This window comes from Lampris incognitus, chromosome 8 (assembly GCF_029633865.1).
Source record: "Lampris incognitus isolate fLamInc1 chromosome 8, fLamInc1.hap2, whole genome shotgun sequence".
In the NCBI taxonomy this organism is placed as follows: domain Eukaryota; kingdom Metazoa; phylum Chordata; class Actinopteri; order Lampriformes; family Lampridae; genus Lampris; species Lampris incognitus.
In genome coordinates, this window is record NC_079218.1 from 25993384 (window position 1) to 26045643 (window position 52260).

General features: G+C 44.6%; 1 protein-coding gene and 1 long non-coding RNA gene across 2 annotated transcripts; both read left to right on the top strand.

Annotated features, from left to right (window-relative positions):
• Window positions 1-3761: 3761 nt before the first annotated feature.
• Window positions 3762-29400, top strand: LOC130116329 (CXADR-like membrane protein). Its single transcript, XM_056284248.1, has 8 exons — window positions 3762-3993; window positions 14556-14660; window positions 19661-19818; window positions 20962-21160; window positions 23388-23555; window positions 23801-23923; window positions 25564-25705; window positions 29025-29400. Exons 1-8 carry the CDS (start codon window positions 3762-3764, stop codon window positions 29398-29400), a joined length of 1503 nt encoding a protein of 500 aa, XP_056140223.1.
• A 10126-nt stretch (window positions 29401-39526) lies between these two features.
• Window positions 39527-41185, top strand: LOC130116482 (uncharacterized). Its single transcript, XR_008810580.1, has 3 exons — window positions 39527-39547; window positions 40721-40770; window positions 41108-41185. It is a non-coding gene; the product is annotated as an uncharacterized LOC130116482 (long non-coding RNA).
• Window positions 41186-52260: the final 11075 nt, after the last annotated feature.

Here is a 52260-nt window from a genome sequence, read left to right on the forward strand (position 1 = left end):
ACCAACATGGAAAAGAACCAAATTTGAGCAGCTTGCAAACATATTAGGCAAATTTGGCCGATGCTCACTATTACTCTCATATAATATGATTTCTTGGAAAGAGATCATGTCACCATACGTACCTTGCAAGCGAAACCGGCATTGCACAGAATTGCCATCACCTAATTCCTTATGAAGCTCCAATGCCTGACCTTTGTGCCTCTGACTCCCATGATGGAGCTCGGGTGAGTATCAGTCGAGATCATTCTCAATCAGCCCTCTCCCACTGCCGGGAAATTGTTTGTGTGCGCATCACGTCAACCCGGCTGTCATCTGTGACTTGTCCTGCCTTTGCCATGACCCCCTCGACCAAGGGCGAAATGTCGAGTCTTGCATGACAAGGCTGTGACAAGGCTGTGACTAACTCCGCTGCACCAATGGGGGGGGGGGCAACAGTGGTGATTATTGCAGATGATGGTGATGTCAGTCTGTCCGCAGTGGCATGGCGCTGACATGTCACGGCTGTCCTCATTAAATTCCTCTGAATTCTAAGCAGGCCTCGAAGCTGGCTTCGTTCCTTGCATGCCAAATCACATAATTGGCGTAGGAACAGATCAATTGAACACAGTCAGAGGTCACAGGAACACAGAGGCGTTTGTTAGGGCATAAAAAGGGCTTTGGATAGGGAAATAATTTCCAAATAAATATTTAATGTGAATATTTTCATGTGCAAGCAAAAAATAAATTCTCTTTAGTTAACAGTGTGTTTCGAAGCACAGTGTTTTGCTTAAAGCCCGTCAGTTGTAAGGTTGTGTACACATGCATACATGTGCCGACTGCACATGTGCATGCATGCATGTATGTGTGTGCATGTATGTGTGTGTGTGTGGGGGGGGGGAGTCTTGTTCAGGTGTCTCTGGTGTATGATGGATATTAATCATGATCAAAGGCTATTTCAGAGCTGTTGGCTTTATGTAATCCCCTCCTCTATAAGACCCTCACCTCTCTCCTCCCACCCAATCTCCCTTTCTTATTGCATTATATAAAGTATATAGTTGTATAACTCATTATCTTTCTATTGGTGTAGAGATCTGTCTATCGATCAGACAGATTGATTTCTAACTAGCTATCCATCTTGATAGATAGATAGATAGATAGATAGATAGATAGATAGATAGATAGATAGATAGATAGATAGATAGATAGATAGATAGATAGATAGATAGATAGATAGATAGATAGATAGATTAAGGTGAACATAGTAGAAAGTTGTATGTAAATATTGTGTTCCATGTGCATATTATGAGTCTGCAAAGAAATAGACCATGGTGCCCATCTCGGCCGATATATCTGGTACCACTGATCACACCACCAACAGCAGACCACTGAGCAGCCATTTAACAAACAGACCAGTGTGTCCTTGGATGGCAGTCCTAATCAATTTCCCAAGTAAGAACACCTTATGGTTAGCTGGCTTGTGTTGTCCTCTGAAGTGGTAACAAATGACAAGCAAAATGGTTCATTCCTATCATGCCAAAGGCAGGAGACGGGAGGTGACCCCCAAGTGAAACAACAGCATTGCATCTTATGTGAACATTCTTGTCAACATATCTTTGAGCATGACATTGGCAGCAATCCTGCTTGTCCCTGCACTCACAAACCACCAAATACCCCAACAAGAAAAGAGCCAAACAACGTGGAGATGGGAGTAAAGGGGGGGACAAAAAGAGTTAACGTGACCAAAGATCCGGAGAAGGGAATATGGGGGTGGGGGGGTTGAGGAAGTGGAACAGGATTAGGACTCAAGGTAAGAGGTACTAGATAGAGAGGCAGGGGAAGAGAAGAGCAGTATTGACATATAGGTCATCTGTAGGGACAACAGGAGACCCTAGTGGTACCCTGAGATATCTCCATCAGTCTATGAACACTGTCTAGCTCTCTGAAACAGCTTAACTTAGGCAGACACACACACACACACACACACACACACACACACACACACACACACACACACACACACACGTGCGCACACATACAAGATGTAACAGAAGTCAGCATTCATATGCAGCAGGTAATACCCAACATTGCCACTGGGACTATTTGAATCTCAATAGGTTTTGAGCTATGACGGAAAATGAAGGTGAACAGCTTAAGAAAGCCCAGAAACTCAAATTAAATGTGTGTGGGCCTGATAGTTATGGATATCACCGCTGCTATTTAATGACAATCTTAACAAAGTGTGTGTCGAGAAAGTGAAATTCCTGGTAGTGCTGTATGTTTGGAGATGCCTTTAGGAATTAACTATAGAAAGACTTTATTAAACTATGGGCAAGGGAAAAGATATGGACTCAAAAAACTAAATTTGTGTGAAAAAAATTTGCAAGCTGCCAGACCCTGGCCACCTCTGCACCAAAATGAGGGAATCTCTTAATCTTCAAACAAAAAACAAAAAGCAAAGCCAGTAAGCCCTTCACACACCCCCACCATTGCTCCCACCAGCAGCAGGAGAAGTCTCTATGGACTTTATTAGCCTGCCTTGCTGTGCCTGTTCAAGCATTGGTTTGTGGCAATTTACGATATCAAGAGGGTAACAAATGGACATCCATGTCAGTTCCTTAACTATTTCTCGTGGAAATCTAGTCCGTCCAGGGTGTTTGGCCCTTGGCCTGACCTAAAAGAGTGTTGGATACACACCAGTGACTTGTGCTCATCAGAGCACATTAGCTGGGAGCCTGCGGGGGGAAGCTAGGAGGTCCCATTAACTTGGAGACGGGAGTTGCTGGCAGATTGACAGAAAAGCTACACTTACCAGGAAAAAGGGAGGTTAACTTAACTGGGCGCATTTATGGTACCTGACACTTTGTTAGTTTCAATGTTTTTTAGTCTTTTTGTCACAGTTAGATGGTTACTGTGGAAACTCTATAATGCAATAGTCCCATTCAAGGGAGGATCTAGGGTCTGGCTAGGGTGGGCTGAGGCTACATCATTCTTGTTGCCATCAAAAGATCTAGAGCAAAAATATAAAAAATACAAAAAAAATGTAGATACTGCTTTGGTGTTAGGGGTCAGTGTTGTGTATTGACTATTAGTTTGTCCCTAATGGCATTCTGTAAATTCCCCTGTGTACATCATCGATATGTGTAACCAGCTGTTCAGAAGTGTGTTACTAAAGATGAAACCCATGTTCACTCCTACTCCTGTTTCAAGTTTGGTTATTAAGTAGTTATTGTCACTAATCTATAGTGAATATACATCAAAAGTGGCAACGAGGATGGGATCTTTGAGTCTACTACTACCGCTCCAGTGACCTCAGTTCAAGTATAGAAATTTACATGCACAGACCCAGTTTTGTCTGAGATTATGGACATTGTCACCCGTGGAAGGGGAGGAGAGATGACGCAGAGCTTAAAGCCTTACCTGGTCAGGAGACATGAGCTCCCCATCCAGTCTGGTTGCTTACTATGGTGCTATCGAGTCATCATTCCACCACCACTGAGGAAACAAGTGTTCGAGGAACTACATTCGGGACACTGTGATGTTTTACGTATGAAAGAAATTGCACACAGCTACTTCTGGTGGCCAGGTTTGGATGCAGCTGTCTAGGAGCAAGCCAAGTCATGTTCAGCATGTCAGACGCTGAAGAATGACCCACAGCTTGCACCACTACATCCTTGGGACTGGCCCGACGAACAATGGCAAAGGATTCATATAGACTTTGCTGGTCCAGTGGAAGGTTCTTAGTGGTTGCTGATGCCCACAGCAAATGATCTGAAGTTGCCATAATGAAGAGTACCTCATCGGAGCGAACCATTGAGGAGTTAAAGTCCATCTTCAGCCGCTTTGGACTACCACAACAGCTCATGAGTGATAATGGCCCACAACTGGTGTCGGAAGAGTTTGAGTTCTTCATGAAAGCCAATGGTATTCAACACATCAAGTCAGTGCCATTTCATCCTGCTACCAAAGGTCTTGCAGAGAGACTAGTAAAGAAACAAGCTCTAAAGTCCTCGCAAGGTAACGGATCGCTTAACAGGCATCTCAACACATTCTTGTTGATGTACAGAAACACACTTCATGCTATGGCAAAGGTGTCTCCTGCCTCAGCTATGTTGAATAGACTACTCCATACCAGGCTCAACCTACTGAGACCACAAAAGACAAACAAGCTGTGCAGACTCAACAGCGTGCTCAAGTGGAGAGATGTGTTAAAGCCAAACACAGGAGCTTCACAGCTGGAGAGACAGTACTCGCCCGGAACTATGCCAGCGGACCAAAATGGATACCTGCAACAGCTGTGTCATATACAGTGAAAACCAATGATCGCATCATCTGGACAAGACATGCCGACCAGCTGTTGCATACTTTTCATTCCTGCAATGACACCTCTCCACCGAGGAACTCTGACCTGTTAGCAGAGATCTACCAGGATCCTGCACCATCACTGCAGCCTTCAGTGATAAACACCGCTCCAAGTTCACCTGTGTCTATAAGAGTGCCTACTCCAGACATTGATTCTCACAGGCCGGGGCTAATACAGTCCCCAAGCAGAGACACTGTGACTGTTGATGTTCCCAAAGGTCGTCACCATCCCACTAGAGAAAGACGAACTCCAGAGAGACTGACTCTTTAGTTTAGTCTAGAGGCTAACCCTTGACATGGGGCAGAATAAACCCCAGGTTAAATCCAGGAATAGAGGCAGTCTACCCTCTTTTCCTTAGTTCATATAACAGCCTATGTTCTTGACCTATAGTGTTATTATAAAAGAAAAGACCACTGGTTACTGAGTTTTATTTGAAAGAAGATTTTGACATTTGCTAAGGGGGCATTAAAGTAAAGGGGAAGGAATATGTTGTATATTGACTATTAGTTTGTCCCTAACAGCACTCTGCAAATTCTCCTGTGTACATCATTGATAAGTGTAACCAGCCGTTCAGAAGTGGGTTACTAAAGGCGAAGCCCATGTTCACTCCTACTCCTGTTTCACGTTTGGTTATTCAATAGTTGTTGTCACTAATCCATAGTGAATATACAACAGTCAGGTCATATGACAATAAGCAGTTCATGATAACCTTATTGGTCTCAGATCAGCAGTTCAACAATTCTTACAATAGACCTTAAAATCATAGGTCCTTGTACCTGCATACTTATAAAGGCTTGTATCTAGATATTTCAATATTGCATCACAGAGCTGTCTGCAAATATGGTAACTACCGAACAACGAGAGAGAGAGACTGCAAAGATGGCTTTAGCACAATATTTTCAACTCACTATGACTTCAAACAGGATTCTTATTCTCTTATTTCCAGATAGTCATTTGCATTAATTTACCAAGTTATATCTCCTCCCTCTTGATTGCAAAAGGGTATAAACTGCAGTTTCGTTGAAACGAATGTACTCCAATTTTTGAGAATAATCTGCCCCTCGAGCATCACAGGCTCTTTCTCCTCCACTCTCAGAGACATCTCTCCTAACTCACTGCATGTCTCCTTCTGCAACACACCCGGTTACCGTTGCAATGTCTGACCCTTGAACCACTTGTCTGCATTTCATGTCGGAGCCCACCTTATCAGGCTGACAAATGGCTAACCGCAGGCTAACCTCATCTTTTGCTTTCCTGCACAAGAGTTTTGCTGATCCTTACTCGGGTGGACACTGTTGGGACATATGAAGACACAGATAGAAAGAATTGCCACCATATGCAAAAAAGTGTCTTCCCATATGTGTGGCAGGCTTCAGATTGTGAGGTGGTTATAAGTGAATCCATCGTTTGTAAGTGAATAAAAAGGAAGGGTTTCTTTCATGGTTGTGGCATTACTGAGGGAGCAAGAGTGGGAAAGGGTAGTTTACTTCAGGAACACGGGAAAGTGTGTGCAGGAGACAACAGGAAACCTAATGTGTCCGCCTTTAAATGTTCCCACTATTTTTATCCTTTCTCTTCTCTCTTCTGACTAGTTTAAATGAGTTCCATGTTGGATACTGGTTCAAATCCCCGTGTAACGTCCGGCTTGGTCGGCCGTCCCTACAGACACAATTGGCTGTGTCTGCAGGTGGGAAGCCAGATGTGGGTATGTGCCCTGGTCGCTGCACTAGCACCTCCTCTGGTTGGTCGGGGCGCCTGTTCAGGGGGGAAGGGGAACTGGGGGAATAGCGTGATCCTCCCATACGCTACGTCCCCCTGGTGAAACTCCTCACTGTCAGGTGAAAAGACGCAGCTGGCGACTCCACCTGTATCGGAGGAGGCATGTGGTAGTCTGCAGCCCTCCCCGGATTGGCAGAGGGGGTGGAGCAGCGACCAGGACAGCTTGGAAGAGTGGGGTAATTGGCCGGATACAATTGGGGAGAAAAGGGGGGCCAAAAAAAGAGTTCCGTGTTTCAACCTTCTCCGGCTGAGTTTTGTTTTATTGTCCTTATCCCTCTCTCATTTAGTTAGCATTGAATTCAATACAATGTCTTTAGTCATTGGGTGATTTTACATTTACAGCGGGCCCTCCGTAGCAAGACTAATCCATAGCGTGACTGTTCACTACCACAATACATGAACATGCTGCTTAGAGACTTCACACATCTATCTTCCTCGCCCACATTTATGATTTCTATCTTTTTGCCCTCTCTGTCTCTCTCGCTTTCGCTCTCTGCCTCCCTGTCTCTCTCTCGTTTTCTCTCTCTGTCTCCCTGTCTCTCACTCTCGCTCTCTGTCTCTCTCTCTATCACTCACTCACTCACTCACTCACTCACGCAAAAATATGATCTCACCCTCCTTGTTGCGGTGCCTTAATTCATATTAATCTGCTTAACAAACTGATTATGTCGCAGAGACAAAAGGAAATTCCATTGCATGCTGCATAGCTTTTCTTTATGGCCCTTCTCTCATGCAGTTGAACCTCCCCTCACCTCAAAAGGCCCCCTTCTATTTCATCTGTCTTTTTGGCACTGTACACACACCCTCCCCTCCTAAGTGCTACTGACAGATAGTGGCAGTGCGGCCAAGGGATGAGATTTTACTTCCTGGTGCTGAAAGAAAATCCATTTACTTTAGACTCCAAGTGTTGTCGCTAGCTTAAAAGGGATGGGACATTGATTACAGTCCTTGCAATATAATATGTTATAATACACTAAGAGCATCTACAATTTCTGACCACGGTCAAAGTAAAAAGATCCAAGATGCATTCTGGCAAGAAAAGGAGGGGAAAATATTGTGAAAGGAAAAGGTGGATCCTGGGATGATACGCGATAAGGAAGAAATGAGGTAGTTTTAACATCATAAGAATTGCCATGGATGTAAAACCAAATTGGATGATCGATGTTCCTTTTCTCCAGTTTTGTGAGAGTACCTACATTTTTCCTCCACCCTCATGCGTCATTGATTTCTTTTCTTTTTTTTATTCTCCTTTCAGGGCATGGCTTCAACTCATCTGTTACTGATTCGAGCTGTTGTCCATGCCAGAGAATAGAATTTTAATATTCTTTGGGGTGGATAGATATTAATGTCTTGATGTGCATGAAGTATATTCACCATGCAATGACGCTTAAATGCCATATTGTACAACAAAAGGGGTTTTTTTTCCCCCTGGCTTTTCTGTGCCATTTTTTTTATGTTTTTTTTTTGTTTTTACACACGCAGTTGTCACTCTCAAACAAACACACACACACACACACACACACGTACGGAGCTGTCCGGCTTGTTCTCTCTCTTGCTTTAACAAACACTATTTGATGAATAGGAGGTTTGGTATGGCATCTCCCACGCTGTTTTAATCTGTTGCCCTGGGAGGTGAGACGTAAAAACAGTGCCAGAGGTGGGAAGGGAAGTGAGAAAAGTGAAGAGAGAGTAAAGAGGGTTAGGTTGGAGAGCTTTAGCCCGAGCAGACGGACCATTCATCTGGTTCCAATCACCCCACCTCTCCCAACTCCTGCTGTTAGACCTGCCTGAATGTAGGACAAGAACTGTGACCAGCTTCCTTAGGTATGCGTGTGAGTGTGTATGTGTGAAAGTGTGTGTCTTGGTTGGGTCATGTGTTTTCCTGTTTGTGTGTGTATGGGGCAGTTATTGTTTGTGTATGTGTGTGTGTGTGTGTGTGTGTGTGTGTGTGTGTGTGTGTGTGTGTGTGTGTGTGTCCACTCCTAGGACTGATGGGGTGGGTTGAACATGTGCACATGCTCGGGCTAACTGTATAATAGAATATATTGTGTTACGGTTTCAACTTCATCATTGTAACAGTATCTTGCTGTGCTCAAGTCACAATAATTTGTGAATAAAACATCAGTTCCTTTCCAAATAGCTGAGATTAAATCTTAAAAGCTTGTCTTTCTTTTACTGCTTATTCAGCGACTTTATCATCCAAAAGTTTTCCTGTTTTTTTTTTGTCTGTCCAGCAACTTTTTTTTCCATCTTCTCCCTTTCTGTCTTGTACAAATGAAGATGGCATGGTCCCCATTGCCCCCCGCAGGCACATGGGCGTGGGACCATGGGGAAGACCTTTACAGATCCCAGTGGGTTTGGTTCCTGTCTCTCTGGCTCTCTGTGTGAGGATGACAAAGTCCAGATTGCCGGGGTTTTTCTCCATCTGCCAAGATAAAAGCCAATGAGAGGGGGATGCGTTGGTGTGTGCGTGGGGAGGGTGGGGTTCTTGAATCATGACGGATGGCCCTCTTTTAGTCAGACATTTGCTCATGCAGAGTCTCTATCTGTTTTAGAGAATATAAAGTGTGAACAGGCAAGGTCCTCCTCTTTCATGATGGAGATCCCACTGGACTCTATGCATCATTCTTGTATTGGCACAATTTTGTGTCTTAACAACATCTCAGATGTTGTTAAAATGCAAACAAAACAAAAAAACAAAAACAAAAAGCTAAGCTATAAGCTAAAATTAAAGGTAAAAAAAGCTAAAAAAAACCCCAAAAAGCTAAAAGTTACAAAAAAAACTAAAAGCTAAAAAAAAAAAAGCTAAAAATCTAAAAGAAAAAAAATAAGCTTAAAAAAAGCTAAAAAGCTAAGTTAAAAATCTAATGCTTTCGGAGCAAAACAAATGCTTTGGTATCTCAACTGTGCAGAAGTATTCAAAACAAGCCTACACCAACTTCAAATCGAGTAAAGGTATTTTAAATTATGCAAGAGGTCTTTGGTTACTGCATTCAACACCGATTCCTGTTTTGCTGTTAACATTTGCGAGCTGATGATTTAATTAAAAAACACCTTCAAGTTTGAATCAGCAAGTTTTCAAAAGTCAATCAACACAAGTTCATTTCCTGCATATCAGCAGATTCTTGGCTGTCACTCTTGGGTCTTATGTGCATGATTCTTTGCAAATGATCAGATATTAAATTATAGAGACAGGCCTTTGGCCCTGTATGGCATCTACCTCCATGAATCATTTTGTGCCAGCCCATTCAATTCCAGATTAAGCTCTGCAACTACATGCAGCAGCTCCTCTTAACAATGAAACTCCCCACAAGTATTCAAAGGGAAAAATCATTAATTTTTCCAAAGACAGCGTTCCTTATTCTCTCCAGGAAAACGCCACAATTTATATCAAGAGAGTATCACTTCAATATAAATAATGGGAAACGTCATTAGGGAAGTGACAACTAGAATTTGCTGCTAGTCGTCCCCCCCCCCCTGATTTTCAACAGATTCACCAACCTGACCACAAATCTCAACTGTTGAAAAATGTAACTTCCTCAAAATGTATTCAAGTGTCCACATTCATTTGAAAATTTAGTTACACCAAAAAGGGTTGTGTGAATCATGGTCTTAGAAGCATCTAGTATGAACATATCAGTCCGACGCCCTCCTCACATATATTATCCTGCATCATGGCGAGATCAGCATACCATAGATATGAGTAGTGCCAATGCTAAATGCTTGGAGTCCCACTAGCTCCCATGTAGCTCACAGAAAATATTTTGTGTGATGTACTGTCCCCTACACTAAACAGCACTGACGTACACAGTGTGTGGAAACACATGATTCATTTGTTTGGTAGTGATGGGCAATATGGAAAATATCATTAACACAATCATAGGAGTATTTTACACGATATCAACATGACACCATATCTGTTTACATATGCAAAAATACCATGTGTGAGAATCCAACTGAGGTTCATCACATTGAACCATTTGGTAATTTAAAGTATAATATTAAACCAAAACTAGTTTCCATTTAATGCTCCCTTCAAATAATTCAAGCTTCATTTTGTGAAAAATTTTAGGCAATAGATTCTTGTTCTAGTTCCCATTCTCGTATGTATGTCACGATATGATAATATCTGAATTTCATCCCAATACAATACCATTGAGTGACGATAATCAGTAATATTGAATGATTATTATTAAACAGCTCTATTTTTTCTACCAGCGACATGTATAAATACAGGATGGGGCTACCTTTAACTGTGGTAGATGGTTATTTTATTAGTGATGAGTTCCAGTTGAAGTTTTACTTTTTGTACATATGAAGAGACCGTCTTGGTGGGATGCTTAAAATATGAACGAAAGAGACTGTAACACAACATTAGATAGAGGGAAACAGAGTATCTAAACATTTCTAAGGGTCTAAGACTCTAAGAGCATCCAAGTATGTAAGTTCTGAAATATAAGTAGTTATTGTAAGAAACTACAATAGGGTATCTTCTTGGAGCAAAATGTGTGAACAGACAATAATAAATAGCAATAATAAATTTTATTTATACAGCACCTTTCAAAACAATGTTTGCTTTACAATACAAGATAAAATAGTACACACAGTCAAGATATTAAAAAAACCAATATAAAGCATAAGACCTGATCTGCTTTGCAGAACATGGTAAACAGTCAGAATAAAGATCACAATAATATAAATAAAACATAGAAAATTGAATCTGATAACACAAAGTGTATGATTAAAACAAGTGAAATAAAAGTGATAAAAGAGAAATATAAAATTGGCCAACAACAGATTTACTCTAAAAAGCACTCCTGTAAAGATAAGTTTTGAGATGTGATTTAAAAGACGGCACTGAGTTTGCTAACCTAATGTCCTCAGGTAGGGAATTCCACAGCTGTGGGGCTCTAACGGAAAACACCCGGACGCCTTTTGTAATGAGGCTGGCTGAGTGAAACGTTAGTAAGGTCCTACCTGAGGCGCACAGGCAGTGGCTAGGCTCATGGAGTGTGAGTAAATATGTGATATAGGTAGGAGTGAGGCAGTGTAGGGCTTTAAAAGTAACTAGTAAAAGTTTAAAATCAATCTTGTACCTAACCGGTAGCAAGTGAAACGTTGCAAGAACGGGAGTGATATGTTCTTGTCTCTCAGAATTTGTTAACAGTCTGGCTGCTGAGTTTTGGACAAGCTGGAGGCAGGAGATTGACTTTTGACTGAGCCCCGAATACAGGGTGACAGCAATTACAATAATTCAGACATGACAAAATGAATGCATGGAGGACACTGTTAAGGTCCGTTTGAGATTGAAATGTTTTTTTTTATTTCCGCGACATTCCTGATTTGGAGAAAGCATGGCCGTACTGCCTTGGTGATTTGTGTGTCAAAATGGAGCGCAGATTCAAAGAATACACCCAAAGTATGGGTGGAGTGCTTGACATTGGTGGACAGGTCCCAAGATTATTTTTCAGGTTGCTGGTCAGGTTAGCAGGACCGAATAAAAGGACCTCAGATTTTGACTCATTGAGACGGAAGAAGTTTTGTGACATCCAGCACTTAATATCGAAGAGACAAGCCGTAAAAAAAAGTTTGTCTTTGTCATTACCAGCAAGAGAGAGATAAAGTTGGGTGTCATCCACATAACAATGATTGTGGATAATCTGACCCAAGATAAGCATGTAAATAGAAAATAATGTTGGACTGAGAATTAACCCCTGGGGGACACCACCTGCGAGAGGGGCTGGGGATGAGGAGAATTCTCCCATTATAAAAGAGAAAGATCTGTCGGATAGGTAAGATCAGAACCAGGCAAGAGCAGTGTCCTTAATGCCCACATAGTTTTCAAGGCGATTTAAAAGGATGTTATGATCGACTGCATCGAAAAGTGGAACTCAAGTCTAGCAGGATTAAAACTGAACAAGTACCAGTCTGCGGTGAGCAGTAAGTCGTATAATAAGAGCTGTTTCTGTGCTGGGCATGGAATCCTGTTTGATATTGCTCAAAAATGCTACAATTATTCATGTGTGCAATTAGTTAAGAAGCAATAGACTTTTCTAAATTTTAGATAAAAAGGGTAAATTTGAAATGGGTCTAAAATTGCTTAAAACAAGAGGGTCGAGAATGGGCTTCTTCAGGAAAGGTCGGACTGTTGCGTGTTTAAACTAGATGGGAACAAACTGGTAGACAGTGAACAGTTGATAATGGAGAGAATTTGTGGGCCGACTGTCTGAAATGCCTGTTTCAGAAACCTAGTGGGGATATAGTCCTATGGTACAATTGAATTGAGATTTCTTAATCTAAGGTTTTGGGGCAAAGCATTAGTGAGAAAGTTGTAGTCGAGATAGTGTGTCTTCATCTAGAGCACACCCGAAAATGATGATGATAATGACGTCTGTGATCAGGTAACACCTGAACTGAGGATTTTCTGGAAGGTGAAAAAGAGAGGAAAAAAAAGTTTTTGAGGGAAAAAAAAACGGTGCTCTTCTAATATGAAAATGACTTTGGTATGTGTGGCCATTTACTGGCTATATGATGCATACACAGCATAAAAAAGGAACGTTCAGATTGACTTCATTCATTAATTTGATATTTTCATTTTCTACACAGTGATGGTGTTTGCATGTGTGTGTGTGTGTGTGTGTGTGTGTGTGTGTGTGTGTGTGTGTGTGTGTGTGTGTAGTTTAAAGGACAGCTACAAATAAGTACTCACATAAAAAAAAAACAGACATGAGGGCAAAGATAGTGGAAATGCAATTTGGTGCCTGAGTTTCACATCACCACTGGGTGGTTCATGGCAGCAGTAAATGAATTCATGCTCATTACATCACCCATTTTATCTTTCTATTTGGCATCTTGCAATAACATAATTAGGGTAATCTGTATAGTTTAATGAGTGAGGCATTAGGCCCTGGAACACCGTGGGCAAAGATGGAAACAACAGTGGTAGCATGAGCACTAGAATAAACTGTGAAAGTTTTGGTTCCCCTTTTCCTCCAAGTTCTCAACACAGTATCATTGCTCATACCAGATAACTGCTTAGGTGACGGTATAGTAACAAGGTTCTTGGATACAAAATAACATGTGCTTTGAACAAACTATATGCCTTCAAACATTCAAAAGACAAATATTCCTGAGATATTAGCCAACATATTAGAAATACTTATCTCCACTGAGGATAAAGTCGCCACCACAAATGAGCACAAACAAACCCCTAAACAACAAATTCACTGGCTATTTTCCATTTACTCAGTCAGCTCAGTCACTGCTGCGATTTCAGACCATTTTTCAGGAACACAAATGGATCTATTATTGTTTCTTTCTTTAAATGGTGCTGTACAGAGTATGGATGTCATTTTGGACTACACTGTGCAATGGTTACAGATCTACAGCCACGGAGAAAAGGGATGTTTATTGGGTTCAAAAGACCTTGGATGAAATTTTGCAGTTATCGGAAAACTGGAAAAGACACATTTGTCTTCATGTGTTTTAAGTCTGCCTTATCCAGCACCGGTCCCGACCACAGTATGAGGCAGTTTGCAGCTGCGATCGCGATCATAATGTAGCTGGTTACAAAAATCTAATAAATAAAGCTGATTTTTCATATCTGTGAGATGTTAACTGGGATTTATTATGTCAACATTTAGACAAGCCTTGGGCTTTTTGGCCTCTCACTATCATTCGGTCACCTTTCTTTAAACTAGTTCACTGTATTTGTGATTTATTGGAGAGTACACAGTGGAATGTGACATGGAAGATGGCCGGGTAGCATCAGGGTTATCACATTACCACTGAACCAATACGACACGTGTCTACCCAGATTTCCGATGGACTTTTACACTCGACATTTTCTGTTCTGCATGGACGGGTGAGTCTGTGAGCAGCCTCCTGCCAACGTCTGGACTAAACTACAGCGGGACCAGACTGTATGACCCATCTCAGACAGCTCTTTACTCTATACACGCTATGACAAAGAGTGTATAGGACTGAATAAGAAGTGCATAGGAGAGAAGAAAAAAAAATCAATAAGCAGTGCAAAAGAAGTTAACTGAAAATGATCACACTGCTAATATGGTAACTTGGAAACCCCAACTGCCCCAACTTCTGTAATGCAACTGGGACAACACAAAACATGACACGTATTTCAAGACAACACCCCCTTACACACTCACACATGCACACACACACACACACACACACACACACACACACACACACACACACACACACACACACACACACACACGCACACACACACACACACACACACACACACACACACACAGAAGGTTTATGCCTCCTGTATCAAAGAAAGCATCAGCCCCAACAAGAGAATACGGAAACAAATGAATCGGTGATCTACCATACAAGAGCTGAGCTCACGGGCAGACGTGTGCCTTACTTCCTCTTTCATCTTTCTATTTGAAGTATTCCCCCTCAGATCTGAGCTTTCTGTGCTTGAAGCCTTGCAGCTCGGGAGAATGTGCTGACTCGGACACGAGAGCAAACGTGCAGGAAGGCAGTGTGACATTGGACAGTTTGAAAGGTACAGGGTCCATGCTGTATCCCTTTGGCTTGCTCCGGTGCTACTATAATTGTTCCAGAGTGGAGTCTTCTGGGAGGAGGGAATTTACTGGAGCACAGCTCACCCCCAGGGCATCTTCAGAGAAGTAAAGCTCCCATGCACCTCTTTGGAGTGCTCAACGAGCTCCCCATCCAGCCAAGCGGCTTGGTTCCCTTTTGTGCTAATGAACACACACTAACAGGGATGAATTCATACACGTGTGTGTACATGCACACACACACACACACACACACACACACACACACACACACACACACACACACACACACACACACACACACACACACACACACACACACACACACACACACACACACACACACACAGACTCAAACTCCCTGTTTTTCTGCTCTATTTTGGTCTTATTCTCCCAGACCGGGCACAACTGCATCCAGCCAGAACATCACAGCCTTGCAGTATACAGTTGATCGGTGTCCAAAGAAGGATAAATAAATAAGCGGGGTAACAATTGAACAGCCAGCCTCTTGGTCATTCAGTCCCAGTAAGCAATCCCAGGATCACTCCTTTCACCCCCTGTGAGCGGAAAGCTTATAGCTTTTTTGGATCTAGTACAATGGGCTCCTTTAAATCAGTGTAGCCTCTGTAGGGCTGGGAAATACACGTTTTTCTACAGCTCCCAAACACTCAATGGGTAATCGCAGTTGTTGAGTTTCATGTGTGGTTCTCAATCAGATACATTTCCAGCCACGTAACCAAAATCTGAATGAAAAAATTCGAATTAATAAGGATTGCAATGTGACTCCGCATCGCACAAATGACTGTTTTCATCACTCTGCATTGGCAAATCAACATACAGTATTCATCAGAGGCCTAACTGCACCAGATAGGAAAAATCCTGAGGAAAGCATTGATGGAAGTCATTGGAAAGACGACAATGTCACTGGTTCAATATCTACTTGGGGGAGATGCCCCGATTCAACCATAACTTGAGGGCACGTATCACAATCAACCAGTATTTGAAGAAAGTTTCAATTGAAATGGTTCAATACATTCATAAGACTTTCTTTGATGTTTAATTGGTCATATGAGTCATTTCAGGCAGTAAGTCTGTTCACACTTAGGTATATTGCATGTGTCACTCTTAAAAATGAATGTGAGCAGTGAGATATATGGCTGCCGTGTGAATGTGGCCATATTTGCACATATACAGACAGGTGACTAAGGAAAACCCAACGTATGGTGTCTTAGTAAGGTTTTGGGCCACCACGAGCCTCCAGAAAAGCATCAATGCTCCTTGTCATAGATTCTACAAGTCTCTGAACTCTACTGGAGGGATGAACGCCATTCTTCCAAAAGATATCCCCTCATTTGGTGTTTTGATGATGGTGGTGGCGAGTGCTGTCCAACACGTGGACCCAAAATCTCCCATAGGTGTTCAACTAGGTTGAGCTCTGGTGACTGTGTAGGCCATAGCATATGATTTACATAATTTTCATACTCATCAATCCAAACACTTACATCAGAGAGCGCAGCTAGGTGGCATTGGATGGTGGTCTATAGGATGACTTTGGAGACCAAGAAGAGGAAGTGAGTGTAGGCAGAGCCAAGGATCAAATGTTGGAAGTTGAAGAAGGAAGACTGTGGGATGAGTAAGACAGGCACTGGGTAGTAGGGAAGAGTTGCCGGATGGCTGGGCAACCATGGCAGAAACAGTAAGGGAGACAGCTAGGAAGGTATTTGGTGTGTCATTTGGACAGAGGAAGGAAGACTTCCTCTTGGTGGTGGAATGAGGAAGTACAGCAAAGTGTACAGAGGAAGAGGTTAGCAAAGAAGAAATGGGATATTCAGAGAGATGAAGAAAGTAAACCGGAGTACAAGGAGATGCAGTGTAAAGCAAATAGAGAGGTGGCAAAGGAAAAGGCATGTGGTGAGTTGCATGAGAGGTTGGACATGAAAGAAGAAGAGAAGGACTTGTACCGAATGACTAGACAGAGGAACCGAGCTGGGAAGGATGTGCAGCAGGTTAGGAAGAGATGGAAATGAATGACCTGCCGTGGCGACCCCTAACGGGAGCAGCCAAAAGTTGTAATAGTAGTCATACCCATCAAACCATTCAGTGACCCCTCATGCCCTGTAGGTGGGGGCATTGTCATCCTAGAAGAGACCACTCCCATCAGGATAGAAATGTCGCATCATAGGATAGAGGTGATCGCTCAAAATAACTTTGTATTGATTTGTAGTGACCCTTCCCTCTAAGGGGACAAGTGGACCCAAACCATGTAAGGAAAATGCCCCACACAGCATAACAGAGCCCCGGGCCCCCTCACTGTAGGGGTCAATCATTCAGGATTTCCTTTGTCACCACTCTCATAATGGAAGCAGCTGAAAATGAATTGAAGATGGTCGATCTCTACTTTTGAGAATGCATCCTTATCATCTATCATCATTTTTACCTCGTAAGGTGTGTATCTCTGCCTACTAATGTATAGTACTGACTGTGTATAGTATTATCCCCAGTGTGTTTTTCCACTTATCTTCACTCATCTCTAAGCTGCTCCTGCAATGACCCAATCCCCCCATGGGGATTATTAGTTTTATTCGATCTGATGTGATCTAATCTACTCCATACAAATAAACTATCTTGAATAAGTGAGCGCTTCTTATTTGCCACTCAGTCCAATAAAGACTCAACTGCCAGACTATTCCCCCTGCAAACAATCTAATCTTTGTCTGCCGCCTGGCAAAGCTAAAGCCACGCTCGCCCCACATCTTGTCAGACATAATACCTATCTGGAATTGCAATGTTTGTCCGGTAATTGCCACAGGCTTCATAAACTAGTCTTCATTGACTATCACAGTATTCAGTTTGGCCTGCCACACAACTGGCAGAAATATCAAATTTGTGGCAAGATAAATATGCAACTGATAACTAAATTCAATTTTATAACTAAATTCAATTGATGTAATTGTCAAATTAGAGGGCATCACATTTTCTCTACCTGAAGAAGAGTATCTGCACCCTTGGTTAAGTACACATTTCTTTTTTTTTTTTAGATTTTTCCCCCCTTTTTCTCCCCAACTGTATCCAGTCAATTACCCTACTCTTCCGAGCCATCCCAGTTGCTGCTCCACCCCCTCTGCTGATCCGGGGAGGGCTGCAGACTACCACATGCTTCCTCCAATACATGTGGAGTCGCTAACTGCTTCTTTTCACCTGACAGTGAGGAGTTTGGACAGGGGGACGTAGCACATGGGAGGATCATGCTATCCCCCCACCCCCAGTTCCCCCTCCCCCCCAATCAGGTCCCCCGACCGACCAGAGGAGGCGCTAGTGCAGCGACCAGAACACATACCTACATCCGGCTTCCCACCTGCAGACACAGCCAATTGTGTCTGTAGAGATGCCTGACCAAGCCGGAGGTAACACAGGGATTCGAACTGGCAATCTCTGTGTTGGTAGGCAATGGAATAGGCCGCTATGCTACCCGGACACCCCCATTAAGTGCATATTTCATATTTAATTTCACCATAAGCTTTTGTCTTGGAGAACTTAGTCAAGTTATTCATTGTCTCCAACAAATAAATGGATCCCAGATGCAGCTGTTGTGTCCCTTGACAATGTGTAAAACCCCAACTGCCCCAAGCGGCAATGGTGTGCGGCTCCCTGTCTAAACAACGTAGGCAGCAACATGACTAATTTATACTGTAACGATCAATGAAGTAATTTTGGTTTAGGGTTAGTGGTGTGACCAAAGGTGAAACATTTCCTGGGACTAATTCTTGATTGAATGTCCATGCACTTTTTGAGGTACAACATGTACTTGTTTATATACGTGTTTGTTTTCATGCTCGGCACAGTGGTTATACAGTCCTGTGATTATTTGTGCCTGTAGTCTGTACCAAAATACTAAAAAATTAATTGATGCGAGTTTGAATAATACCCACGGCACGGTGGCACAGTGGTTAGCACGGTCGCCTCACAGCAAGAAGGCCCTGGATTCGAGCCTCGGGGTAGTCCAACCATGGTGGTCGTCCTGGGTCGTCCTCTGTGTGGAGTTTGCAGATTCTCCCCGTGTTTGTGTGGGTTTCCTCCGGGTGCTCCGGTTTCCTCCCACAATCCAAACACCTGTAGCTCAGGTGAACTGGCCATACTTAATTGTCCCTTGGTGTGAATGTGTCGGCCCTGTGATGGCCTGGCGGCTTGTCCAGGGTGTCTCTGCACCTGCCGCCCAATGACTGCTGGGATAGGCTTCAGCAACCCCAGTTGGGATAAGCAGCTTGGATAATTAATGGATGGATGGAATAATAGTTTATATGAGAGTAAACTACACCTCAGTCAATGTCAGTGCAGTTGCCCCAACTTTTCTCCACCTCCGTCAAGCACAACTCAGTTTTATTCAACTTTTTCCATGTGTGTTTAATTAATCACAATGAATTATGCATCGTGAGTAATATAATCTTAAGTGCATGATGTTGAATGGTGCATGATGTCTTTGTTGTTTAACTTGCTAATGTATGATGTGTGATGCAGACCAGATGTTCTTTACATTTTAGCTGGCAAAGCACAATTGCAGGTTAAACTTAGACACTGACACGTATAGAAAGTAAGTAAAAGACATCTGAGGAAAAGGGTATTAATGGGATCATTGTGCTGTGCTGCCATATAAAGGCTTCACAGTTTCTCAACTAGTTCGTTGTGAGGTAGCTAAGAGTAGCAAACATCTTTTTTTTTTCAGCTTGAACCTTTGAAAGAAAAGCACATGCAAAGAAATGTTGATGGTAATATTGCATGGTATACCTTCAAAGACTAGCCTAGCATTAAATTATATGCAAAAGCAATAAAATACACACAGTACTTTATGTGGTATGGCATGTGACCAGATCATGCAGATCAGCTGTAACGCAATCCATCTCAGCATGAGCTACCTCCTGTGTTGTGTTGTGGTGCTCCGCTCTCTGAACGCCCCCTGAATCTGACCTGCTTTTGTTCCTCCTTGCAGCTCTCCTGGGTGTGCTGACGACATGTGCCCAGACAGAGATGAAAAGGGTAGTTGGGGACAATGCCACGTTGCCTTGCCACCATCAATTGTGGGCAGGCGATGCCCCAACGCTGGACATTGAGTGGCTGTTCCTCAAACCCACCAACAGGCAGAGGGTGGTGAGTACTTCCTCTTTTTCAAGGGGTCAAATGTCTGTTTACTGGCAAAGCAAAACAAAACAGCCAACAAAGAAATAATAACAGGCGTTCTACTGCACATTTGTTTAGGCTTGATTCTTTTGCTCTGTATTGAATCTCACATTAATTTGCAAAAAGAAAAATTATGAAGGCAGGAAGATTTTGTCTTTGTGTAATTTTTGCGGAGATATACTGACATGTATTTCCCAGCACATAATGGACAACAGGGATAGCAAGGCTTCATTTTTAATGCAATATGACACTGCACAGCAGACATTAGACCATGAATAACCTATGAATGCGCTCAGCAAGTCACTTTGTGCATTCAGGTAGCATGACACATATAACCCAGCTAGAGCTGTGGAGGAATAACAGCTTCCAGTGGATCAATATGGTATATGGCAGTTCTACTGACTTATAATTAAATGAACATCATTTTTTTCGAAGCAACATCAGTAATGAATTGTTGATAATTCCATGCGTTGAATCCTCTTGAATCATATAGAGACCTGAAGGATTTAAAAAGTAGAGACAGGTTTGAATCCCTGTGTTACCGCTGGCTTGGTCAGGTGTCCCTACAGACACAATTGGTTGTGTCTGTGGGTGGGAAGCCAGATGTGGGTATGTGTCCCGGTCACTACAATAGTGTGTCCTTTGGTCGGTCAGGGTACCTGTTTGGGGGGAGGGGGAACTGGGGGGAGTAGCGTGATCCTCTCACGCGCCATGTCCCACCTGGCGAACCTCCTCACTGTCAGGTGAAAAGAAGTGGCCGGCGACTCCACATGTATCGGAGGAGGTATATGGTAGTCTGCAGCCCTCCGGATCGGCAGAGGGGGTGGAGCAGAAACCGGGTCGGCTTGGAAGAGTGGGGTAATTGACCCGGTACAATTGGGGGGGAAAAGGGGGAAAATTCCAAAAAATAATGCATTTACACTCTGCACTCAATGTAAATATTATCCTACATGAAAACAATACGCTGTCATACTCATTGTGAGGCAATAACATTTTCCTACACTGTTTAATGATGCTAAATAGCTTTATACAAGACTAGTTTCCTTGGTTTCATTGAGGCCCATTCTGCCTCCACCCTTACAAACCCACCTCCTTATTTCCTTTACCTACTAGGTGATCACCTACTTTGCCGGAAAGGTGTATGACCCCAACGAAGCAGAACGGGGCCGTGTGGCTTTTGCCGGAGAGTACTTAAAAGGGGACGCCTCGCTGCTGATCACTGACTTGTCACTGGCAGACTCGGGGGAGTACAGCTGTAAAGTCAAGAATGGTGGCAAGTACCACTGGAGCACCATCAGTCTCATAGTGCTGGGTAAGCGGTAACTGCCCGCCTGAGGGGATCGTGTTTGGGAGAAAATACAACCGAAGCGAAGGCTCTTAGAGTACTCTGTATAACAGGAAAGGTTCAGAACCTGAAAAGTCCTTAATTGGCTCCAACTAAAGACTGTCACAAATCTCTCACACACACACAAACACATGCATGCGCACACGCGCGCACACACACGCAGAGAATATAACATGATGATTTTGGATTACTCAAAGAAAAATAAAGACTGTTTTTCACAGTATACAGTGGTGAAATCTAACCATTAAAAGACGGACATTGCCTATCCTGCCATGTACTGCCACCTATGTGTTGCAACTAAAACATCTCTAGTAAAACAGTCCCGTGGAATAAATTGCAGTAACCACTGTTTGCACGTTTCACAGCCTTTCCTTTCCATACAAATCTCTAAACAAGAAATGTTTTCTTGTCTTATTGCTCACACTCATTCACAGCCTAGATATGAGATGAGACAGATGATCATTATTTAGCAGAATTCATTACTGGAATATTGCAGAGAAAGTACAGATATAAAATTAATTACACAGACTGATAAGCGGTCCAGTGACTAGTTTACCCATGGAGAAGATGTACAGCACAGTACAGTACAGTACAGTACAAATGTGTCTTTCTGCACAGTACTGTGCACAGATAAACACAGGATATGCCTGATTTTTTTTTCTCAGAAAGTCAGAATGTGATGGAGCAACCATTATGCAGCTTTTCCACAGTGAGGTTAAGAGTTCAGTGCCTTCCCGAAAGGCACTGTGGATTTGATACCATCCATCGTCCAGCTGCTGGCTGTCAGCTGGACGACAATATCCTCGCAGTGCCATGGAACCAGAAACCACACCGGTCTTTCTAAAACCAATGCAAAAGAATTTTTGGAATGACACAGACAACCTTATCCATGTCCTATGGATGGCTTTCATAAAACTGAAAGTTTGAAGACAAATTTAGCTACTATTATGATAGCTACTAGCTAAAATTAGCAAGTGTGTAACTTGTAAACTTCAATCTAAAAAAATACTAATATGGGGGGGGGGGGGGCGTCCGGGTAGCGCAGCGGTCTATTCCGTTGCCTACCAACAAGGGGATCACTGGTTCAAATCCCCGTGTTACCTCTGGCTTGGTCGGGCGTCCCTACAGACACAATTGGCCGTGTTTGCGGGTGGGAGGCCAGATGCGGGTATGTGTCTTGGTCGCTGCACTAGCACCTCCTCTGGTCGGTCAGGGCACCTGTTCAGGGGGAGTGGGAACTGGGGGGGAATAGCGTGATCCTCCCATGCGCTACGTCCCCCTGGTGAAACTCAGCCGCTTCTTTTCACCTGACAGGTGAAAAGAAGCGGCTGGCGACTCCACATGTATGAGAGGAGGCGTGTGGTAGTCTGCAGCCCTCCCCGGATTGGCAGAGTGGGGTAATTGGCCGGATACAATTGGGGAGGAAAAAAGGGGGGGGGATACTAATATGAGTGCATCCCTGTGGTTTTTCGCACTTATTTAATGTAAGTTAGATTCTGAGATTAATCTCAGAATTCAGAGAACAAAATCAGAATTCAAAGATTAATCTCAAAACACTTTTCACATGTGGTCCTAATCTACCTCCATAACCAAACACTATACTCTGTACTCTTTGGTGAACTTTTAGTGATCTATTTTTTCAGATTGAGGGGGGGGAACTTAAAATATCAGGTTTTTACATTAAATATGACTGCAATCCATCACACAGAATCAGCAGCCCGTTGATTAAAAGTAACTGGAAGATTTACTGCAGTGACTGCCATGTCTGAGTCCAATTACTGTTCAGTTTTGAGCAATGCAGATGACTGCCAATGAAATCACTATGCTAACTGAGCCCTGCATTTTTAACTATTTAACTATAGGTTGTGCATGCCTATGAGCCACTGCTTTGCATCACTATGAAGACATGACAAGGCATGACGAATGCAAAGGTTCTTGACCGCAAAACTCAAGTTTGAGACCAACGCAAATGGCTAGAACCAGTAAAACGTTGTAATTGTTATTTTGAATATATAATAGAGCTTAAGAAACCGCTGTGCCTCAATGACTTCAGCCCCTATTTTCCCGTCATTGTGCCAGGTAGTTTTAAACGGTGTGGGGAGAGCATGAATCAAGTGTGTACGTACAGTAATGTCTGTGCAAAGAATATCAAAGGACGTCTGTGTTTGTGTCTGACTGCACTGTGCATCTGCAGTGAAGCCGTCCAAGCCACGGTGCTGGATGGAGGGTAAACTCTTGGAGGGCGGCGATGTGAAGATGAGCTGCAAGTCTGCAGATGGCTCAGATCCCATCCACTATAAATGGGAGAGGGTACTGGACAAGGGCAAATATGTTGGCAAGCTGCCCCCACTAGCTCTTATAGGTGAGCATGCTGAGACTCTGTGTGTGTGTGTGTGTGTGTGTGTGTGTGTGTGTGTGTGTGTGTGTGTGTGTGTGTGTGTGTGTGTGTGTGTGTGTGTGTGTGTGTGTGTGTGTGAATGCATGCGTTTGCATTTTTATGTCAGTCTCACAGTCTGTCTGTCTGTCTGTCCACTTTACATCACAGTGAGCAACATAATTTTTGCCAGTCATGATTTCTGTCTTTGTTTTCTATGTCTGTGCTATCAGATTTGAAAAACCCAGAGATTGTGACATTGAAGAACTTGACCAAAGACAGTGTTGGTGTCTACAAATGCACAGCCAGCAATGACGTGGGAGAGGAGAGCTGCACGGTGGAGGTTAAGATGCACTGTGAGTTAAGGGCACTCTGTTTTAAAAATCAAAAAGGAATATTCCCATAGTCAGCATCTTATGATCTAAAATCTGTTCTGGTTTTGATAAGGTTAAGAGTGACCCTTCTACATCATGTCCCCGCCCCCCTACACCTCACAATGCTTCTCCAACATCTTGTAATGCTTCTCATTGCACCCCTGTAATCGCTAACCAGTGATTTACCATGACTAGCCAAAAGTCTGACACAGTGAGGGCGCCCGGGTGGCGTAGTGGTCTATTCTGTTGCCTGCCAACACGGGGATCGCCGGTTCGAATCCCCGTGTTACCTCCGGCTTGGTCGGGCTTTCCTACAGACCCAATTGGCCGTGTCTGCGGGTGGGAAGCCGGATGTGGGAATGGGTCCTTGTCGTTGCACTGGCGCCTCCTCTGGTTGGTCGGGGCGCCTGTTCAGGGGGGAGGGGGAACTGGGGGGACTAGCGTGATCCTCCCACGCGCTACGTCCCCCTGGTGAAACTCCTCACTGTCAGGTGAAAAGAAGCGGCTGGCGACTCCACGTGTATCGGAGGAAGCATGTGGTAGTCTGCAGCCCTCCCCGGCTCGGCAGAGGGGGTGGAGCAGTGACCGGGACGGCTCGGAAAATAGGGTAATTGGCCAAGAACAATTGGGGAGGAAAAGGGGGAGGAAAAAAAAGTCTGACACAGTCTAACAGCTTGACTGGGGTAGCAAATGTACGCCCACCTGACTAGAGATAGTGATAAGTATATGCAAGAAGCAAAACAGGTAAAATAGATTCATACTAATGGACTACTTTTCATTTTCTGATCCTCCTCACCTACTTTTTCATAGGCTGCAAGAGGCATCACCCATTTTGCCCCTGTCATAAACCACAGTCACATTACTCCCATATCATTTTTCTGGCTCCCATTACATTCCATTACATGTCATCCCATACTGACCCTCGAGAACTATAAAGGCATCGTGCTGCTAACCATTAAAACAGCTGCAAGCACTGACAACTCAGGGATGTTATGTAGGTCAAGAGTTACAACAGCTTGAGAAGACTTGACGCCTGGTTTATGCCTTGTTTATCTCTGTACACAATCCACAAGGTCAGCTCTGTTTAGAGTACATTAATACAGTTCTGGTCGGTTGTCAACTCACTCTCATCATGCCCCTGCACACGTGCACGCACACAACACACACAAACACACACATGCACATCATATATACACATTACTTAATTATGTCTGTCATTCATTTGCAGTTTCTGGGCAGGGGGTGTTTTCCACAAGTTTGCCATCCATGTCATCCCTATGCATTTTGAGTCTACTATGACAACCTCAGTCAGAGGCATATATGAGATGATACTTGCACAAGCTTCAAGTTACATGGAGGGGGAAACAATACATTTATTTATTCAATCTCAGTAACAATATTCATTGCATCTGCTGCAGTTAATTAAATTATTGTTGATTGGGAGTGTTTAACTTGGTATGTAACCCTAGATGCAATTTCAGCACAACATATTTATTTCATAAATGATTTATCTTTCACACAGTCCATAATCTCTTAGTGTGTGTGTGTGTGTGTGTGTGTGTGTGTGTGTGTGTGTGTGTGTGTGTGTGTGTGTGTGTGTGTGTGTGTGCATGCGCGCGCAGATGTAAGAGGGATGGGTGTGGTTGCAGGAGCTGTGGTGGGCGTGTCCTTTGGCGTCCTCCTCATTATCCTCATCATCTGGCTGGTGTTCCGCAAAAAGGAAATGAAGAAATACGAGGAGGAAGAAACTCCAAATGAAATCAGGTATAGAGTCAACGGGATACATTCTTTATGATTCATAATTACACATATTTGCCCACTAACAATCAGGACAACACTTAGAACCTCCTGATAAAAAAAGTGACAACCAAAGAACTGGAGATATTTCTCTCCACATACCAGCTTAAGACTTGAATCGCTGCCAACTCATTTGCGACGAACATCAACTGACCTCAAAGTTAAGCAAAACTGCAGAGAACCGCCACTTGATCCTCAACAACCTTCTAGAAAAAGAAACACTACAATGCTTTTCAGGGGCGTCTTTGGCACGGAAAGCCTGGTATGGGCAGCATCCCACTCGTCAATAAATCGTCACACAAATCTACTTGCTCAGTGAATCCAAACACAGACGCACTTCATCGATGAAATCGCAAATGCACACAAATGTGACAGCACAGGAGTTAGCAGGAGTGGAGACGGGGACATGAGTGACGTCATCAATAACGGCATTTGATCTCACAAAACTGGAATATTACCTTGTTATACAGCATCACATTACACATCCAGAGTTATCAAGCAGTAAACGACCATTGTGGTCTGCAACTGTAATAACACACGCAAAGCAACATGTCAGAGCAGGGAAACCCGTTGCTTTCCGGGTCTTGACCTACAGCCAAAACAACACCTTGCAATAATGTAAAATAGACTCACCTGACGTTCGTTGCTTGAAAAGTAAAGATGGAGGACGATCTTTCATCTGGACAAAGTTGTCAATAAATTTTCTGTCAAAGTCCACCGATCCATGAGTGAATTCATTATCAACTGATAGCATAGCAAGTGCATTTTACGTCTGTTGCCACATGGTGTCGGGTGTAGCTGCGTAGCAACGCCGATACCGTAAAGGACGTTTATTCGGCGTCTTCGCTTACGTCATTCATTCTATTAATTTTATTGGCTGCTCTCAGCACGGTGCCAACATGATCATGCCCCACAGCTCAGCATTGAAAGCGAGTTGAACATGCGCAGTGTTTTCAACCGCTGACTTGATTAAACGAACGCTGACGGGCCCCAATGCTCACCAAATGAAGACTGCTGGGAGAAGTACTGACCTTTACACAACAGGTACAGGGAGATATCTGGAATATATCAGACAGCACTACCGCTGTCATACCTGTATGAGGAGCAAGGCTCCTAAGGTTCCTCCACCACCCGTCCTACCCCCACGCCGCCACAGGGTCCTAAAGGCCCCTCAGTAGACACCCCGGCCTCCGCACCTGTAAGGCGAAGCCGTTGTGGCCGGGCCATCCCCCCTACCCCCCCCCACACACACACACACACACACGACGTATGTAGCGGACTATATGGACACAATTCACCATAATTGGTAGACACGGGCCCTTTAAGAAAGGGTTTCCGGGTTGAGAGGGCGGAGCGAGGACTAGGATGGTTGGAGCAGCGCCATGTTGCTGAGATGGGGATTTTGTACAGAAGAATAAATGACAAACGTGTTTGTGTAGTCAATGAGAGAAATTGTCCATCTCTACTTTCCTGCAATTTCCACATTACTTCTTACATTGAGTTATTGACCATGTCATGCACTGGCGGCATGTGCCCTCCGGCCCCTAATGTAGAGACACCACTGATGCTTTTACTTCTCAGATCAAGTCTCTATCTACCATTCCTAAATTACGCCCGAAATGCCCACACTATTTGTCACAACAGCAGATTATTTATTTATTTATCTATATTTTTGCATGATCTGAAAGTGTTTGTACCGTTTTCAATTTGCAAGCGTCAGGATGAATTATGCAGGCTCCTGGGAATGGCTGGATATCAATAATGTAGTCAACAATGAACTAGGCTTGGAAAGAGACAGGCACTTCTGTCATTGTTCCATATGGAGACTCGGCTAAGTAGTAAACAAACACACACGCCAGACCACAACTGTGGTTTGTAGGTGGTGGGAAGATGCCATTTGAGTCAGCTTTGGTTAGATCAAAAGTACCAGCAAAGTAGTGGGATAGTGTCTTCTTCTAATTGCCTTTGCAAGCCTCTGCTTCAAATGAAACTGCAAATAAATGTCCCACTATTCTGCAAGAGATTTCTTTTTACATGGGAAGCGTCTCATGAACCTGGCTTCTAATTCTCAGTCACAATTTTAGTCTTCAGTTTAGCTGCATAGATTTGGTTGGGTGGGGGGATGGGGGTTACAACTCCTCTAAAATGTTTGGGTGTATCTAAAAATACATTTTCTTGTAATACTTAGCATGTAAAGATTTAGCATTTTTTAAATTAACATTGTTATCCTGATTGGGTGGCACGGTGGCGCAGTGGTTAGCGCGGTCACCTCACAGCAAGAAGGTTCTGGGTTCGAGCCCCGTGGTAGTCCAACCTTGGGGGTCGTCGTGGGTCGTCCTCTGTGTGTAGTTTGCATGTTCTCCCCGTGTCCGCGTGGGTTTCCTCTGGGTGCTCCGGTTTCGTCCCACAGTCCAAAGACATGTAGGTCAGGTGAATCGGCCATACTAAATTGCCCCTAGGTATGAATGTGTGTGGGGGGGGGGGGGCTGTGTGATGGCTTGGCGGCCTGTCCAGGGTGTCTCCCCACCTGCCGCCCAATGACTGTTGGGATAGGCTCCAGCATCCCCGCGAACCTGAGAGCAGGATAAGCGGGTCAGATAATGGATGGATGGATGTTATCCTGATTGATAAGAAATTTGGCAAAACATCTTTTCTGCACCCCCACCACTATTCTGTCTTAGCCTCTTCCTCATATTCTATCACTTGGTATTGTCCATATGGCTTCACTCAAGGTAAGATTTCACAGAAACACCATCAACAGAGATAAAAGTTTTTAAGTGTTTCTGATGAGCCAGCTTGCTTTTCTGTGTTATTATTTAGCTAAAAACGTCATTCAAACTAATTATACACAGGTCTGTTGAACTGGTGCAAAAACCATCTATTTTATAATGTCAATGTTAAGCGTCCAATCAGGATATGATGTAAATGATATGCAACATTAGCTACTCAATTGAAAAGTGTGGTCGATATTTTAATACTAGGCTTGTTTCCCCATTATTAACTTAAGAAGATGATCCTTTACCATTCTATTCGCAACACAGTTACACTCCCATTCTTTAGGACTGTTTAAGGTGTGTGTGCGTGTGTGTGTGTGTGTGTGTGTGTGTACATATGTATGATACAACAGGCACTGCAAAGCTCTCATGATCTACAATCCTTTAATAGCACTACAGGCACAATTTAGTAAAAACAGTTGTTCTTACCATCTATAAAAATATGTGTCCTTGTTTCTGATATGCCAAACGTGTTCTCTATAATTCTGTAATTCTGTGTGTGCTTGCTCCAGGGAGGATGCAGAGGCACCCAAGTCTAAGCTGGTGAAGCCCAACTCTCTGTCTTCATCCCGCTCTGGCAGCTCTCGCTCTGGCACCTCCTCCACCCAGTCCATGGTGCATAACATGGCCTCCAGGGGGCAACGGGCTTGTGTGCCTGCTGTGGCAGCCCTCAAGGAGAACTGCCAAACAAACAAGTTCCACCAACCTCCACCAGCCTATACCCAGGGGGTTGCCAAGACCCTCGAACCCCACACGCCACCCACCTCCACTTCTACCTCCAACTCGAAGCCTAGCCCACCACCCAAGCTAAGCCCTGGGAACCTGGCCCGTATGGGGGCCACCCCTGTAATGATCCCTGCCCAAACCAAGGCCTTCCAGACTGTGTAAAGGGGGAGAAAGGGAGAGAAACCTGAGCTCAGATAGATGAACACAATGAGTCTAAGGACTCTGCTGTGACAACTGGATGAACCAATGGTTATGGCCCAGTCATAGTATCTAGCTAATACATCCGCCACTCACCACTGGACTGTCATTTTCAGTTTTCTCAGTCTTGAAGAATCTATGCTTTGCACAAACCTCCTCGTGTTCTACTGGGGCACCTTTTGTTGGCTCTGTACCAGTGATTATGGCCACAGTATTCCCTTAAAGAGAAACAACAATGATTTTACTATTATCTCTCTATATATGCTGAATAGATAACACTCCATTAGTAGCGATAATACTGGGCCGTCTTTTGTGTGTCTCTGAAATGCTGCTGAAATTGTGCAGACGATGACAATCTCTGAGTGTGAAAGCTACAACCCTTACCTCCCGGTTTGCTGCATTGAAATTGACTACATTGTATTATTAAATGCGAATAACAATGTTACATCCAGCTGTTGTGTATGCCATATGAAGAAGTCGTTTCACAGATTGTCCACTAGTGAATGGCTAACACTTTTCCACACAATTTCAGAGACACACATACGAAACCTAGTATTATGGCTGCTCGTGGACTGTTATCCATACAACATACAGATGGGTGACAAATTAAAGAAAAAACCTGAATGCCTGATCCCTACAGTAAGGGAGTCCGGGGGCTCTGTTATGCTGCGGGGGGCATTTTCCTGGCATGGTTTGGGTCTACTTGTTCCCCTTAGAGGGAAGGGTCCCTGCAAATCAATACAAAGTTATTGATCACCTTTATCCCATGATGAAACATCATCTGTATCCAGCCAATTACCCCACTCTTTCAAACTGTCCCGGTCACTGCTCCACCCCCTCTGCAGAGCCGGGGAGGGCTGCAGACTACCACATGCTTCCTCCGATACATGTAGAGTCGCCAGCCGCTTCTTTTCACCTGACAGTGAGGAGTTTAGCCAGGGGGATGTAGCACATGGAGGATCACGCTATTCCCCCCAGTTCCCCCTCCCCCCTGAACAGGCGCCTCGACTGACCAGAGAAGGTGCTAGTGCAGCGACCAGGACACATACCCACATCTGGCTTCCCACCCACAGACACAGTCAATTGTGTCTGTAGGGATGCCCGAACAAAACACGGGGATTCGAACTGGCGATCCCCATGTTGGTATGCAATGGAATAGACTGCTATGCTATCCGGACGCCCCTTGATGAAGCATCCATATCCTGATGGGAGCGGTCTCTTCCAGGATAACAATGCCCCCCATCCACAGGGCACGAGGGGTCACTGAATAGTTTGATGAGGATGAAATGATGTAAATCATATGCTATGGCCTTCATAGTCACCAGATCTCAACTCAGTTGAGCACCTATGGGAGATTTTGATCCGACCAGACAGCGCTCTCCACCACTATCATTAAAACATCAAATGAGGGGATATCTCTTGGAAGAATGTTGTTCATTTGACCAGTAGAGCTCATAGACTTGTAGAATCTATGACAAGGAGCACTGAAGCTGTTCTGGAAGCTCGTAGTGGCCCAAAATCTCACTAAGACACTTCATGTTGGTTTTTTCTTTAATTTGTAACCTGTCTGTATATATAGAGATAATGTTGAAAATCATGATTGTTTCCCTTTCATGTTTGATTGATGAGGAACCTAGGGTAAGGGAAAGAGGGCTCTGCCAACCTCTTCACAGGGAATATGGAAACGCTGGACTTGAAAAAGAAGAAAGGTAAGAGAGGACATTGCATAGCCCCTCTCCTTCACTCTGTAGAAGACAAGACTGCTCACACTTGCTTTAACTGAAGGGGTCAAACCAAGTCATATGGGAAAAGGGAAAACAATAAGAAGCATTAAACAACACACATTGCACTCACAACTGTTACGTTTGCAACAAATGAAAACCTATTAGAAACATTATTTTCATACATGACTGTATGCCTGTCACATTAATTCATTAGAATACATTGCGTGCACACAAAACTTAATGAAAATGGGTTAATCTGAGTGTCCATAATGTCCAACAGGGATGTATGGCTTTGATTGTGTAACGGAAACCCACTTTACAATGTGTCACTCTTCACTACAATGGTGGCAATAGTTCTGATTTCTTAAATCACAGTATGTACGTCTAAATGTGTACACCTCCAGTTTTCCAGTATAACATTCCCAAATAAAGAGTGTGATTGGTTAGACTTAAATAGGTATAACATGCAGGGCACAATATTTCAACCATGAAAAATAAACATGTTTTATTGTATAATATCATACAGCAACATTAAATGCCAAGGTTTTTGAAGATTGTTAAGGGGCTCAGCTGAAGCTCCAATAAGGAAGTGCCACTTTTTGATGGTTTACAATTTTTATTTTATTTACCATTTATCCATTTTTTTTTATTAAACTGAGACTGAACTGTAAGAATGTGAAGTTAAATGAGATGTGATATGTATTTTTTTAAGTCCATAGATTTACTGAAATAAGTTAACCTCCTCCCCAACTAAAAGAGTTTCTTCCGGGTCTACAAACGTTTCGTAGTAACTCATGCAATAATATATTTACTGAAAGACTTCTATCTTTCGGTGCACTGTTAATACTTTGGAAATCAAATCATGCATCAAATGCATGTTTGATATTCAAACTTGCTCAATCAAAGACAGGTTTAACTAAACATGCATTCATGTTTTTACAAAACAGAGATAACACGCAGCAGCTTGGACAGGTGAGCTATATTTATACTAGCAGCATATAGCATACACGGTGTAAACCCCTACCCTGTCCATCACCTCCCATTCTGCAGAGGACAAATCTGACCCCCCCTCCCCCCAACACACACACACACACACACACACACACACACACACACACACACACACACACACACACCATTTCCCCTTTCTCCAGTCATCTTATTTCCATTCAATACCTAAGCTACTTTTTTATCTCTTTTGATGAACGTGGTGAATCTTACCATGATACCAATACTCCCCCACATGCGTGTGCTATGTCCGGTTCTGGTCACAGACAGAGGTGAAGGGTTGAGGGTTACTATAAACCTTGGTCCATGAACAGAGGTCATGCTGTTTTGTTCGAGCCTAAGATGATTTACAATCCCTTAGAAATGCTCACAATGCAGAGGACATCCTTGCTTTTCTTGCTCCCACAAAGTACAATTCATTAGCAACATTTAACAAAGTTATTTCTATCATCTGTCAATCAAAAGGGTCACATAATATCATGGGCAGCTGTAAATAAATGAGTGATAGGGCCCTTATATGCTCTTACAATACACTTAACACTTGCAGACCGATTGAATATATTTATAACTGTCATAACTTTTAAATGATAGTTAATAAATTATTTATATTGCAGCAAAAACACGTAAAATTAAAAAACAAAAACAAAATGAAATTATAGTTTAACCTGATGGTTGGTTAAGTTAAGGCACAAAGTCCTAAATGTCTTTATGCATGCTCAAAAACCCAGGTAAGAAAATCAAAGAAAGTTGAATCAGTTCACCTGGATACAATGTTTATTGACAGAAACGTTTCATCACTTAAATCAGTGATGAAACATGTCTGTCAATAAACATTGTATACAGATGAACTGATTCAACTTTCTTTGAAAGTCCTAAATGATTAAGGTCAGGGCAAATATTTTGCTGTAATCAATCTAGTCTGGTCAATGCTATTAGAAAGAGTTTAAGATTAGATTTAAAAGAAACGAAGAAAGCAACAACCCAAGCCATACTGAATAAGATAATGATCAATATTTTTAAGCCATTTGCTAATGTTAGCAAGTGTGTTGTAAGAGCTTATAAATGTTATATTACTCCTTTACTAACATCTATTTACAGCTTCTCATTATGAAGTGTATTATCAAAAGCAGTCAATAGTCAAATTATTTTATCTCCAAATATAATTTTCTTTTCAAAAGGAAATCAATACTAGGCCAGCCATATAACGTCAAACCTGTTAAATCTAAGAGAAGAGAAATGCTTCCACACAACCTTGCTGAGTTTAATACACTTCGGTCAACACAGACCAACAAGAGAGACTGAAATCATTTTACCTGGAACCAGGGTAGGATACTCTTTTAATGTATATTTTTTTGACAACTGAATAGTGATAATGACTTTTGTCTCTGCCATCTGAAATAATGATTCTAAATGAGATTAGGATGTTTCAACACAACCCCACCAGATGCAACTCGTAGCGCAGCTAAAACTTGTTGGAAAATGAGAATTTGGGATTATTTGGAATCCAATGCTAGGATTGGCACTTGTGTCATGGATCATTTACCGGACTGACTGGAGAAAGTGGCCAATTCATCTCCCTGGATCTCTTGAGTCTCTCTTGCTTGCCTATAACTGGTTTTAAATGCTCCTTTAGACTTGAAGACAGAGGAGTGGTGGGATCAGATGACGACACCCGAGGGACTACCCGAACCTCCTTTGAATTCCTTAAAATACCCCTTAAAGTCAACGGGACAAGGCTAGTTAGATTGAAGGCAGCACTTACAGTAATTCGATGTGGTTGCACATGGCAGGGAGCACACGACTGATTGTTTTCTCTAAGAAGACCAGCTCCTCTCATTACTGCAAGTTAATGTCTGTTCATAATGAGTATTATTTACACATTTTACTGGGTTGTCTCCGGTGTTACACATTAGATCAACGGGAGTTGACAGCTATTACACAGGGTAGAGGTTAAACCTCGCGACACACGGGGATTGTTTGGCAAATAGGGCACCTTCAAATGGATGCTGCTAGACCTTGTAAAAAAAACTCCATTTTTATAAGTGTCTCATTCAGCCTGAAGACCAACACTTGTATTTGAAAAGGGGGGCTCCAGAATTTGATGTTAATAAGAAATTTAAGGATACAAAAAATCCCCCATAATACCCAAGGAATGATGATGATTATATGCATGTCACAGATACCTAAGTAGATTTTTTTTTCTTTTGCCTCAATGCTTATAGAATATAGAAATTATAACCTTATATATATAAATATATACATACAATTTAATGGCTATACAATTCAAACTGTAAATTCGTTAAAATTTTTATGTAACGGTTCTCCATTTTGATTCTTGAGCTCTTTGTCGTAATGCATCCGATACAAATACTTTATACTCTTGTAATCTTTATTTGTGCTTATGTGAAGTCCTTCGAGCTCACACTGGTAACAACGCAGTGCCAGAAAGCACCACGTTTCTGTTTCCTCTCAGCGTACATCATTTCACTGTCTTACTTTCATTTTGATTTGCGCTAAACCAAAAGGCCATGTATTCAATTCACCTCTTAAGTGAAAAAAATGTATATTTGTACAGTATGTACTGTAAGTACTGTTGTTTTTTAATAAAACTTTTGATGGTGACTCAGTAGAGTTCAGCTTAGTTTTATGGTTTATTAATATATTCAAATTGTGCATCTGAAATTTTTGTCAGGTAAAATGAGAACAACATTAAAGGATAGGGTCACTTTCTTTGAACCCAGACTTCATTAAAATGTTGTCGGATCCATTTCAGAATGGTACAAAAAAACAACTTCGCTGATCACTTAATTACTGAGAAACTTAACACTTTGTTGGAGCTTCTCACTGGGCTTTAATACAGTCTAAAGGGGCAAGTATTAAAAACTGCATTAAGCTCCGGGTGGCGTGGCGGTCTATTCCGTTGCCTACCAACACGGGCATCGCCGGTTCGAATCCCCGTGTTACCTCCGGCTTGGTCGGGCGTCCCTACAGACCCAATTGGCCGTGTGCGGGTAGGAAGCTGGATGTGGGTATGTGTCCTGGTCGCTGCACTTAGCGCCTCCTCTGATCAGTCAGGGCGCCAGTTGGGCGGGGGCGGAGAATATCGTGATCCTCCCACGCGCTACGTTCCCCTGGTGAAACTCCTCACTGTCAGGTGAAAAGCAGCGGCTGGCGACTCCACATGTATCGGAGAGGCATGTGGTAGTCTGCAGTCCTGCCCGGATCAGCAGAGAGGGTGGAGCAGCAACCGGGACGGCTCCGAAGAGTGGGGTAACTGGCCAAATTCAATTGGAAGAAAATAAAAAAAAAATAATATATATATATATATATATATATATATATATATACACACACAGACACACACGCACACACACACACACACTCAGCACTCAATGTACATATTATCCTATATGAAAACAATACAGTGTCATACTCATCATGAGGCAACAACATTTCCCTACACTGTTTAATGATGCTAAATAGTTTTATACAAGACTAATTTCCTTGGTTCCCGTAACGTGCCTATAAACTCCACAGTAGACCGGTTAAGTTTTACACACTCGAACTGCTTTAATCACCCGTCGCCACTTGTGTACGTCATATGTACTCGCCTGTAATTTAAAGTGACCACACCATAACTCTACGTTCCCGCTCTTCTAGACGTAACACAAAACACATTACAGCAACACAAACAGCGGCTATGTTGCGTAACTTGAGTGGCACAGATCCCTGAACACAACAGCATGAGTGGGGTACAGCACATGACAGGAACCTGACAAACTCACACGCCTGGAAAAGATGACACGCTTGAGCCGACTCACCAGGCGTTTGTCTATCGGTGTTGAAAGCATGCCTGTCCATAATGATGTGTTTTTTGCAGCCAATCACAATTCAGCAAACTTTTCCAGCAGAACCTCTGGATCTTCGTGACTTCCTCCGTCTTCGTGAATGAATGATTCCGATTGTTCAACAGCCTCAACTGTTTGAACGCTGCTCATTCACCTCCACCCTACCTGACACCCGTCTGGATCGGCTCATACTGCAGGAGGATTTGTGCTCTTTGATTTTTAATACAGCCGATAAGGTGTACCTTTTCTTTTCTTTTTAATTTCCCGCCTTTTTCTCCCCAATTGTATCCGGCCAAGTACCTCACTCTTCCGAGCCGTCCTGGTCACTCTCCACCCCCTCTGCCGATCTGGAGAGGGCTGCAGACTACCACATGCTTCCTCGGATACATGTGGAGTCGCCAGCCGCTTCTTTCACCTGACAGTGAGGAGTTTCACCAGGGGGACGCAGCGCGCGGGAGGATCACGCTATCCCCCCCCACCTCCACCCCCCTGAACCGGCGCCCCAACCGACCAGAGGAGGCGCTAGTGCAGCAACCAGGACACATACCCACATCCGGCTTCCCACCGGCAGACACAGCCAATTCTGTCTGTATAGGGACGCCCCACCAAGCCGGAGGTAGCACGCGGATTCGAACTGGCGATCCCTGCTGGTAGGCAACGGAATACGCCACCCGGACGCCCGATAAGGCGTACTTTAAAGTAGACTGGTATCAAAAGACCCAAGCATGAATGTAAAACCCATTGTGTCTTGAGACAAATGGGTATGGCAGCTGATGACCCCACAGAGCTGCACCTGATCAGCAAAAACCAAGACACTCTGGTTGCAGCAGGCTGAAGCTACATAACATTGGAGATTGGAGGATTGGAAAAACATTACCTGGTCTGCTGAATTCTGGTCCCTGTTGTTATGTGCTTATGGGGAGCCTGAGCTATGAGAGAAACCACATGAGTTCACGCATCCATCATGCAACCTGTCAGTAAAGCAGGATGCTGATGGCAGTGCAATGATATGGGTTTAAATGGCATACACTGGGCCCTTTGATAAAGATGGAGCTGCGTTTGAATGGCAAAGGATATCTGAGCGTCGTTGCCAATCAGATTCCTCTCTTTGTAGCAGAAGTTGCCATCTGCAAATGAGTTCTTTCAACTGGATAATGCCCTTTGATTATCTCCAAGTGGTTTTACAGAAATGACAACGAATTCAATAGAGCGAGCTCGAAGCAGAGTAGCCAAGTCAATGCAATTGTGGGACACATTCCAGTCAGCATGGGCCAGCAGTCCTAACTGCTTTAATGCCTTGTTGACTCCATCCATGTACATAAGATTTTGTGTTATATAAGTACGCGATCTCATACGACGGTCCTTTTTCATCATAAAATGCTAGACGCATCTGCATGTGTTGCTCGTACACAGAGGACATGCACACAAGACACGCAATGCCACTCAAGTCACTATGCAACACTACGTTTGACAACAATCACATCTGCTGCAAGCAGACCATTGAAAACAACTGGAGAAAAAAAAGAAGATGCAGGCCCATTAAAAGGAGCCTTGTATGTGATAACGGCCTAATCTTGGAAAAGCTAGAAGCAATTTGGCAACATAATACTATGAAGAAATATATATTGGTCTTTTGTTAAACTATACTTTCCTCTGCAAATCTCTGCAAACATTTATCGTGATGAAAAATGTGAATCAGTTTGACCTGCCAGTGTCCAGTAAATGCAGCTTAATGTCGCAAAATGAGAAGCTCCATGTTGGTCAATAATTTTGTGCTATGCACAGTTTTTGCTTCAAAATGGCACTTGAAACGAACATCCTATGAAATGAACAAGTAAATCAAACTTTAATTTTACCAAATTTACTCTGAACTTTTGTATCGACCTTAGTGGGAGAACTTAGAAAAGGTTAAAGCTGCAAACTGAAATTGTGTTGTTCTGTAGCAGGAGCATAATTCAAAGGCTTGTAATTAACTTGGACCCTTATTTGAATTTTCTTGCACACTCAAATACCTCATACTGCTCCACAAGACCCTTATTGTATGTAGACCTACAGTATTTGCAGCCACGGCTGCCATTTCAAAGTGGCACATTGGAAGAGAAAGCAAAAGAGAAAACTAGATAGACATTTAGGTGTGTATGCTTTTTCTGTGGTTGGATGAGTTGTTTAATTTCTCAAGACCACGGATTTCTCAAGTTCAACAAAGATTCAAAGTAAATGACATGATAAAATTCAAACACCCAAGACAGTTGACAATAATACAGACAGTTCTGAGCCAACGACTTTAAGTTTTTCCTCATGTCTACTTGTTAAATCATTTACATGACTCACATAACTTAGTAGGTACTGTATCATGTCATACATAAATCACTGGCAGAGAGCAAAAACAACACTGACCCTGTGTCAATAATATATGCAAAGAACTCACTGAACATTTCTGCACAGCTTGGTGGCTGAAAAAAAGAAGAATTCTGTTTAATCCCTTTGGGTAATACTCCAAAACCCAGCCTTCATACACGGGAGCTCTGGAAAGCCTGAGGTACAAAGGTGGTCTTTATTCCACATCTGGATCTCTATTGACCCTGAAACTGATTCACCAGCTATTTGGTAAAAGATCAGCATTCATAGTGCAGAAGTAGATAATGTCATCACCAGATGAGGTTTGGTTGATTTTTCAACCACTCGTCCGTTTTAGACTATCCTATGAAAGAAAAATAAACGGCATTGGTTAGCCAGTTCCTAGATCCATTATGAAGCAAATGCTGAACTCTACTGGTGAATGCCTGTTATTACACAGCAAAAAAAAAGCTCAAGTCAGATGCATGTTTCTCAAAGCATGTTCATGTTCTTCTCAAAGGTTAGACATATTTCATAGTACTTAGAATAAAGACTCTGTAATACTATCTGATTTAATTTAGGGGAAAATACATACACACAAACATAAAACGTGAAGCTCTGCTTGTCAAACTGTGGCACGTCAAGGTTTCCTAAGAGATTAGATAGGGAAAGGTCATGAGGATCATGATTTCTACAGCATATCGTCAATAGCCTCTGAAGAAGGCTAGGCCTTTAAAAAAGGCTTAAAACTGTCTTGAATCTGAGAAATGCAGTGTGAGGATAAATAACATGACAAAATGTGTCTCAACAACCATCACATAACATTCAAGATTGCAGAGAAATCTTAAATGAAAACTCCTGTATAACTTAACCTAAGCCATATTTTTTTACCGGATCAATGGGTTACACAATCATTTAATGATTCAATGCTGAGCATGCTTGCATCATCCGACTGCCGGGCACCAAGCTGCGATATAATCCCTCTGGAGCAATCACGCTTGCCAAAAAAAGTCCACTAAAAGAGCTCTTTTTTGGCACTGACACACTGACATGTTCGCTATGTTTCGAGAGGAGTCCAAACGCTTCGGCCACGATATCTACCATGACATTATATAGATGTCAATACATCTCTAACCCGGAGCCGGAGTCTTGCTCTGTAAACTCACAAGGAGTTGTTGCAGGATGACAACAGTGGTAAGTGTGAGAGAGTTGGAGAGAAGTGTAAAAACCAAAATGCTGCAAATGTCTATCCCCAGGCTGACTAAAGGCACCAGGATTGTCTTTCATGATGGAAGATGTATTCAGACACTTCTCAATATATTCTGAGCCGGTTCATGCCAAGAAAAAAAAAGACTCTTAATGGACTTTATTTGGTGAACATTATCACCCCTAAGGATTGCATTGCAGCTTGGTGCTCAGCAGTCGGCTGACTCCAGCTTACTCAATACTGAATCAATTTAAAAAGAAATAAATCTGCTATGCATTGCACTGTCTCCTAAAGAAAATAGGGTGTAGGCCTGTTGCCATCCCACTGTCTAGAGTAAAAAAATAAAATAGGTGCTGATTTTGCTTTAGCGGCTAGATCACAAGACAGTGAGTGCTTCCAGGTGCTTTACTGGTCACAAATTAGCATTCCTACAATTCTTACAGGAGATCTCACAGTTATGAGCCCTGCTTTTGCTTCTCGATAGTTCATTATTCCACCATAGAGCTGTCTGCAAATATCATGACAACTCCACAGTAATAAGGGAGACGGCAAAGTTGGCTTGAGCACAACCCTATGATTTCAAACAGGTTTGTTTTTCTGTTTTTCCAAATAGCCGTTTGCATTAATTTACTAAAGTATATCTCCTCATCCGCTGCCAGATCTACCACATGGGCAACTGGGCACATGCCCAGGGGCCCCTGAGCACAAAAGGGCCCTCCGCAATGGGAGAAAAAAAAGTATGCATTTATTTCTTATGTTGAGATCCACAGAAATGACACAAAACTTGACCAATTCTCTTGGTCTCGATAATTATCCAATCAGAATGAAATAAAACTTGTTTCCAAGAACATTAAGTCTCATGATTGATTGTTTTATTGGTGAGATGGCTGGGCAAGTCGTGACTGGGGAGCAAGCCGTAATGCTAATGGCTACAGGCGTAATTTATGGGGGGGTCAGGGGGGACATGTCCCCCCCCAAAAATATATCATGAATGATAATGTTAACTCCCTCGCCAAAAAAGGTAAAATAACAACACAGACAGTCGAACTACTTAAAATGTCATTCATACTTGTTTTCTAACTATTTCATACACCCCTATGCTTGGACCATACCGTTTTAACCTTGCCACTGGGATTGCCGACCTCGTTGCTGTCTTGCAGTTGCTCCTGACAACCAGGAGACCGGAGCATGAATGATCGTGTAAGCAAGTGTAAGTAACGTAGCTAGCCAGCTTGCTTGTCTAGCCCAGTACACCACCCTCTCTTACCTTTGGGGTTTCTGAGTTAGATTTTCTTACGTATTTCCGGATGAATTATAGCCTTATCTAGTTTATAACTTGTGTTTGGGGTTATCAGTTCAGACCCCCTCACGAACTAGCTAGCTAGCTAGCTAGCGCTTGCTAACAGTAGCCCCTAGACGTTTATGTTAGCTTAAATGAACTTGAACTGATAATTTCGGGCACATGAGATAACATAATAGGTACATCTACAAACCAATTTGTGCCAAGGGTATTGTATTAGTTCAAATGCATCTACTTTCATTCACAGAGTCAAAATGAGCAAGAGGAAAGTAACAGAAGATATCCGGTGCTTTTTTGGTGCAAAAAAGATGAGAGAATTACCTAGAAAGTTGTTTTTCTTTTACATAAATAAGACATTTCCAAAATAAATTGATGTAGAAAAAGAGCAAATTATTGCATGCAAATTCACCAGAATGCAGGAAATTAAACGTGTGATTGTAGAGCCGAAGGAACGGAGAAGACCGTAGGTTCACACTTTAGCCGTGTAGGCAACTTTCTTTAATCTCTGGGAGGCATTGACGCGGGCCTGTGGAGGTCGGCCTGAGGAGCAGAAGAGGCAGCGCGGGCCTCCACGGGGGGAGGAGGTGGAGCCGGGGGACGACCGCGACGAGGAGGTTGGGCTAACTCCAACGGCTGCGTCAAGTCCAGGTGTGCGGGTTTAACTCGGTTCACTGAAACATGCTCGACCGTGCCCCCAAAATCCACCACCAGGTGCTTAGTTCCCCATTCCAGGACGTGGAAGGGGCCGTCATAAGGGGGTTGCAGAGGGGGCGGTGTGCGTCGTGACGGATGAACACGTAGTCCGCTGACTGCAGACCTGGGGGCACCTGGGACACCGGAGCGCCGTGTTGGACGGTAGGGACGGGTGTGAAAGCTCTGACCCCGTCCAGCAAGGAGGCTCGTTGGTCCACAGCTGACCAGGGACGCGTTGCGTTGAGCATGAAATCGCCTGGGACTCACAGTGGCGTGCCGTACACCAGCTCCGCAGAGGAGGCTTGTAGGTCTTCCTTCGGGGCGGTCCGCAGGCCCAGCATGACCCATGGGAGCTTGTCGACCCAGTTGCAGTCCTTGAGAGTAGCCCGAAGCGCAGCCTTCATGGACCGGTGGAAGCGCTCACATAGGCCGTTCGCCTGAGGGTGGTAGGCGGTAGTGCGGTGAAGCTGGACGCCCAGAGCCTCACCCACAGCATTCCATAGCTCTGAGGTAAACTGTGGCCCGCGGTCAGATGAAAGGTCGGAAGGCGTACCGAAACGTGAGACCCACGACCCAATAAAAGCCCGGGCCACATCAGCAGACGTCATGGATGCCAGGGGAACAGCTTCAGGCCAGCGCGTAGTCCTGTCCACCACAGTGAAGAAGTAGGTGAACCCATGGGAGGGGGGTAGGGGACCAACCAGGTCGACGTGGACATGGTCAAATCGTCTTTCCGGCACTGCGAAGCATTCCAGGGGCGCCTTAATGTGGCGGTGTATCTTAGCCCGCTGACAGGCAACACACGAGTCAGCCCACGCTTTCACGTCTCTCTTAAGTCCCTCCCACACAAAGTTAGCAGAGGTCAGGCGCACGGATGGCTTACCGCCTGGATGAGAGAGGCCGTGCACAGCTTCAAACACGGGGCATCTCCAGCTGTCCGGCACGATGGGCCTGGGCTGTCCTGTGGAGACGTCACACAGGAGGGTGACACCTGTGTCGCTGAAAGGAACGTCCTGCAGGCGGAGCCCCGTGTCGGAGGTCCGGAGACGGAGGATGCTCGGGTCCGTGGCCTGGTCAGCGGCCATCTGTGCATAGTCCAGGCCTAGGTGGACCACTCCAATCACTGCCCTAGAGAGGCAGTCAGCTACCTGGTTAGACTTACCAGCGACGTGCTGGATGTCGGTAGTGAATTCCGAAATGTAGGAGAGTTGTCGCTGCTGGCGAGCAGACCATGGCTCGGCCGTCTTGGACATGGCAAACGTGAGGGGCTTGTGGTCCACGTATGCAGTAAACTCGCGGCCCTCTAGCAGGAACCGGAAATGCCGGACGGCGAGCCAGAGACCAAGGAGTTCCCTGTCAAAAGTACTATACTTGCGCTCTCGGGGTGTAAGCTGGCGACTGAAAAAGGCCAAAGGCTGCCAAGCCCCCCCATCCACTTCTCGTGAACCGCACCAACAGCATAGTCCGATGCATCCGTGGTTATGGAAATAGGCGCTGTAGGTGAAGGATGCGCTAGCAGGGTAGCCTGGGAGAGCGCAGCTTTAGTCTCGGTGAACGCACGGTCCCGCTCTGCTGTCCAGTCGACCGCCTGGTTGGGGGACTTGCCTTTCAGCGCCTCGTACAGTGGCCGGATGATAAAGGCGGCTCGGGGAATGAAGCGGTGGTAGAATGTCACCATCCCGATGAACTCCCTGAGCGCACGAGCTGTTTGGGGGCGCGGAAAGGCCGCCACCGCTTCCACCTTTGAGGGCAGAGGGACCGCCCCGTCCCCAGTGATGCGGTGCCCGAGGAAATCAATGGCCGTCAGCCCGAACCGGCACTTCACCGGGTTGACGATCAGCCCATGCTGGCTGAGGCGTGTGAAGAGGGTGTGAAGATGGGACAGGTGTTCTTCCTCGGAGGCGCTGGCGATGAGTATGTCGTCCAAATAGACGAAGATGAAAGGAAGGCCACGGAGCACTGAATCCATCAGCCGCTGAAAGGACTGGGCCGCGTTTTTGAGTCCAAATGGCATTCGTAGGAATTCAAACAGGCCGAATGGGGTAGTCACCGCTGTCTTGGGGATGTCCGAGGGGTGCACGGGAACTTGATGATAACCACGGACCAGGTCGACTTTTGAGAAGACGCGTTTGCCAGACAGGTTTGCAGAAAAGTCCTGGATATGCGGGACAGGATAGCGGTCGGGCGTGGTGGCGTCATTTAGTCGGCGGTAGTCCCCGCATGGGCACCAACCTCCATCAGGCTTAGCGACGATGTGGAGTGGGGACGCCCACGGGCTGTCAGAGCGGCGGATGATCCCCATGCGTTCCAGGTGCTCGAACTCAGACTTGGCAATGGCGAGTTTGGCGGGGTCGAGACGCCTGGCTCTGGCGTAGACCGGGGGCCCCTTCGTAGCAATGTGATGCTCCACCCCATGCTTAGCGGTGGGTGCAGAGAAGGTAGGCTGGGTGAGGTCAGGGAACTCAGCGAGGAGGCGGTTGAACTTGTCTGCCTCTGAGAGAGAGTTGGCTAGACCTGCATAGGCCGCTTCCCTCCACGTACATGCGAAGGAGGAGAAGGTTAAGGCATCGACCAGACGGCTGTTCTGAATGTCCACTAGCAAACCGTAAGCGCACAAAAAATCAGCTCCGAGGAGGGGAAGCGTTACATTGGCCATGACGAACTCCCACGTGAAACGTTGTCCACCAAAACACAGTTCTACAGACCGCACGCCGTAGGTGTGGATAGGGCTGCCGTCAGCCGTCGGCCCCCAGTTGGCTCCCCGCCCATGATGTCGACGTCAGTAGCAGGGAGCACGCTTCTCTGTGCGCCCGTGTCACAGAGAAATCGCCGACCGGAGATGGTGTCGAGGATGAAGAGTAGCCTGCCTCATATCGCCAACACTCATGGCCACGACTGAGTGTTGGCCCTCTCGTTTCCCGTCGGCCTGTAGTTGCAGGGGGAACGGCACCGTTTAGCTTTCGCACCAAATCGAGCGTGGTACATACAGAGTCCAGAGGGCTTGTAGCGGTCTGACGCTGTGGCGCCACCGTCGGGCCACGCCCGCGATGTCGGCGGGGGGGGCCAGTGAAGGTAGGAGGCAGCACCCCGGCATGGGAGGAACGTTGTGTAGCGACGAAGAATCGGTCAGCCTCCTTTGCCAGCTTACGGGGATCAGTGATGGTGGAGTTAGCGAGCGCAGTCTGGACGTGGGGCGGCATGTTGCGCAGAAACAGCTCCATAAACAGGAAACATGGCTTTTCTTGACCCAGTAGATTTAACATCCTGCTCATTAGCTCCGATGGTTTGCCATCTCCCAAGCCCTGAATTGCGAAGAGGCGACGTGCTCTCTCCGTTGTTGACAGTTCAAAAGTTTCAAGGAGGAGATTTTTAAGTGCGGCGTATTTACCATCGGCCGGTGGGTTGGTTATGAAACCGCTTATCATGGAAGCCGTAGCGCCCCCCAGCGCTGCCACTACGTAGTAGTACCTGGTCTCGTCTGCTGTTATGTCTCTGAGCGCGAACTGTGCCTCAGCCTGCGCGAACCATGTAGCCGCGGAAGACTCCCAAAACTCCGGCAGGTTAATCGCAACGGCGTTCGTAGCCATAATGTGTGTGGTTTCAGAAAACTTATCCGAAAACCGACGTCGGGGTCACCAGTGTAGAGCCGAAGGAACGGAGAAGACCGTAGGTTCACACTTTAGCCGTGTAGGCAACTTTCTTTAATCAACGGTAAATCAGAGAGACAACAAAACCACAGCTCGACTGAGCGGAGGCGGCAAGAATAATCAGAAAACTGGCTGAACAACCATAACTTAACCCTGCGTTAACCTGCCAGGGCAACCCTGACTTAACCCTTAGTTCCTGGGGTGAATTCTATCCCCAATACGTGTCCACCACATGATGCTCAAAATTTCGAACACACAAAAGCAAATGTTTTTTGTAATGTCCGTAGACGCCTTGTCTTACTGACATAAGAATAATTCAAGAACGAGCCGACTTCGTAGGTTCTTAACTGTGTAGCTTTTACTAGCGTTCATCCAACATACAACCTTCATAACATGCGCTTCTAACTTCCTGTATACGTCACACGCACTGCACGTACACCCGTGAGTAGGTCAAGTTAAACACGTGACCTTTCATTCATTACATCTCCCCCTCTAAGATGATTTTCTAACCTGTATATCACCCCCCTTTTCACAAAAAAATAAAAAATCCCCCACAGTACACAAGTCCATACGCCTCACAAATCCAGCCGGATTGCAGGCTTGCTCACCCTGCCAGAGCGAGTAACATATGGTGTGGAAGTTGGCATTTCTGCTGCTCGGGACTCATCCGTGTTTCCACTCTCCCCTGGAGTGACATGGTCAGGATCCCTGCTGACAAAGGTGAGTGTTTTAGGTGTGGCCAACAGGTGGCGCCTGTTCCTTCTGTAATGTTCACCTTGAGCTGTCTCCACTATGTAGGATCTGGGAGTGGAGCTCTGACTGTGAACAACTGCTGGCATTGTCCATGTTTTCTGTCCATCAAGTTTGGTGAGTACTGCGTCACCCGAGTTCAGTGGGCGCAGTGTCCGCACGCCGTTCCTGCGGTTGTAGTAGAAAGCCTGCCTCGATTTGGCTGCGGCGTCAGCGGTTTTGATCAGTTCCTCTTTAGGCCAGGCCGGTTTCAGGTTATGCTGCAATGTGGGTAAGGTGGTTCTGAGTCTCCTACCCATGAGCAATTCCGCTGGACTGGCTCCAGTGGAAGAAGAGGGTGTAGCTCTGTATGTCAACAGGGCGAGGAGAGGGTCTTCCTGCCTTAATATGCTTTTGGCTATCTGAACAGCCCTCTCTGCCTGTCCATTACTCTGGGGGTAGTGTGGGCTTGAAGTCACATGGATGAAATCATAATCCTCACTGAACCTCCTCATCTCTTCTGAAACTAGCTGTGGCCCATTATCACTAAATACAATTTCAGGGATACCAAACCGTGCAAATGTAGCCTTCAGCCTAGCTACAACCTGACTGCTAGTAGTTGTTGGTAGATTTAGGATCTCCAAAAACCTGGAATAATAGTCAGACACTATCAAGTAGTTTTGCTTTTTGTACTCACACAGGTCTATGCCAACTTTCTGCCATGGTCTGGATGGGAGCTCACTTGACATTAAAGGCTCTTTTCTCTGTGTGTTCTTGTGTTCTCTGCAGAATTGACATTGCTGTATCTTTGTTGTAATGTGCTCTGTCATTTTGGGCCACCACACTGACTGGCTAGCTCTCTCTCTGCACTTAACTATCCCCTGGTGCCCGTCGTGTATTCTGTCTAAGATCACCTCCCTCATCTCTGTGGGAATGACGATACGACTGCCTCTGATGACTAAACCATCTACCTCAGATAACTCCCCTCTCACCTGATAAAAGTCTCTGACTGTCTCCGGCACTTTATCGACATACTCAGGCCAGCCGTGTCTGATGAAGCCCAACACTGTCTGGAGCTGCAGATCCCCATCCTTGCTCTGTTTTATCTCCTGCATCCTTTGAGGTGTGGCAGGCACCTGGCACATGATGGCATCAATGTGCGCTGCAACATCATCATGAGAAGCACCATCTCCGTAGCGCTGCTCTGGGCCTCTGGAGAGTGCATCAGCCACAGCTAAAGTTTTGCCTGGTGCGTATTCAGCCACTGCATTGAAACGCATCAGCCTCATTAACAGTCTCTGGCACCTAATGGGCACATTATCCAAGTCTTTGCTGTTCATGAGAGGCACTAGTGGTTTATGATCGGTGACAAGTCTGAAATTGTCAAGCCCAAACAAGTACTTCTCGAACCTTTCACATGCCCAGACGCTGGCTAAGCACTCTTTCTCGATCTGTGCGTACCTTGTCTCTGCGTCACTCAGCCGTCGGGAGCAGTAGGCCACGGGCTTCCAGTGTTCCCCGTGCTGCTGGAGCAGAACGCCTCCCAGCCCGTAGCTGCTGGCATCTGCTGACACCACCGTAGCCTTAGTGACGTCATAAAAGGTGAGTACCGGGCGGTGGCGAGTGCTGCTTTAAGGTCTTGGAATGCTGTGTTCTGTGCAGGTCCCCACAGCCACTCTGTCGTTGCTTTAAGCAGTCCATAAAGCGGCTGACCTACAGTGGACAGCTCTGGGACGTATTTTGCCAAATAGTTCACCATCCCGAGGAACCTCTTGAGTTCCGTCACGTTCTGGGGCTGAGGAAAGTTCTCTATTCCAGCCACTTTGTCCGGGTCAGGTCTGATGCCTGCCTCGTTGATGATATGACCAAGGAAGCGGACTTGTTTCTGTTTGAACTTGCATTTCGCTTGGTTCAGTTTGAGACCTGCTGTTTCAATGACCCCCAGCGCCTCTGCTAGGCGCCGGTCATGGATTTCCTCAGTCTCTCCATGTATAAGGATGTCATCCATGTACACCTCTGTGCCCTCTAGCCCGGTCAGAGTTTCCGCCATCTTTCTCTGGAAAATCTCTGGAGCACTCGTTATACCAAATGGAAGGCGGCAGAAAGCATACCTCCCAAATGGGGTGATGAAAGTGGTGAGCCCCCTGCTGTCTTCATGCAAGGGGATCTGGTAAAACCCACTTGCTGCATCCAACGTTGTGAAGAACTTTGACCCTGCGAGCCTTGGCATTATTTCCTCCATAGTGGGCAGCACATATTTCTCACGTTTCATCGCTCGATTCAGCCTCCTGAGGTCAGCGCAGCAGCGAACCTCTTTCTTGTTCGGTTTCAGCACCGGCACCATAGCGGCGCACCATTCTGTGGGCTGAGTCACTTTTTCAATAATGCCCTCATTTTCCATGCGCTGCAGTTCTTTCTTAACCAGTGGTACAAGTGGCAGCGGTATCCGTCTGGCTGTATGCACCGCGTATGGCTGGGCACCCTCCACCAGAGCTATTTTCACTGGGTCTGTTTTCAGCAGTCCACTTGAACCGAAAACTCCACTGACCTCATTCATCCACTTCACTAGACCCATCTCCACTGCCTCTGGACGACTCAGCAGACAGCTGCCTCTCCCCTTGATCACATACACTGGAAAGGAGTATTGTTTCTCCTTGTAGTTGGTTGTGGCTTGAAACTGTCCTATGCAGCTGATGTTTCCACCTGGGCTTATGAAGCATGTGTCAGGAGGTCCCAGTTTTATGTTTGGCTTCAGCTTTTTAAATGTCCCTTGGTTGATAACAGTAGCGTCAGCCCCCGTGTCAATTTTAAAGGTTATTGGTACATCACTTATTGTTAAACTAACAGTCCAATCTTCCTGACTGCTCTCTTTGCCAACTTCTCCCAGAAAGTACAGCTGTTTAACCTCTTCAGTGACTTCTCTCACCGCTTTAGAGTGACATACACGCTCCCAATGTCCCTTTTTATGACACTTGTTGCACTTACTGTTCGTTGCAGGACACTTCCGCTCATCGGTGTGCTGCGTCTTGCCGCACCGCCCGCATTCATCTACTTTGTTGGTTGCAGGTCTGCTGCCACCATGACGCTGTCCGCCCTTTTTGTTTTGGCGTTCGTCCCGCCATCGGACAACATTGACGTTAGTCAGCTGGGCCTCTGGTTGGTTAGCTTGGAGGCTGAGCTGCTTTGTTATTGCCTCCGCCTGGCGCACTTGTTCAATGACTTTCACCAGAGTAAGGTCCGCTGTGAGCTGGAACTGACGGGAGAGCACCTTATCTTTTATGCCCACTACCAGACGATCTCTGATATGTTCATCCCTCTTGTCCCCAAACTCACAGTGTTCAGACAGCTCATACAATGTCCGGATGTACATCTCCGCTGTCTCTCCTGGCTGCTGGCTACGTTGATAGAAGCACGCCCTCTCATGTATGATGTTACGGCGGGGAATAAAGTAGTCGTCAAACCTTTTCAGTACGATATCATAGTCCACTTTATCACCCTCCGCCGCAAAGTCAAACGAGCTGAATATCTTTTCAGCCTCGCTGCCCATTGCATAAATCAGCGAACTCACTTGAATCTCCCCGTCGTCTTTATCCAGCTTTGTCGCGAGCCTGAAGCGCGAAAACCGTTGTTTCCACTCCGGCCATTCAACGGGGCAGTCAAACTTGAATTCACTCGGCGGATTAAACTTCGGCATGACCGCTCGTGTTCCGATACACAGACTATTCTGACACCATGTAATGTCCGTAGATGCCTTGTCTTACTGACATAAGAATAATTCAAGAACGAGCCGACTTCGTAGGTTCTTAACTGTGTAGCTTTTACTAGCGTTCATCCAACATACAACCTTCATAACATGCGCTTCTAACTTCCTGTATATGTCACACGCACTGCACGTACACCCGTGAGTAGGTCAAGTTAAACACGTGACCTTTCATTCATTACATTTTTATTTGCAGTAATATGTATTGTATGTTTGACCTCTGACCCTCGATGTCTATTGGTTGTGTATGTTGTATAAATGTACGCGCGCCATTCTGGTGCGCGCCCCTTGAAAGAAGACAGAGCAAGAGGGTGACATGTGTTTTCGTGCCTGATTAACGCAGTCGTTTTGTAATGTTACTGCGGTCTAGCAAATAAAAGAGCCCAAGATACACCTTGATCGTCGTATAATTCAGTTATCCTGTAGATACACGACAAGTATGTTCATTTATGCACTCAATACTTGGTCGGGGCTCCTTTTGCACGAATCACTGCATCAATGTGGTGTGGCATGGAGGCAATCAGCCTGTGGCACTGCTGAGGTGTTATGGAAGCCCAGGTTGCTTTGATAGCGGCCTTCAGCTCGTCTGCATTGGGAGGAAACCAGAGCCCCTGGGGGAAACACACGCAGACACGGGGCGAACATAAATACTCCAGACATGGGACGACCCAGGGTGACCCACCAAGGTTGGACTACCCCGGGGCTCAAACCCAAGACCTTCTTGCTGTGAGGTGACCGCGCTAACCACTGCACCCACGTGCTGCCAGAATTTGATTTTTTCTTCTTCTTCATGGCTAAACTACAGTGGCGCTTGAAAGTTTGTGAACCCTTTAGAATTTTCTATATTTCTGCATAAATATGACCTAAACCATCATCAGATTTTCACACAAGTCCTAAAAGTAGAGAACTCAATTAAACAACTAAGACAAAAATATTGTACCTGTCATTTATTTATTGAGGAAAATGATCCAATATTACATATCTGTGAGTGGCAAAAGTATGTGAACCTCTTGGATTAGCAGTTAATTTGAAGGTGAAATTAGAGTCAGGTGTTTTCAATCAATGGGATGACAATCAGGTGTGAGTGGGCGCCCTGTTTTATTTAAAGAACAGGGACCTGTCAAAGTCTGATCTTCACAACACGTTTGTGGAAGTGTATCATGGCAAGAACAAAGGAGATTTCTGAGAACCTCAGAAAAAGCGTTGTTGATGCTCATCAGGCTGGAAAAGGTTACAAAACCATCTCTAAAGAGTTTGGACTCCACAGTCCACAGTCAGACAGTTGTATACAAATGGAGGAAATTCAAGACCATTGTTACCCTCCCCAGGAGTGGTCGACCATCCAAGATCACTCCAAGAGCAAGGTGTGTAATAGTCGGCCAGGTCACAAAGGAATCCAGGGTAACTTCTAAGCAACAAAAGGTCTCTCTCACAATGGCAAATATTAATGTTCATGAGTCCACCATCAGGAGAACACTGAACAACAAGGGTGTGCATGGCAGGGTTGCAAGGAGAAAGCCACTGCTCTCCAAAAAGAACATTGCAGTTCATCTGCAGTTTGCTTAAGATCATGTGGACAAGCCAGAAAGCTATTGTACAAATGTTTTGTGGATGGATGAGCCCAAAACAGAACTTTTTGGTTTAAATGAGAAGTGGTATGTCTGGAGAAAGGAAAACACTGCATTCCAGCATAAGAACCTTATCCCATCTGTGAAACATGGTGGTGGTAGTATCATGGTTTGGGCCTGTTTTGCTGCATCTGGGCCAGGATGGCTTGCCATCATTGATGGAACAATGAATTCTGAATTATACCAGCGAATTCTTAAGGAAAATGTCAGGACATCTGTCCGTAAATTGAATCTCAAGAGATCATGGGTCATGCATCAACACAATGACCCTAAGCACACAAGTCGTTCTTCCAAAGAACAGTTAAAGAAGAATAAAGTTCATGTTTTGGAATGGCCAAGTCAAAGTTCTGATCTTAATCCAATCAAAATGTTGTGGAAGGACCTGAAGCGAGCAGTTCATGTGAGGAAACCAGCCAGCATCCCGGAGTTGAAGTTGTTCTGTATGAAGGAATGGGCTAAAATTCGTCCATCCAAGCTCATGTGCAGGACTGACCAACAGTTACCAGAAACGTTTAGTTGCAGTTATTGCTGCACAAAAAAAGGAGGGGGGGGGGTTGTCACACCAGATACTGAAAGCAAAGGTTCACAGACTTTTGGCACTCACAGATATGTAATATTGCATAATTTTCCTCGATAAATAAATGACCAAATATAGTATTTTAGTCTCATTTGTTTAATTGAATTGGGTCATCTTTATCTACTTTTAGGACTTGTGTGAAAATCTGATGTTTTAGGTCATATTTATGCAGAAATATAGAACATTTTAAAGGGTGCACAAACTTTCAAGCACCACTGTATCTCTATATTGTCATTCATGTTTGTTATATTGTTATTCCCACGCTTTTATTTGGTAGTCATGATTTACAAATTACAGCAGAAGATATTTTATTTTATTGCTTTGGTGCGTTTACTTAAAACAAAGGGTTGACATTTAATTGAAAGA

What these genes read in the sequence shown, in the direction of transcription:
- LOC130116329 (XM_056284248.1), top strand. Translation starts at nt 3,762, where the DNA reads ATGAAGAGTACCTCATCGGAGCGAACCATTGAGGAGTTAAAGTCCATC. An exon ending in CCACCAACAGGCAGAGGGTG is followed by an intron (nt 19,819 to 20,961) that starts GTGAGTACTTCC and finishes TTTACCTACTAG; the next exon opens with GTGATCACCTACTTTGCCGG. An exon ending in GCCCCCACTAGCTCTTATAG is followed by an intron (nt 23,556 to 23,800) that starts GTGAGCATGCTG and finishes CTGTGCTATCAG; the next exon opens with ATTTGAAAAACCCAGAGATT.